Source organism: Xyrauchen texanus, chromosome 42 (genome assembly GCF_025860055.1).
Source record: "Xyrauchen texanus isolate HMW12.3.18 chromosome 42, RBS_HiC_50CHRs, whole genome shotgun sequence".
NCBI lineage: Eukaryota > Metazoa > Chordata > Actinopteri > Cypriniformes > Catostomidae > Xyrauchen > Xyrauchen texanus.
The window spans coordinates 6,649,318-6,721,406 of NC_068317.1; the positions used below are offsets into that span (position 1 = coordinate 6,649,318).

Sequence of the window (72,089 nt, forward strand, 5' to 3'; positions counted from 1 at the left end):
CCCAACAATGCAGAAGAACTGAAGGCCACTATCAGAGCAACCTGGGCTCTCATAACACACGAGCAGTGCCACAGAATGATCGACTCCATGCCACGCCGCATTGCTGCAGTAATTCAGGCAAAAGGAGCCCCAACTAAGTATTGAGTGCTGTACATGCTCATACTTTTCATGTTCATACTTTTCAGTTGGCCAACATTTCTAAAAATCCTTTTTTTGTATTGGTCTTAAGTAATATTCTAATTTTCAGAGATACTGAATTTAGGATTTTCATTAGTTGTCAGATTTTCATTAGTTGTCAGTTTTAGGTTTTAACCATCAACATTTTTATCTGCATTGACCCCGCCCCGTAACCCCAACATTACATTTATGCTTCCGGCTGGCAATAGGTGACTCATGTATTACATATCATGACACTGAATATGAAGGCTAAAAGAAAGAGATTCATCAATTAAAATACCAAGATATCTGTACTTAGAAACACATTCAATTTTCATACCCTGGGAAGTAAGGATTGACGGGAGATTTGATTTAGATTTTGAATTTGAAAAAAGCATGACTTTAGTTTTATCTGCGTTTAAAACAAGTTTTAAATCTTAAAGATTCTGTTGAAGCGTTTTAAAAGCTAGTTGTAACTGGGAGAGGGCCCGGTCTGCGGTGGGTGCAGAGCAATACAATACAGTGTCATCAGCATAAAAATGAAATATTACATCAGACACATTATGATCAATGTTATTTTTTATAAATAATGAATAGTAGTGGCCCCAAGACTGACCCCTGGGGCACGCCTTTTGTTATTTGGAGGTAGCTAGAAGTACAACCCTCTGCCTGCACACACTGAGTTCTGTCTGTAAGGTAATTGACAAACCAGCCAACAGTTTTCTCACAAAGCCCAGTCCTATACAGTCTCTGTTTAAGCACTATGTGGTCCACTGTATCAAACGCCTTTGAAAGGTCAATAAAAATGGCTGCACAATGCTGTTTATTATCCATGGATTCAACAAAGTCATTTAAAACCTTAAGAGCTGCCGATGTTGTACTATGCCCTTTTCTAAAACCAGATTGGAAGTCAGACAACACACTATAACTGTAAAAAAAGTTCTTTAACTGATCACTGACAAGAGATTCTAGAATCTTGACCAGGACAGACAGTTTAGAGATTGGTCTGTAGTTATTTAAGATGGTAGGGTCACCACCTTTTAGCAGGGGAACCACTAAGGCAGATTTCCAAATAAGAGGAATGACATTTGTATTCAAACACAGATTAAAAATAGTAGTTAGGGACACGGCAATAACATTTACTGCTAGCTTTAAAAAGTAGGGATCCAGTTTGTCAGGGCCTCCAGATTTGGTTGTGTCCAAATGCTTGAGGGCTTTATTTACGTCTGAGACTTTGATAGGACTGAAACTAAAAGACAGACTAGAAGGGTCAAGACTAACAGTCTCAACTGTAGAGGAACACTCATGTTGAGGACTGAATGACTCAAATAAAAATCCTGAGGCTATGAAGTGTTCATTGAAACAATCAAGCATTTTGGCCTTGTTGGTAACTTTTAGAGAGTCCATGACAATGCTTGAGGGAAGCTCCTGGCCTTTACTGTTTTCTGATAACGATTTTATAAGGATTGAAGGATTATTTAGATTATTAGTGGTTTGAGAAAGAAAATGATCAGATTTACCTTTTCTAATTTTGAGAGTAAATGTATTGCGCATTTGTCTGAAGACCAGCCAGTCAGAGTCCAGATTAGATTTTCTGGCTTTTGCCCATGCCACATTGCGCTCATGAAGGATATTTGCTAAATCAGGTGAAAACCAAGCGTTGTTTCGGCCTTTGACTCTGTACTTCTTTAGTGGGGCATACTTATTAATTATATTGGTAAACCCTTCATAAAAGAGATTCCAGGCACTTTCAACATCTAGATAAATCATGAAGGAAGTCTTGTTCTGAGAAGTGCTTCATATTTCGCTTAACGATAATGCGTGATTTAGTTTTAGGCATTTTAGTATTTCTAACTGCAAATATGGAAGCAGTTGAATATTTATGAGGAACGTTAGTTAGAATTACATCTATTAGCGATGATTTTTTCGGGTTTTTGTGGTTTGGCCGTGTGGGACTGTCAACAATCTGAAAAAGATATAATAAATCACAGTAAGCACTGAAATCATCAGATACTGGTTGTAACCAGTTCCAATTTAGGTCTCCGAAGACTACTAATTCCTTAGAGTTAAAATCAGAAAGAAGTTTCATTAAGGAGGACAGAGCGCCACTAATAGCCGAGGGTGTCCTATAACAACCAATAACCATTATACTAAGTGATTTAGATACTTCGAGCTCCAAAGCTAAAAAATCAAATTGTTTAACTAATGATTTTAACAGTAGTACATTAACTTGATATTGATTTTTTTATGTAAATTGCTACACCCCCACCTTTATTAAGGCGGTCAGTCCTAAAAACATTGTAGCCACTAATATTGATTTCCCTATCCGAAACAGATTTTCTTAACCAAGTTTCAGATAAGACAAATACATCAGCATCTGTGGAGTACAGCCCATTTTAGGAACAAGACTGCGAACATTCAAATGAAGGAAACCAAGACCAGATCTTTCTTTAAAATCAGCCGGGGTGTTAAAACTTATAGGGGTGTCTGGGCCTGGGTTGGGCTGTACATTCCCTGACATTAACAGCAACAAAACAATTAAATATTTCTGCTTAGTTGATTTTTTATATGGTTCATTGCTTTTGTGTCCAAAATTGGAATCTTGGAGCACACAGGAGAAGGTGGAAAAATTGTCACATAACGTCATGATACTGGACAGGCAGACCAAGTCAACAGTGTCAGAGGGGAAGAAAAGGGGCAGAAGGAATGATGCGACATTAAGTGAACAACCAAATGCACACGTGCCCTTGTATGAATCGCACGGTATTGGGAGCACTGGACCGGAGTAGCCATTCCAGTGGTAGGTGCCCCCAGTAATAAATAAGGACAAAGAAAAATAAAAACATAAAGAGGCAAGGAGCAAACACTTATTTTTCTCCATGCCCTTCGCACCATCCAGACGTGGAAAGACAAAATATAACATGGGGCCCGACAGCCAGGAAACAGGCCCAAGAATATAACAGCGTCCAGGTCAGTGACAGAAAAAATCCAGTAGGGGATTTCCATTTCACCACGACGACCGATGATGTAATGTGTCGTCACTCAAAAAACAGGAAGCCTGGCGAGTATAGCAATGCTGCAGGTAAAAGAGTTAAAATCAAGACCAACCACCTCTAAAACATCAGATTATATCTTAAAATCAGCAGTAAGAACGAGGAAAAAAGCACTTTCCTTCATCATGAAGAGATCAGGCACATCAAAAATCAGCGACACGTCTGCACTCAAACTCCAGCAGGTAAATACACGTAAAATCTCTCTCTCGACTTTCCAAAATACGTGGTGATAATGAAGAATGTGTCAAAGGTTGGTGTACCAAGTGTTCATGTTCGCTCCGACGGAATAAACAGGCACGCTTTCACGTGCTTTCACGGGTGCTCTTGCAGAGGTGTGTGAAGCAGTGACAATCAAATGCTAAAAGCGACTGGCTAACATTTGCTGGATTGACACTACCTGACCAACATTTTTCACACAGAGCTAGAGTCTGTGGAGCTAACTAATTTCTCACAGGGCCTCATTTAAAACGACACCATGTTTATATAGACATTTTTTTGTCAATGAATAAATACTACCTACTGTAGCTTAACAATTTCATGCTCTAACCATTCTGAAAAGCCAGGTAAAATCTAGGGATGTCAGTTTCAGCTTTTTATCTTTTAACGTTACCTGAGACTGCTAACGATAGTCGTAAGCAGTGTAACGTTATGCCAATTAACCTATTTCACATTCTATCAATTTTTATGATGTCATGAAATTACATTTTTACTAATGATACAAGCTGTTGTCACTGTTTGAAATTTCATACATATTATTAACAAAACAATTCATAAGGTGGGAAAGGTCATGAATATGATGACTGATTACCATACAAACTTACTATGACCCAGCCAACCAGTATAGCTATTATATTATATTATATTGTGCAATAGTAAAATATTTCTGCCTTAAATTCTTCACTTTCACACATTATTTTAAGGCTCTCTGATTTACTCACAAGCCCTTATTTCTTATGAAGGAAGACTTTGAGATTGTGCTTCTTGCATTTGATGATCTCCACAGAAATAGAGCAGGACATCTCCTCTGTCTCACTGCTGCACTGCGTGAATAAACCCGATTTGCATTACATGGCCGTTAATTGAAGCGGGAGTCCTTTGCGTTTACAAAATTAATACGTTTATTTTTCACGGGAGTTTGGCGAAAGTCTCAACGCTTGAGAAGTTATTCATCTTCACAACTGAATGACACAAGTGCTTTTTCCCTGCGCTCATCAGTTAGCATGCTGGGAAAGACGAGGCTGAATCCAGCTTCAGCTGTTTGTATTCAGTAAAAGGGACTCGGTGTTCGAAACTACACAACTCTATCACTGGTGAGTGAAATGTAAATTTCATTATTTTATTATGCCTCACTTGTTGCCAGTGGCTAATAACAGAAGTTTTTTGGTCGCACAGTGAGTAATTTACTTACATATGTGAGTGATTTATCGCAATGTAGAGGGCTGAGTTAACGTTACTTACCTGTCGTCGTCCTCAACCAAATAACGGACGGAATACTCCAGTGCATATATCTGCGAGTGTGTGAGTGTGTGAGTTTACAGCAATGGTTAAGGAACTGACTGGCGCGCAAGAGAGATCGCAAATCACAGTCTTTTATTTTATGTTATTGTGAGACTGAGAAGTGCAAAAATATTTTAGATGAGAAGTGTAAAAAAAAATGTGGTTCATTATGAGACCGTGGCGGGGCAAAGTAGACTAGTCAATTAATGGGAAACACTGAGATTAGATTAGCTACTCATGTTTTTGGATAATGCAGGACACTACTGAATGATGCGCATCACAGGGGATTTAGAAGTGGGTATATGCCGTATACCTGCACTACATCCCTGCTTGTGTCTTAAAGTCCCCAGTGAACAACTCTACAAAAAATCATGCCCTAATATTGAAAAACGCTTTCACTAATAAAGTTGACGTGTTGTCTTAAAGGTGAAATTATGGTGATTGTGTTCATAAAAACTTTGTAAATTGCAATTTACCAAACAAGAACCCATATTATAATTGGATGTGATTGACATTTGGTTTTCTTTCAGGCTCTATTGGGACTGATGAAATCTAGAATCCAAGTGAAAAGATTTTATCCCCCCAGCCCTAAACATGCTCTTCAAAATAATAATTCAAGTATAATCTCAAAGCCTGACATGGAAATCAGTCATGAGGATATGGGAATCAGTTATGATGAGTGGGAAGGTCTACAGAAGGCTCTGGACTGGCCAGGTCCAGATCAAGAAATCACTCAGCTGAATCTGAGCACAAGTCCAGTTCACTCAACATTCTCTATTGTGGGACTCAATGAGACTTACAAAGTGGGAGAAAAGATTCATGTTACTATCACAGCCAGAGACCACAACAACAACCTGAAAGCTTATGGAGGAGACTTTTTCCAAGCAAAGCTTTTTAATTTGAAGTTAAAGGTATGTTTAAGCATTTTGGTGAACATACATTTGAAAATTATTGAAAAAGAATGTAGACATGGTATAAAATCTGCTATTTTTATACATTTATAAATGTATAAAACATCTACCTACATCAGCCTCATACCCATGGATCTTTTTTTATTAAATTAATAAATGCAATAATGTGGACTGGACTGGATTAGTAGATCAGTTTTTAAATAACCTGCAGTTGGTTATCATTACTCAGCGAATACGTAGCAGTGGGAGTCAGACATCAGCCATGGCCGGAAATGGATTTGGCAGGCTCTGGTAACTTTGGGATATATATCCGATGTTTAGACAGAGAAATAAAAAAGAATATATCAAATAACTGTTGGTTATCATTACTCAGCGAATACGTAGCAGTGGGAGTCAGACATCAGCCATGGCCGGAAATGGATTTGGCAGGCTCTGGTAACTTTGGGATATATATCCGATGTTTAGACAGAGAAAGAAATAGAATAAAATTAGCGTAGAGGCCATTCAATTTAAAGCAGGGTTAAAGAATAAGAGAAGTTTTTCTGGTTCCGACTAACCTAACTAAAGCAGCATAACTATGAATTGATGGATAAAATAGATGTATGCATGGTTGAAGAGATAAGTCTTTAGTTAGACTTAAACTGAGAGAGTGTGTTTGAGTTCCGAACACTTCTAGGAAGACTATTCCATAGTTTAGGAGCCAAATATGAAAATGATCGCCCTCCTATTTTTGTTCCAATCATTAGTACCTCTGTTTTATTGGAATTTAGTAGAAGGAAATTTCTAGTCATCCACTCTTTGAAATCATTTATACACAAATTTCGTCTGGTTTTGAAGAAATATAAAGTTGGATATTGTTGGCATAATAGTGAAAACTAATTCCATGGCTCTTGATAACGTCTCCCAGGTGAAGCATATATAAGGAGAAAAGCAGATGCCCTAAAACTGATCCCTGTGGCATTCCATACTTAAATTTAATTTGATCTAAGAGTTCCTCATTTTCACAGACAAAGGGTATTAGTCACAGAAATAGGACCTAAACTAAGCTAATGCCTGTCCACAAATGCCAACATATTTCTCAAGCCTATCCAAGAGAATGTCATGATCTATGGTGTTGAAGGATGCACTAAGATCTAAGAGCACTAGAAGAGAAATGCAGCCACTATCAGTTGATCAGAGCAAGTCATTTGTAACTCTGATGAGTGCATTCTCTGTATTCTGACTAAAATTCTTCACATATACAATTTCTCTGTAAAAATGAACATAGTTGGGAGGACTATACCTGTTCAAATATTTTCGACATAAATGGGAGATTTGAAATTGGACTATATTTAGCCAAATTTCCAAGATCAATCTGGGGTTTCTTAATAAAGAGGTTTGATAACGTCTTGTTTACGGATGTAACCTCCATTCCATGATGGAGGGAACGAGATGTTGTGTCGGAGAAGCGACACTAAAGGGGTCGCACACCGCCGCACCGCGCAGCGCCATGTCTTTAAAATTCTAACACATTATTCTCTATGAGTGTACACACACCGGCGGCACCATTCGCCGTCTGTCCGCGGCGCCCAGCTACGGCTCAGGACCTTGTTCAAAACCCTGCCGCACCACAGAGCGCCATTTACATAGTTGTATATTAAATGTACATTTATTCGTCTCAAATCGTCGTTAATATACATACTGACTTCACCCTACATTTAGTTTAACATTCCTAATTTAACAGCTTGAATAAAGTCATATTGGAAAAAATATATAACAAACATAGCCCTTTTAAATCTTTCATTTTCCCCTGTTGTGCCATTTTTCAATACTCTACCATACTAACCATACACTCTTACATAACATATTGTCAGTTACGTATATAATAAAAAGAATATATCAAATAACTTGTTTGGTTAACGTTGTCACTCGGGTTAGCTAAACGCTAGCTAAATAAATACTATTGTATGTAACATAGTTGCCAAGACAACGGATAACGTTACAACAAAATAACAGACTTAACAACGTGATAGACACTTTTACTCGATTAACGATCAAACATCAGCTATTAAATTAACATAAAAAATAAATAATACATCAAGTTAAAACTCACCCATCATGCAGCTCTTCTAGACTTCTACCAGGAGTTCGTTCAAAATTGAGCTCAGCGAATAGAATGTGCGCGTCCGGTGTGCGATACCTGTGAGTTGTTCTAGACGTGGCGCTGCGCTTCGCTCGTGCGACCCTTAGGGTCTCTTGGCCAATATGCCTCTGATCTATGAAAAGGCCAATGAGGTTGGCAGACAGTATTGCTACCCCTCGTATCCGAGCGGTGATCTCAATCAGTAAAAGTGTCTATCACGCTGTTAAGTCTGTTATTTGTTGTACGTATCCTGTCTTGGCATCTATGTTACATACAATAGTGCCAATGTTAGCTAACGTTGGCAACGTAACCAAACAAGTTATTTGATATATTCTTATTATATCGAACTGACATATGTCATGTAGAGTGTATGGTTAGTATGGTGAGTATTGAAAATGGCAACAGGGAAAATGAAAGATTTAAAGGGCTATGTTTGTTATATATTTTCCATATGACTTTATCAGTTAGATTAGTTTTCTGACCCGGTATGCCGAAAATCGTTGTCCTCAGATTTCTGAGGTGCGAATGGTCGGACTTACTACAGTGGCTTGGCTCAGCAATGTGGCCGGGAGGACACAACGTCTTGTTCCCTCCAACTTGTGTGTATTGCTCTTTTAGTGAAAGTATACTTTTTTTAGAGAAAATCACTCTTCGAGTTTGGCTTCTGCACTGTCGAAGTGCCCAGAGGCAAACTCTACTGCCATGCAAGGAAGGAGAAAGCCACTGTAATGCGCCGTCAATCCAACAGCATGCAGAGCATCAGAGGAATACAGGAACGGGTGCGACTCGTAGCAAACAGCATGCACAACCATCGGCTCCGAAGAAAATTTCTGAATGAACTCTATGTATTTCCTCGCCTTTATACCCGTATATCTGGGGGTGGGGTATGCAAATACTGTCTACCAACTTCTCATTGGCCTTTTTTCATAGATCAGAGGCATATTTGGCGCTCAAGAGAGACCCCTAGTGTCGCTTCTCCGACACAACGTCGAGAGAGTGACAGACGGGGAACTGTCAGTTTCTTGGGACATGCCCTAAGGATAATTAGTTACTAATATTAAGAAGAGGTTCTGAGATTACAGCAAACACCTCTTTTAGGAGGTTTGTCGGTATTGGATCTAACATGCATGCTGTTGAATTAGATGTTTTAATCATTTTTATTAGCTCTTCCTGACCTTTAACAGGGTTGCTCATAGGGGATAATTTGAGTCTTCTGAGGTGCTGTGGCAGACGGATGCATAATTCCAATTTTGTTTCTGATGATTTCGATTTAATCAGTAAAGAAATTCAAAAATTCTACTAAGTAAACTACTATGTTGCGATGGAATATCTGGTTTAATTTAAGTTTTATTCCTAACCAAATTAACCACTGTACTGATTAAAACTTTACTTTATAATACTTTAGTGAAGTTAGTTTTATTACATTTCTTTAAAAACTAAATACATGATTGTAAAGCAGTCAATGGAAAGGAGGAGGCGAGAACCGGCTTGACGATATAAATAATATTTTAATGATTAACTTAAACAAAAACACTCACATGACAGACATGTCCGTAAACTCTCTCTCTCTCCCGCACAATCCTCCGCAGTCGGCCTTTATCCCTCTCGGAGGAGATCCTGTAGCGGCGTAGGGACCAGGTGTGTAGAATTATGACCCGGCTCCGCCCTGCCACATTCCTCCCTCGTTCTCTCAGGCAGGGGAGCCCCCTTCATGACGTACACCCCCCCTCTTTCCCTGGGGAAGGGCATGCCCGAAGCCCCGTCTGCCGGCAGGTCATCCCCATGGCGGACGGAACGCCCTGCCACGTTCTCGGAGAATGGAAGGGGTCCCCCCCGCTCCTGGCAGCAGTTCTCCGACTCCAGGCGGTCGGCAGCAAACCCCTCCCTGCTCGTGGTCGTCGGCCGTCCTCCGCTTCCAGGTGGCCGGCTCCTCGTCCCCCGGCAGATGGCCACGGCTGCTCCTTTGGGGTGGATGTTAGTGGTGAGAACTCTACTACGGCGTATCCCTCTGTAACACAGTTAAAGGATGGGCAAGGAGGCGAGAACTGGCTTGTCAACATAAATGATATTTAATGAAAACTTAAACCAAAAGCATACACAAACACACACATGACGGACATGCCCGTAATTCTCTCTCTCTCGAACCATCGTCACCGGCCGCCTTTATCCCTCTCGCGCCTCATCAGGCCAATTGGGGACCGGGCGCGCGATATTCCGACCGGCCCCACCCCCCCTCCGCTCAAAACTCCTCCCGGCGTTATCTCAGGCTGGGGTGCCACCGGCATGACGTACACCCCCCCATCCCGGGGTGTATGTTGCGTCCCGCGTGGTCATCCCCGCCTTCCTCGCCCTGGGAGGAGACAGGAGAGGAAGACAACAACAACAAAATAGGCGAGGGAAAAGGCCAACACAGAAAAGGTGCGACAGAGAGAGAGAGGAGAGAGAGAAAAAGCTCACTCACCGGTTCTCTGATGTACCGTCGCGTGGTCCTCGAACACTCCTCCACACTCAGGTGGACGACAGCCGCTCCAACCCCGGGCGAACCGAAGTGAAACCATCGACCCCAGCGGGCAGAACGCGCCTCCGCTTTTCTGGCAGCAAATGGGGACACTCCTCCGCCCCTGGCAGCGGCTCTACCGCTCCGGGCAGACGGAGAGTTTCTTCCCTCCTCCCCTCACGGACGGCGGTCTCCCTCGACCCCTCCGCATTTCTGGGGACGGCAGGGCACTCCTCCGCCCCCGGCAGCGGCTCCTTCGCTCCAGGCAGTCGGGTTATCCAGTCCCCATTTGCCCCGTGGACGACGGCCGTTCCCCGCATCCGGGCGGTCGGGCTACTCAGTCACCCGGAAGATGGCAACGGCGCTCCCCAGGGTGGACGGCAGTGTCGAGGACTCTGCGATGGGCATCCCTCCTCCCCGGGCTTCGGCACCAATGTAACACAGTTAAAGGATGGGCAAGGAGGAGGCGAGAACCGGCTTGTCAACATAAATGATATTTAATGAGAACTTAAACCAAAAGCATACACAAACACACACATGACGGACATGCCCATAATTCTCTCTCTCTCGAACCACTGTCACCGGCCGCCTTTATCCCTCGCGCGCCTCATCAGGCCGATTGGGGACCGGGCGTGCGATATTCCGACCGGCCCTGCCCCCCTCCGCTCCACACCCTCCTCCTTCCCGGATTTCGGCACCAGTGTAAAGCAGTCAATGGAAACAATATAAATAATATTTTAATGGTTAACTTAAAAAAAAACAAACACACACACATGACGGACATGTCCATAAACGATCTCTCCCGCACAATCCTCCGCAGTTTGCCTTTATCCCTCTCGGAGGCTTGATTAGCCTGATAAGGGACCGGGTGTGTAGAATCACGACCCGGCCCCGCCCTCCGCCCTGCCACAATGATTACTGTATCTAGTGAAATTTAAACGGAATGCTGATTGTTGGCCTGAAATGAAGACTGTAAAGGGGCTGAATAATAACACATTCAGTTTAATGGCACAGACATTTGAGGGTCACTCACATCACCCCCTTGAGTACTTTCTTTTGTTACCGTCACATTAACACAACAAACATGGTCAGCGAGTTAAACACTGCATGTTGACCAAGCACTCTCATATGCATTTGTATGCTTGTTTTCATAGTTCATAACAAACACTTGTTCTTGTTCTTAAAGGCAGGTGTGTTTGGGGAGGTTGTGGATAATCGTAATGGAACTTATTCTGTTGCTTTTCTTCTGCCATGGGAAGGCCAGGCACAAGTGTCTGTACGTTTGATGCACTCCAGTGAGGTTATACAGATACTTAAAAAATACGGTGAGTCATCATTCCCACGAAGCCACTATAAAGGTCACTTTGAGGGGACAGGACCCAATGGAGCATGGATCAGAGAAGTAGTAGAATGTAATCTTAAATGGGGCCCAGATGGAAGTTGGATTAAACGGAACTGCTGCTGTGAGTATAAGGATGTCAAAACAGGGACAGTGTGGCAGTGTGAGAGACCAAAGACACTTTCCTGTGACTACTGGGTGTTTCATGAAGCAGGAATTTTTCAAAGCCCATTAAACCCTTTTGAGAAGAAACTATATGCAAGGTAATTGGAAATAAGAGTCACTCACTTGAAAACAATCATACACGTTCCTAAAAAAAATATATGTATTCATAGCATGATGTATTATACAGGACGGTTACAAACAAACATATTACTGGAGACACACGTGTAATAAATGTCCTCCCCAACAATGCAGACCTAGGTATGTTCATGTCTTATAAAGCTGGTGCCTGAAACTAGTAATAAATAACTAACACACTTTTTCAGTGCATGTACAATACTTTTTTTTTATTTAGGCTCGAAAGACAGATGTAGATCTGGCCTGACAACACCAGTTCCCGCAGGGTTCTATTTTCAAGATATCTGGAAGTCTTTTGTGTGTAAAACTAAACACTTCAATCATACAGAAATGGGAAATTGTCTTAAAAACAAGATTGTCTACATGATGGGAGACTCCACCACAAGGCAGTGGTTTGAGTATTTCCTACGAACTGTGCCAGGCAAGTCATTTAACAGCAAATACAGGTTAACTTTTGGGGTGTTGATGTGTAGTGGTTAGAGATATGGGCTGGTAACCACATGGTTCAAACCAGTACTTATTTGTAAATTATGAGATCCAAGACCAAGAACAGATTTGGCAGTTTCAACATAATCGCATGACACGTGTGTCTGTACTAATTTGCACAAGATGGCAAGATCATATCATATCATATGACTTGGCTCATAAGAAAAGGTACAGCTTTTATTTCCATAGAGACCAAACAATCAACAAATAGAATTTCAAATCGATACAATACAGGGATCATATTTTAGCTAACATAATTTAGGTTTAGCACCTTATTTAAATGTAGGGTTTGGCTAAGGGTTTAGACGTTATGGGTGGGTATAGGTTTGAGGTTTTTGTAAGGGGAATCACTAGACTAGCTGCCGGGTCAAATTCGGATGTGCCAAATCTGGATCCAGCTTGTTCCGGAACAAATTAATCCCTGGTTCAAATCCAAGTAAGAGTGAACTACTTTAATTGTACTGCAAGTTTCTTTGAACAGATTCAAGGGTGCAGCCACCCATTTACAGGGGTGCATACATTTTCAACATAGCCCCCCCACCCCTCTTGAATGATTCACCCTGGCTAAGAGCCCCCCTTTTATGTTGATTTGGCATGCCCCTTTGTGTGGCTCCTTTTTGCATTGCATATGCAGCATGCACCATTATTTCACCACTAGTTTAATCAATAAAATTACAAACAATACAAATAACATAACATTAAATTGTCAAGTTATGCCAGGCTTTATGGCAAGAGTGAAAACACATATTACTATTATACTGTATAATGTGACTGTACCTTACCTTTTTTTTAGGCCTGAAAAGAATGGATCTCCATACAAATCCTAAGAATGGACCCCTGATGGCCGTAGAGTTGAAAAATAATATTATTGTTCACTGGAGGCCACACGGTTATCCTCTGCGATTTCGTAAAATGCCAGCTGCTGATCTGCATTATATCAGCAATGAAATTGACTATATAACAGGTGGCCATCATACAGCTTTTGTCTTCACAATCTTTGCCCACCTGGTTTGTCATCCGATAACATTCTATGTGCATAAAATTGCCAAAATTCGTCAGGCTGTCCTTGCACTACTGAAACGTGCACCAATGTCTACTGTCATCATCAAGTCGGGTAACACTGGCTTCACAAAGGTACACTGCACTTTTAAACAATTGTTGTTCTTATAATTAGAAGTGCCATGGGACCATAAATTCTTAGAATGAGCACATACCTTCTATGTACCCATCCACACTAATACGTCTTTGGTTGAAAACCATTTTCTGTCAACATGATCGAACAGGAATTTGACATCCACACCATTCTACTGAGTTACTGAGAAGCAATATCTCTCATCAGACATATTTGCACCAACTGAAATGTGTTCCCCTTTTCCTGTTGTGCAAATGATAGCATGTTGAGTGAGCTGTTGAGCATGTTGTGCTAGCTGTTGAGCATGCTGTGCAACAGACATGTTGGTTCTGGACCCATGGAAACTAGGAAGTAATTGGGTTCACAATGACTCAATCATAAGCGCAATGAGGGTGTTTCATTTTCCCTCTACTGTAAGATTACATTTGTACTCCACTGATAGTTAGGTTTAGGGCTGGGGTTTGGGTTTGGTGGTAAAGTAAATAAAATGTGCTTTCCTTTTCACTATATGAAATCATTGATAACCAAATACAGCTCACTTTCATTACATCCCTCTTTGGACCTTTCACCCGAAAAATAGAGCTCACTCTAGCCCATGCGTTCAACAAAATTCGAGTGTAAGTCACAGGGGCGTGGTTTAAAGTTTGTAATTAGTGTGGATGTGCCCTATAACTGAGAGGAGTACTTTTTGTATGTTTCTTGACAGTATTGTGTTTTGTTGCAGGATGAATATGGAAATGACTGGTACAGGATGCAGCTGAACACTGTGATGAGGGAAATGTTCAGAGACATTGCAGTGGTCTACTTGGATGTCTGGCAAATGACTTCCTGTCACTACACAGTTGAAGACATTCATCCAGCTGGTGTCATTGTCAGCAATGAGATTGATATGTTACTATCATATATCTGCCCTAACTGACACCATATGTAAATATTTGCATTGTTAGTGCCTTGCTCTTGTTATAAGTAGATCTCCCTATTGAAAAGACTAGCATTCTAGCAGACTAGTTGTTCTGGAGGTCTGGTCACCAGCATAGGCTCTTGTGGCAGCGGGGTCTTGGTCGAGCGTCTGTCTAGAGGAAGAAAGAGCGGTAAGGGCGCTTACACCTGAGTTAAATTATGCCCAACACCTGTTTCTGATTACAGTGAACACGGGGAGAGTGGCATAAGAGAGTGAGAGCAAGCCAGAATGGAGGTGACAAAGCTGACTGAAAAGATTAATTGTGATACTAATTTACTCTGTGGCCATGGAGTCTGTGTTTGTGAGAAATTAAAAGACTAAATTTTAACCTTCTCCAATTGTCTCCTGACCCTTCCTTTGCTGGAAAGGAGAGTATTACACTGGTGCCAAAACCCAGGAAAACTATCCAGAGTGATGGAAGGCAGTCGGTACAACAGTCAGCTCCATTCTGGCTTGCTCTCACTCTCTTATGCCACTCTCCCTGTGTTCACTGTAATCAGAAACAGAAATCATAATTTAGCTCAGGTGTAAGCCCCTTACTGCTCTTTCTCCCTCTAGACAGACACTCGACCACGCCCCCGCTGCCACAGCTATTAAACTAGCTTCACCAAAAAGACCTCCTTGGTCAACCAGCTCCACTAGAAAGACAAACCATCACTAACCAGCCTGAACCTTGTTTCCCAAAAGCATTGCAAGCCTAAGTAGAATATAGAATCCAACTTGTGATTCTTCTTAGTTTTGTGGCCATTTCCCTAAAGCATCTTAAATTAAGTAGTTTGAAAGTGTTCTGGAGTAATCGTACACAGCCAAGAGCATTGTGAGGACACAGACTTATGCAGACACCTGCAGGACAAAATTAAACTCTACGATTTAAATACCAATATCTACACTTGTATGCTGAGACTTTAATATCAGGATATATGTGTTTTATTGATTTGTATTATTATTATTATTATTATTAAATACATACAATAGATAGTCTAAATGGATGAATAGATTTACTAGTATGTCAATAAAGTTATTTCTGTGGGACAATTTGTGGAATGATTCATGCAGACAACTGTATAAATTAAAATTAGAAAGAGAAGAAAAAAGTAATTTACTTGCTGCCGTGCATGAAAATCCGTATATATTTTCTCATCATACCTTTTGTTATGTATACCCTGTCTTGTTCCACTGTTGCCCTTTTGTTTACCATTTTTGTCACTTTTGTACTCCTTAGTTTTCACTTTTGTCCCTTTTGTAGCTCCACAGTCTTGTTTTCCCTCGTGTTCACTGTTCATTTTTTTCACCTGCCCTTGTTAATTTGCCTTTGGTTTCTGTTAATCTCCTTGTTATCTTGTTTGAGTCCTGTTTGTTCATTGGCCCCTTTGTCCCACATTTATGTATTTAAACCCTGTCTGGTTGTTCAGTCTCTGTCAGTCGTTGTTTGTTAATGGAGGTATGTTGTTAGCCTGGTATGTGTTCCCTGCCTGAGTTCTCTGTTTGTGTTCATCGTGTTTAGTTTTCAGTTTTATGTTTTATTTCCCCATTGAGGGTTGTTCCTTTGTGTTTACTTGTTTGTTTATTTAATAAATTCTTAACTGCATTTGGATCCGCATCTCCTCGTCTGCCTCTCTGCTCAAGCGTTACAGAACGACTGACCCAACAATGGATCCAGCGGTTCTCCGGGCAAGCTGCCGCCTCCTGGACCTGAAGCAAGGAAGCTGCCCGGTGGAGGATCACATTAGGGACTTCCTGTACCTGGCGGGCGCCACCGACTTTCCTGACTCCTCCCTGGTGGTGTTTTTCCAGGCTAGCCTGACCGGTTCGCTCCAAGAGCGGTTGCCCATGACGACGCGTGGCTGGACGCTCTGCGAGTTCATGGAGGAGACACTTCTGGTATGCGGCTCGCTGCTTACTGTGGGTGTGGTTGAGGATCCTGCCTCTACTCCCACGGCGGTGACCCTCCAGTCGTCCTTGGCTCGTCCTCTTCCACCTGCCCCACCGGTCTGCGAGCCAGAGCCTACGCCTGCCCCGGTCTGCGAGCCAGAGCCTACGCCGGTCACCGTCAGCGAGCCTGAGGCCACGCTGACCAGGAACAGTGTCCCAGCTTCGCCAGTCGCATCAGCCCGGAGGAAGAGGAGAAGGGGAAAGGTCTCTGCTCTCCAGCCTCCGCCTGCCGCAGCCCTGTGCCCTAAACCCCTCTTGGCTCTGCTCTCAGCGCCCAGCGAACCCAAACTGGCGCATACCACGGTAACCCAGCCAGTGCCTGTCGCCTCAGAGGTCAGTGAGCCAGTGCCTGTAGCCTCGACCGTCCCTGAGCCAGCGCCTGTAGCCTCGACCGTCCCTGAGCCAGCGCCTGTAGCCTCGACCGTCCCTGAGCCAGCGCCAGTAGCCTCGACCGTCCCTGAGCCAGCGCCAGTAGCCTCGACCGTCCCTGAGCCAGCGCCAGTAGCCTCGACCGTCCCTGAGCCAGCGCCAGTAGCCTCGACCGTCCCTGAGCCAGCGCCAGTAGCCTCGACCGTCCCTGAGCCAGCGCCAGTAGCCTCGACCGTCCCTGAGCCAGCCAGTAGCCTCGACCGTCCCTGAGCCAGCGCCAGTAGCCTCGACCGTCCCTGAGCCAGCGCCAGTAGCCTCGACCGTCCCTGAGCCAGCGCCAGTAGCCTCGACCGTCCCTGAGCCAGCGCCAGTAGCCTCGACCGTCCCTGAGCCAGCGCCAGTAGCCTCGACCGTCCCAGAGCCAGCGCCAGTGGCCGTGACCGTCCAAGAGCCAGCGCCAGTGGCCGTGACCGTCCAAGAGCCAGCGCCAGTGGCGTGACCGTCAAGAGCCAGCGCCAGTGGCGTGACCGTCCAGAGCCAGCGCCAGTGGCGTGACCGTCAAGAGCCAGCGCCAGTAGCCGGGACTGTCCTAGAGCCAGTGCCTCTCGAGCCTTCCAGGGCTCCTCCTCCCGAGTCTTCCAGAGCTCCGCCTTCCGAGTTACCCGAGCTTTCCAGAGCTCCGCCTTCCGAGCTCCGCCTTCCGAGCTTTCCAGAGCTCCGCCTTCCGAGCTTTCCAGAGCTCCGCCTTCCGAGCTTTCCAGAGCTCCGCCTTCCGAGCTTTCCAGAGCTCCGCCTTCCGAGCTTTCCAGAGCTCCGCCTTCCGAGTTTCCCGAGCTTTCCAGAGCTCCGCCTTCCGAGTTACCCAAGCTTTCCAGAGCTCCGCCTTCCGGGCTTTCCAGAGCCCCACCTTCCGAGCTTCCTGAGCCTTCCAGGGCTCCGCCCCTCAAGCCTTCCAGGGCTCCGCCCCTCAAGCCTCTCGAGCCTTCCAGGGCTCCGCCCCTCAAGCCTCTCGAACCTGCCAGGGCTCCACCTCCCAGGCCTCTCGAGCCACCCAGGGCTCTGCCTCTCGAGCCTTCCAGGGCTTCGCCTCTCGAGCCTTCCAGGGCTCCGCCCCTCAAGCCTCTCGAGCCTTCCAGGGCTCCGCCCCCCGAGCCTCCTATGGCTCTGTTCCCAGAGACCCCAGGGCCTTCTAGGGCTCCGCTTCTGAAACCTCCTCGGCGCCACCCCCTTGGCCCCGCCTCCAGAAACTTCCAGGTCTCCGCCTCTTCAGCCTCTTACGGCGCCACCTTCCTCGGCCCCGCCTCCTGGGCCTCCTGAGCCAACCCCGGCTGCGCCTTCCTCAGCCCGTCTCCTAGCTCTTCCAGGGCTCCGCCTCCAGAAGCTTCCGAGCCTCCCACGGCTCTGCCTCCCGAGCCTCCCATGGCTCTGCCTCCCGAGCCTCCTCACGGCTCTGCCTCCAGAGACTCCAGAGCCTCCTACGGCTCCACCTCCAGAGCCTCTTAGAGCCTCCTACGACTCCACCTCCAGAACCTCCCACAGCTCTGCCTCCTGAGTCTTCTACGGCTCTGCCTCCCGAGCCTCCTATGGCTCTGCCTCTCGAGCCACCCGAGCCTCCGACGGCTCCGCCTCCAGAGCCTCCTGAGCCTCCTACGGCTCCGCCCTCAGAGCCTCCCGAGCCTCCTACGGCTCTGCCTCCCGAGCCTCCTACGGCTCTGCCTCCCGAGCCTCCTACGGCTCTGCCTCCCGAGCCTCCTACGGCTCTGCCTCCCGAGCCTCCTACGGCTCCTCCTCCAGAGACCCCAGAACCTTCCAGGTCTCCGCTCCTAAAGCCTCCTACGGCGCCGCCTACCTCGGATCCACCTTCTGAGCCTCCCTCAGCTCCGCCTTCTGAGCCTTCTAAGCCATCGCCTCCCGAGCCTCCCTCGCCTCCGCCTCAGAGGTCCTCCTTGGCTCCGCCGGCCTCCCCAGTGGCCACTCCTCCTCCCAGGCCCCCTGAACCGGCCCTTGCCCCACGGCCATCTCCTAGGCCACCAAAACCGGCCTCTGTCCTGTGGCCCCCTCCCAGGTCCCCTGAACCGGCCCTTGGCCCACGGCCCCCTCCCAGGCCCCCTGAACCGGCCCTTGCCTTATGGCCAGCCCCCGGGCCATCTAAACCTGTCCCTTTGTGCCCCCGTGGACTGCCTAATTGCCCCTTGTGCCCCCATGGACTGTCTCATCTCCCTTTGTGCCCCCGTGGACTGTCTCATTTTCCCTCGTGGCCCCCCTTGGACTTCCTGCCTGCCCTTTGTGCCCCCTTGGACTTCCTGCCTGCCCTCTGTGCCCCTTGGACTGCCTCCTTGTTCTTGTGCCCCCCCGGTCGGTCTGTCTGTCTGCCCCTGGTGCCATCATTTTGTTCTCTGTGGGTTTTCTGTCTTTTGTCTTGGGTTTTTAGGATCGTCTGGAAGCCGATCCTTTGAGGGGGGGCTCTGTTATGTATACCCTGTCTTGTTCCACTGTTGCCCTTTTGTTTACCATTTTTGTCACTTTTGTACTCCTTAGTTTTCACTTTTGTCCCTTTTGTAGCTCCACAGTCTTGTTTTCCCTCGTGTTCATTGTTTTCACATGCCCTTGTTAATTTGCCTTTGGTTTCTGTTAATCTCCTTGTTATCTTGTTTGAGTCCTGTTTGTTCATTGGCCCCTTTGTCCCACATTTATGTATTTAAACCCTGTCTGGTTGTTCAGTCTCTGTCAGTCGTTGTTTGTTAATGGAGGTATGTTGTTAGCCTGGTATGTGTTCCCTGCCTGAGTTCTCTGTTTGTGTTCATCGTGTTTAGTTTTCAGTTTTATGTTTTATTTCCCCATTGAGGGTTGTTCCTTTGTGTTTACTTGTTTGTTTATTTAATAAATTCTTAACTGCATTTGGATCCGCATCTCCTCGTCTGCCTCTCTGCTCAAGCGTTATACCTTTACATTTATTAATTTGGCAGATGTTTTTATCCTTGTCTCCTCTTCCTCTCTGATACCCAAAGTCTCTCTCACCAGCACTACAAGCTTTGTAGCACTGCACATGCAGCATCACAGTCACCATTATCACTTTTGTGAGTAAAAAGCAGACCTCCGCAGTATTGGTGAATGTCCCTAAATCACGTCTTCCAAGCGTCTCCTTATTTTGCAATCCACGATAATACAGAATAAAATTAAATGAAAGCTTGTAACTAGCAGGACCATACACAGCTTTTATACTGAGAGGAATTTGTGAAAACTAAATATTGTCTGATGAAGGTCCTGAGGATGTCTGAGGAAGGCCCTGAGGATGGCTGAAACATCACTGTTTTTAAACCAATTAAGCTAAGGCCTATTTCTGTAGTGAATGTTGCACCTTCTTTCTAAAAAGCATGAACATTTGAATTTTGGTTACACCTCCTCTTCAGTTGGTTGAGCACCTTTTTCAAATCTTTGTGGACTTTGAAGATTTTGAGGTCTGCTCCCAACAATGGCAACAGGTACAAACAGAGAGGTAGATCCCTCTAAAGAAATTTTAGATGCTGTTTTGAGTGACAATACTTTTGAAAGTGCTGTCCTACAAGAATCTCTTCTTGATGATGGACAAGAGTCACAATCACCTTTGAGTGATGATTGGAAAGATTTTAAGTCACAATTAGACAGGACCCTTCTGCATAGGAAATACCTTAAATGGAAAATGATCCCTAGAGGTTTGCATATCCAAAAGGCACCACTATTTGGGAGAGATAATGATGAGTTCTCAAAGATCTGGGCTGAAATTACTTTTTACAAAATAAAGAAACAATCTGAAAACTGACATTAACAAGATTGAAATGGCACTGACAGATGTAGGGCCTTGCCCCACTAAAAATGGCAGCAGAGACAGCTAACCGAACATGACTCTACCCACCCTAGCAACCGGGCCAATTTGTTGCTTAGGAAGCCTGACTGGAGTCACTCAAATGTTCAATTGCTGAGCTGACTTATGAACTTGCCAGCTTAATCCTGAATCTACTTCTATTCTAAAAATGGTCTGCTTGCTATTATAACTCATATTTCCTACCTGATCAACAGTAGTTCTGCTTCCCTTATCATAGAGTTCTGCATTCCTGCAGGACCCGATTAGATATCTTGTGGTGTGGCATTACATTTCCAAGTTGAATGCAGGAGCAGATGGTACTTCCATGAGATTTGGACAGGAGAGTGCGGCCAGAGAATAGCTTGAAAAATATGTTGTGGGAATATTTATTATTATTATTATTATTATTATTAATGAATGAATGCAAAAAAGACAAAAAAACACCATATAATAAATGTGCTCACTGTAAGTGCATCAAAATTATCCAATATTTAGAGCAGGTAGGTAGTCAACGTGGCTTTAGAAAAACACTTTAGGACACCATGTCTTCAAAAGATGTGTTACTCTGACTAGAAAATGGTTAATTTTGTGTTAAGAAACCAACCTCAAGCAAGCCAGATGGGCATCATGTCATGCATCATCTGATAATAGCAATAACAGAAACATACATTTCTTTTGTGTAGACTTGTTGTCTATTTGTATGGCTTTTGCCATATATGGAAAACAATTGCAGGGTTGCGTGAATAGTCAGGAAGACAATCGCTGCGGGCAGAGCATGGGTGAACATGGATTAAAATTCAGCAGGAGCATTTGAGTGTGGGATAGAAATTTGCGGGAGAGGGCGGGTGCGTAATGGAAAAAACAATCCTGTGCAGACCTTTACCTCAGCACTTAAAATTGCTTAAAACTGATTGTACCATTCTCAAGACACCTTGTTTATTTCCTTCAGTATCACAATTAGTAGGCTAGTAGGGGACGCTAAATTTTATGTGTCTTATACTTTGAAGTCCTGTCCTTGTTTCTTGTTTCCCATGTGTGTCTTGTTAATAAGTCTTGATAACCTTGTAAGTCAGTTTACATATAGCTCTCTTGTTTTATGTGTCTTTGTTAGATTAATGTGGCAGCAAGTCACACATGTGCAAGTTTCAAACAAGTCTCAAGTCAGCAGCGTATACAGTTACAAAAGCCCATTTGTTTTGAGCACCACACCTTAGGTAAGTAAAAATATTTAAATTTTGACAGACGGAACGATAAAGTGGCCGTAGTAGATTGTGGCAAGGCGGAGGGCGGGCGGGTCGCTACACACCTGGCCCCTATTCAGGCTAGTTAGCCCTCGAGAGAGATAAAGCCCGACCGGAGATGGCAGTCGCGACAGAGAGAGAGATTCTACGGGCAGCTGCCCGACACCTGTGTGTGTTTGTCTTTTGGTTCAGTTCCTAATTAAATATTATTTATGTTATCAAGCCAGTTCTCACCTCCTCCTTTCCATTAATGCCTTTACACTGGTGCTGAAACCCGTGAAGGAGGAGGGATTCAGCCGTAGTGGAGTTCTCGCCACTACCATCCACCCAAAGGAGCAGCCGCGGCCTCTGATCTGCCGGGGAGGCGGCTGTCGTCCATTAGAGGGTGGAGGAGGCCAAGGACAAAGCTGCAGCGTGTCGGAGAACCGGCGAGTAAGTGTTTTTTCTCTCTATCTCCTCTCTCTCTCCCACTGCCGCTCGCGTTGGCCTTTTCCTTATCTTTTGAATTTGACTGATTTTTGTGCGGTACTTCACAGTTACAGTGAGTACACGTTATTTTTAATTATTATTATTGTTTGCCTCCCCTGTTCCCTCCCAGATTCGGAAGACGGGGATGACCTGCCGGCAGATGGGGCGGAAGGGCACGCCCCCACCGGGAAAGGGGAGGTGGTGTACATCATGCCAGGGGCTCTCCGACTTGATAGAAAGACGGATGAATGTGGCATGGTGGAGGGCGATCCATTAATCCCTTTACATAGCTCTGCAGTGCATCAGCAATAGAATGGGGCATCTGGTTTATCCGACGCACCACATCAGCTTTATTCATTGTAAATGGATCACGTCCAGTGTAGACAGTGATTATAAACAATCACTGAAATGTTATGTTTTGTTGAAAATATTTTTTACAAACATACGAACCATTTACCATGGTTACTAACCAGTGCTTCTCCCAAAAGGGGAGGGAGGAGGGGGGGTTACAGATTTTCAATTAAAACTGACATTTATCATTTCTGCGGTGTGCTGCGAAAACAAAGCAATACAAAAATAAATAAATAAGTAAAAGTGAGATGCTGGTGCAATGGCCAAACACGTTCATCTAGGGCATCATTACTAGGAAGGCACCGATACCACTTTTTCTCTTCAAAATCCGATACCAGTGTTGTTGTTTTTTTTTTTGCATAATCAGTTTATAATATCTTTACATTATTGTGTGGAACTAATTGGGTGTACTCTTTAATATGTAAAGAAACACAAACCTCTTACTACACATTAGTTCAATATAAATGTATAGCTTATTAAGAAACACTTTAACTAGTATACTGGATAATGTAGCAGCAAAATTAACAGTAATTCCAGTATAAGTCATCAGCAGTTTTATTTTTGCCTTTTTCTTAATTAAATCTTTTTTTTTTTTTCAACTTGCATCTGGATTTCAGATCTCTTTTTTGTTCAATTTAGTTGTAAGACATCAGTCCACTTTTCTTTCACACAGTTATTTTTTGAACCCATTCAGCTTATATATTATTATAATTTGTAAACAAATACTAATGATTACAATAATAATAATAATAATAAATTGGTATTAATCTTATTATTATTGACTTTTAAATGTTAAAAAACAGTAATATATTTCAATTGTGCACTTTTTAAACCCTCACGTTTTTATTTTGACATTCTGAACTCTCCAGGAAGTGCAATTCTAAATGCATTTTATAAGTGAACTGAACTTTTGAGCATCTACATCTGAGATGTTGTTACGTGAGTAGTGCTCAAATATTGCGCACTGCTGTGAAGGCTGAAAATACACACGAGTGTGTGTGTAAACAGAGCAGTTCCATTCACTGATGCTCTGGAGCTGGGCATGCATTTTATATATTTACTTATAAAACACAGCCTTCTGTTATTCACAGAGCTATCACATGTCTTTTAGTGGCTTTGAAAATGCATGAGTCATATGAACCTCTTTAATGGTATTTGAATGGTTCCTTTGTCATTTTTGGAGCTTGACAGTAACGAACATGACTAACACACAGTATCAGTATTAATACACACACACACACACACTCACACACACACATATACACACACACACACACACACACACACACAAATTGCGTCTTTTCCCACCTTTTCTATTCTGTCTACATCTACCAAACTGTGATCCTAAAATGTGTTGCTTTAACAGAATATTTTGGTTTAAAAAATATTTTTTATTCACCAATTTGACGGACTGAGTGACTTATACATTATACGTCAGGGGTGTCAAACTTGGTTCCTGGAGGGCCACAGTCCAGCAGTGTTTAGCTCCAACCCTAATTAAACATCTGAAGCAGCTAATCAAGGTCTTCAGGAGTGCTTGAAGATTTCAAGGAGGCATTTTGGAGTTTGACACCCCTGTTATACAAGATTGTTGCCGACCAGATAAATTGATGACCCAGTAGAAGCCTCAGTCCACCGGTCACTTCGGCAGTGAACTGAAGAAATGTGCATGTGCACGCTATGATCTACCAAAGACAGCGCCAACTGCTTTTCAACAAGGACTAGCCAAAATAATTCCGGTTTACTGTCATTTAAACACAATGAAAAGCAATGAACAAACCGACATGAGATTCCTTTTAGTAAAATGCAGTGCAACATTTAACATACATTCAAAAAGACATATGACACAAGCTGTTCTATATCTGCATGACAGGCAATTGCAAACAATATATTGGACATTTAGTAAGACTGCATTTACATGCCAGTGGCTAAAGCTTTTGTTTTACTCCACTATGGAGTTACAGGCAAGTTTTTACATGCTGTTATTTTTAAGGAAATCCATCCGATGGATTGATTTATCCATCATCCACACTAAAATAACTGAGAATTCTGCTTGAGAGGTTGCCTTTGCTCTTAGATTAAATTCAAATTTGGTAGAACTGGTGTGCCTATTTTTATTTAAACAAAAATGTACTTACCTTTTTGTGCAATATTATTATGCCAGGAGTGAGCAAGAGAAGCAGAAAAACATGATTTTTAAAAAGAAGCACATTTATCTGTCAAAATTTTGGATGGCATTTGATCATAGAGCGCGATACATGGACATGGAGCAATACGTTGTTTTCGAAACAATAAAAGAGTCTCTCTCAGGGAAGAAGACATGACTGTAGAAACTATGTCGCATTTTCCAGGATATTTTTCAGTGACTATTGAGAGGATAACTTCTTAAAATGCTAAATCTCTAAATGATTATAGATAACGTTACATGTAGAGTATTTAACGTCCCTGCTGAAAAATCCAGCTAAAACCAGCCTAAGCTGGTTGGCTGGTCTTAGCTGGTTTAAGCTGGAAGTAGCTGGTTTTAGTTGGTCTCCCAGCCTGCCTTAGCTGGTTTTAGCTGGTCTCCAGCCTGGCTTAGCTGGTCAAGCTGGTCTCCCAGCCTGGACAAGTTGGTGGTCAGCTGGTCTCCCAGCCTGGTTTAGCTGGTTTTAGCTGGTCTCCCAGCCTGGCTTAGCTGGTCAAGCTGGTCTCCCAGCCTGGCTTAGCTGGTTTTAGCTGGTCTCCCAGCCTGGCTTAGCTGGTCAAGCTGGTCTCCCAGCTAAAACCAACACTGACCAGCTAAGACCAGCCTGACCAGCTAAAACCAGCTAAGACCAGCCTGACCAACTAAGACCAGCTAAGACCAGCTAACACAGTACCAGTTACGTAATTTTTCTGTACTTTTTGGTAATTTCATGACTTACTAACTGGTAGCGTAACTACAGCGTCGCAGGCCCGTAATTTCATTACCATTAAATTACCAATTCACAACGTTGTCATTACGGGCTCCTAATGTTGCAAGATAACCAAGAACGTTTCAGTTACGTAATATATTCAGTAATTTTGTGTGCAATTGTATGACTTACTGGCAATGAGACTGCAATGTCCCAGGCCCGTAATTTTACCACCTTTCACGTAATAGCATAAGACAAATTGCATTTGTTTGTTTGTTTTTGTTGCTGTTGCATAACACCAAGTGTTGTACATCTGGAAGACAGTTACATTTTGCAAAAAGGGGTCATATGAAATAAAATGTTAATAGTAATGTATTTCATGCATTCTTTGTTTTGTATCCGTTTGCTTTACAGTCTCAGACGATTAATTATTTGGACATTACATTTTTGAATCCTCTGCAACAGAATACAAACCTCAATTTGGGAGCCTGACATGTCAAATTCCTATGCTTTGTGGAGGTCCTCTGGATAAAGACAACACACACATATATTCAACTTTATGAAGGCACTTTATTTAGACCAGGATACACAATTTCTGTATCAAACAGGCTTCTGTATCAAACAGGCACAAAGTTAATCACACATTAACTTTGTGTGGAGGAACTAATGTTGACTTTGACATTAACTGTCAAAACAAGTGGTTTTTATTGTCGTTTCAACCATATACAGTTAGTGCAGTACACAGCAAAACGAGACAATGTTCCTCCAGGACCATGGTGCTACATAAAAACAACAAAGGACCAACACAGGACCACATGAGACAACACAACGAAATAAAATACCTATATAAACTACCTATATATACCTATATAAAGTGCACGTGCAAACATGTGCAAAGTACGGGACAGTACAACAAATTACTGACAATGAACAGGACAATAGACACAGTGCAGCGCCGATCAGTACTCAGTAGTGCAAAAAGATGACAGTTTCTAAAAATGTAAACATAACATACTATGAGATAATGTTCTATGCACATAGCGGTTATTGAGGTAGCAGACAGTTATAAAGTGACAGTTATTAAAGTGCAACTCAGGACACGTGTGTGTCAAACCAGTCTCTGAGTATTGAGGAGTCTGATGGCTTGGGGAAGAAGCTGTTACACAGTCTGGCCATGAGGGCCCGAATAGCTCGGTACCTCTTGCCAGGCGGCAGGAGGAGTAAAGAGTTTGTGTGAGGGGTGTGTGGGGTCGTCCACAATGCTGGTTGCTTTGCAGATACAGTGTTTTTTGTAAATGTCTTTGATGGAGGAAGAGAGACCCCAATGATCTTCTCAGCTGTCCTCACTATCCTCTGCAGGGCTTTGCAGTCTGAAACGGTGCAAGTCCCAAACCAGGCAGTGATGCAGTTGCTCAGGATGCTCTCAATAGTCCCTCTATAGAATGTAGTGAGGATGGGGGTTGGGAGATGTGCTTTCCTCAGCCTTCGAAGAAAGTAGAGACGCTGCTGGGCTTTCTTGGTGATAGAGCTGGTGTTGAGGGACCAGGTGAGGTTCTCCGCCAGGTGAACACCAAGGAATTTGGTGCTCTTGACGATCTCCACAGAGGAGCCGTCGATGTTCAGCGGAGTGTGTTCACCTTGTGCTCTCCTAAAGTCAACAACCATCTCTTTTGTTTTGTCGACATTCAGGGACAGGTTGTTGGCTCTACACCTGTTCGTCAGCCGCTGCACCTCCTCTCTGTATGCTGACTCATCGTTCTTGCTGATGAGACCCACCACGGTCGAGTCATCTGCGAACTTGACGATGTGGTTCGAGCTGTGCATTGCTGCACAGTCGTGAGTCAGCAGAGTGAACAGCAGTGGACTGAGCACACAGCCCTGGGGGGCCCCAGTGCTCAGTGTGGTGGTGGAGATGCTGTTCCCGATCCGGACTGACTGAGGTCTCCCAGTCAGGAAGTCCAGAATCCAGTTGCAGAGGATCAACTGGATCCTCAGGGATACAGTAGGACATTTAATGATAACAAGGCAGTAAGTATACTGTATGATATGACATTTTGAAAAGGAACCACGATGCACAAAATTGCTATGTACACAAATTTTACTTAAAGGGATACACTTTAATGATTGCAGGATCTGTACCTTAATGCGCCATACGCTAGCACAGTCTGCGCATGCGCACTGTCTTGTGATGTTAGAGACATAATTAGATTTAAAAAATAAAATGCTTATAGAATCCAAAAAATTTTTTTAAAAAATAATGTAATGCAAAGGAAAACAAAATATCAAAATTTCCGTTCATTAAAAAAGCAGCTTCATTACGTCGTTTAACATCTTTTTTTTTTTTTTTTAAATAACCATTGCCTAAGGCGCAAATTCCGACAGTGACCACACGCTGGAAGACACAAGGCGATTATGTTCGCGGTCATTAAATGGTTGGACGATGAAAAATTCCCAATTCTGCCCACTGAACATATTAGAAAATTTTATGAGGATGAATACACAGCGGGAATGGACGAAAATTACGTTTACTTGGTGGAGTTGCGCCAAAGGTCAAAGAGCCGAAAGGGGGTGGGTGGCCGGCCTATGAGGCCTCCATCATCAAGATAGCAGGTGCCTATTTTTATTATGCTATTTCCAATATAATACTCTTATATTATCATCTATTATTCTGTATACCGTTTGTAGATTTATAACAAAGCGTCAGTAAACTATTCATTTTGTTATTTTTTATTTTAGATAACATCAATTAATAGGTAGTAGGCCTATGTAGCGTTATTCTACCTCCTCAGAAAGGGAAAGAACTTTACAAATGAAACTTAAGGAAATTGAAGAACAGCTACCCAAGTCAGACACTGAAGAGAAAGAGTAAACCAATGAATCTCATAGAGGCCGCAGAGATGAGAGCGGAACCAGCAGCTAAGAAAAAGGTTAGTGTTGGTCAGAACGTGTGTGTGTGTGTGTGTGTGTGTGTACATATATATATTTACATAATTATAATTACATATAATTGTACTTGTTTACAGTCAATGATGTATGTTTAAGGTACACCTCACAGACCTACCAAATGATCTAAAGGTATGGAATGAAAGAAAAATTCTACAGCGTGTGATAAATCAGCCGAGAGAAGAGAACACGAATCTAAATAAAGAGAATGAGAGGCTGAAAAATGAAATGCTTGAATATATATATAAAATTGTATTAGTACAGTATATACAGTGTATATGTATATATATATATGTTTGTGTGTGTGTGCGCTTACACTAACCACAGTTTGGTCTTTCAACTGTTTTTTGTTTTGTTTTGTTTGTTTTTAAAAAAAGTTCAAAATATATTCACATTTAATTTTACTTTCACAGAAATCCCAACTCTCCTTCTGGCTACAGACCACTTAGGGAGGTTAGAATTGTTTACATAATATAAAGCACAGACTAATGACAATGTTCCACATTTCCTTGCCTTTTTAAACTTAAGACCTTTAGAGTTTTTTGGTTGCTCAGTAGTAATATTTCTGCCTATTTATTTCAGCCCATGAAATCAAATGCAGATGTCCCTGAAATAAGATTTAAATCTAATTCATTAATTTGTTTGTCGTTGTTGTTGTTGTTGTTGTTGTTGTTGTTGTTGTTGTTGTTGTTGTTGTTGTTGTTGTTGGTGGTGCAGTTTACAATAGCTTGTGGAGTCTGTTGCAGATGTTCATGATGTACATTTGACATGTTGTTCATATCTAATGACATATGATATAGATAAAAAACAAAACAAACTTGTGCATTGTACTCAGGACCACGATCATGAACGGATGGATGGGGCGGGGCCCTTGCACTGGGCCCCGCACCATGCTTGTGACGTCCCTGATTGTTCTTGCATCTGAACAAGGAATAGTCTGCTTTCTAAAGGTTTTTCTGATGTACAGTATTAAGTGACTTGTTTCTAATATATGAATTTCTCTCTTACAGATGTCAAAGATTCCATCTCATGTTCCCATCTCACATGCTCATAAAGTAAGTATTTGCTGCTTTTTATGTAATGTCTGTGCCACATGATATTATGTCACATACGAAGCATAACTATTAAAATAATGACTGTTTTCTTGAGATCATTAGGTAAACTTATATTGTAACAACAATTGTCCAGTACTATTGCTAACATATATCCATTTACTGTATTAATTTTAGCCTTTGGAATCAAATGAAGATTTCCTTGATGTAAGTTATGCATTTTTAACTATTGTTTTTATTATAAATATACTTGTACAAGTTAGGAACATTATTCATAGCATCCTAGTGATTTGAACATGACTGTGGTAGATAAAGATTAGTTCACCTAAAATAGATACTCTCATCATTTACTCACCCTTGTGTTGTTTCAAGTTTGTATGACTTTTTTCTTCAGCATAACAGCAAGATATTTTCTGATGGAGATATGGTGAGTATATGCATATACAGTGCATCTGGAAAGTATTCACAGAGCTTCACTTATTCCACATTTTGTTATGTTACAGCCTTATTCCAAAATTGATTAAATTAATTATTTTCCTCAAAATTCTACAAACAATACCCCATAGTGACAACGTGAAAGAAGTCTGTATGAAATCTTTGCAAATTTACTAAAAATTTAAAATAACAAAATCACATGTACATAAGTATTCACAGCCTTTGTTCAATACTTTGTTGAAGCACCTTTGGCACCAATTACAGCCTCAAGTCTTTTTGAGTATGATACTACAAGATTGGCACACCTATTTTTAGGCAGTTTCTCCCATTCTTCTTTGCAGGACCTCTGAAGCTCCATCAGGTTGGATGGGGAGCGTCGGTGCACAACCATTTTCAGATCTCTTCAGAGATGTTCAATCGGTTTCAAGTCTGGGCTCTGGCTGGGCCACTCAAGGACATTCACAGAGTTGTCCTGTAGCCACTCCTTTGTTATCTTGGCTGTGTGCTTAGCGTTGTTGTCCTGTTGGAAGATGAACCTTAGCCCCAGTCTGAGGTCCAGAGCACTCTGCATCAAGGATGTATCTGTACATTGCGGCATTCATCTTTCCCTTGATCCTGACTAGTCTCCCAGTTCCTGTCGCTGAATAACATCCCCACAGCATGATGCTGCCACCACCATGCTTCACTGTAGGGATGGTATTGGCCAGGTGATGAGCGGTGCCTGGTTTCCTCCAGACATGACCCTTGACATTCAGGCCAAAGTGTTCAATCTTTGTTTCATCAGACCAGAGAATTTTGTTTGTCATGATCTGAGAGTCTTTCAGGTGCCTTTTGGCAAACTCCAGGTGGGTTGTCATGTGCCTTTTTCAGAGGATTGGCTTCTGTCTGGCCACTCTACCATACAGGCTTGATTGGTGGAGTGCTGCAGAGATGGTTGTTCTTCTGGAAGGTTCTCCTCTCTCAACAGAGAAACGCTGGAGCTCTGTCAGAGTGACCATCGGGTACTTGGTCACCTCCTGACTAAGGCCCTTCTCCCTGAACGCTCAGTTTGGCGGGCGGCCATCTCTAGGAAGAGTCCTGGTGGTTCCAAACTTCCATTTACAGATGATGGAGGCCACTGTGCTCATTGGGACCTTCAATGCTGCAGAGATTATCTGTGCCTCGATACAATCCTGTCTCGGATGTCTACAGGCCATTCCTTGGACTTCATGGCTTGGTTTGTGCTCTCACATGCACTGTTAACTGTGGGAACTTATATAGACAGGTGTGTGCCTTTCCAAATCATGTTCAATCAACTGAATTCACCACAGGTGGACTCCAATCAAGTTGTAGAAACATCTCAAGGATGATCAGTGGAAACAGGATGCACCTGAGCTCAATTTTGAGAGTCATGGCAAAGGCTGTGAATACTTATGTACATGTGATTTTTTTGTTTTTCTTCTTTTTTTCTTTTTAGTAAATTTGCAAAGATTTCAAACAACCTTCTTTCATGTTGTCATTATGGGGTATTGTTTGCAGATTTTTAGGAAAATAATGAATTTAATCCATTTTGTAATAAGGTTGTAACATAACATAAAATGTGGAAAAGTGAAGCGCTGTGAATACTTTCCGGATGCACTGTAGACAAACAGTCCTAGTGCTTAACACATGCAGAGAGCACTAGGTAGAACCAGGAAGTTATTTAATTAATCATGATCATGAAGTTGATTGCTGATGTCAAGATTTATAGTAGAGGTATATTTTGGAGGAATGTTTTGGTCTGTTCTCACCCAAAATCATGAAGACATTTATTAAACTACTGGAGTCTTATGGTTACAATTAAGCTTTTTGTCTTTTTCAGAACATGAAACTCCTATTCACTTGCATTTTATGGGTGTATTCACATCATACATCCATCAAAATATAAGTCACATGACTTAAAAGCAGTAATGTTTAGATAGTTGGGCAAAGTTCTGATATTCTGATACTTCTACAAAGATTTTATGATGCTCAGTGTTATGTGTATTGTTTTTAATCTATCAATATTCTGCTTCACAGGTGCCAAAGGCTCCATCCAAGGCTTCTCTGTCTGGTTCTGCCAAAGTAAGTATTTTGTTTTCACCTTGCAAAAATACATTGTGCAGTTACATTAGTGTCATTGCTTTGTTAATTCTTAATAAAGTGTGTAAATGTTTGTAGGTAAGCTCTTCCTGTCTGTAAACTGTCCGTCTGTAATAACATTTAATTTTATTATTTTTTTGTCATTTTTACTTTTATTAGTGTTGCAGTGATGCTAATTATGTAAGTACTTTTTGCTGAGGATTTAGGTCTGTACATACAGATTTGTTATGCATTTCTGTGATGGATGAAATGGCTGAATAAAAACTTAAGTTGAGTTTTAAATAATTTATTTGAAAATAATGTATATTGTAAATCCCTTTTATGTGATCACAACCACAGGTGGAGTTAGCACATGGCACAGGTATAACCATTCTAAAGCATCAATGGACTTCTGCCGTGCAGACACAAACAGCCACTTCAATGGTACATGTTCTTTTAATGGCCTCCTTCCCACTGGAGATTCTGATCCACAGCAATTTGAAAGGTAAACAGTTTCGAAGGCCAGGTCATAGTTTAAAAGTTGCTAAATCTAGCAACAAAATTGTGAAGTTTGCATCAATGCTTAAGCCTGCTCTCACGCAGCTGCTTGTTGCCGAAGGTTCGCACACAAATTATGTCATTGCAGCATTGCTGGGTAAAAACTACAGAGTAGTTTAAAAAAGGCTAATTCTACCTCTCCTTCATTATTTTCTTTACTGTCCAAAACATCCATCAAATCCAGCATACCTATAGTTATTTTTCTTCAGTTCCACTGTTAAGGTGAACAAAAATATTTGGAAATTTAAAACTAGTTTGAAGACAATGGTGCATGCCAGGGTTTCCGTTGTCCGGTAATTACCGGACATTGGCCGGTAAAAAAATTAAATGTCCGACAAAATTAAATCTCTCCGGTCAAATTGTCCGATTAAAATTGCCTAATAATCCCGTCCCCCTAACACAATCTGAATTTGAGAATAAGCCTAAAATGTATAAAGCAAAAATACACGATCTCTTGCTATGTTATAAAGGAACAGGCTCTATCGTTTGAAAGTTATGAAACAACATCGCATCCCAGTCAGCAAACAAATTTGGCCCAGATTTGGCATGTGTCTGGCACAGCTGGCATTCATCCGGCACTGGCATACAGCATGTGGGCCAAACATGGCCCGGGTTTGGCAGAGATGGCACTGGATTTAAGACGGCACCCAAGACATGGGCCAGATGTCAAATGGAGTATTTGGCCCAGATGTCAAATATAGATATGTGGGCCATATATGTATGGCCGATCTTGAGCCACATTTAAAATCCTTTTCAAATATTTTTGAGTAAAATACCAATGTTTTCCCAAACAGAAAGGTAATATATTCACATATATGTGAAACACTGTAAAATATCTTGAAATACATTTTGAAAATGTATTTTTAAAGTGCATAACATAATAAGCTCATTTTGCTTATTTAATTATTGTGTTTATATGTAAAATTATATTCATGCCTCATATGACAGGCGATTGATGTATGATATAGTATATCCTGTTATATATATATATATATAACTGACTTCAAACAATGGTTTGCATTCACTGCTTTCATATTCTCATTCAGTTTAGGGTTTGATGTAGCCCTATCCACTTAAGTGGCCAGTAGCCAGTAGCCTCGACCGTCCCTGAGCCAGCGCCAGTAGCCTCGACCGTCCCTGAGCCAGCGCCAGTAGCCTCGACCGTCCCTGAGCCAGCGCCAGTAGCCTCGACCGTCCCTGAGCCAGCGCCAGTAGCCTCGACCGTCCCAGAGCCAGCGCCTGAAGCCTCGACCGTCCCAGAGCCAGTGCCTGAAGCCTCGACCGTCCCAGAGCCAGCGCCAGTGGCCGTGACCGTCCCAGAGCCAGCGCCAGTGGCCGTGACCGTCCAAGAGCCAGCGCCAGTGGCCGTGACCGTCCAAGAGCCAGCGCCAGTGGCCGTGACCGTCCAAGAGCCAGCGCCAGTAGCCGGGACCGTCCTAGAGCCAGTGCCTCTCGAGCCTTCCAGGGCTCCTCCTCCCGAGTCTTCCAGAGCTCCGCCTTCCGAGTTACCCGAGCTTTCCAGAGCTCCGCCTTCCGAGCTCCGCCTTCCGAGCTTTCCAGAGCTCCGCCTTCCGAGCTTTCCAGAGCTCCGCCTTCCGAGTTTCCCGAGCTTTCCAGAGCTCCGCCTTCCGAGTTACCCAAGCTTTCCAGAGCTCCGCCTTCCGGGCTTTCCAGAGCCCCACCTTCCGAGCTTCCTGAGCTTTCCAGGGCTCCGCCCCTCAAGCCTTCCAGGGCTCCGCCCCTCAAGCCTCTCGAGCCTTCCAGGGCTCCGCCCCTCAAGCCTCTCGAACCTGCCAGGGCTCCTCCTCCCAGGCCTCTCGAGCCACCCAGGGCTCTGCCTCTTGAGCCTTCCAGGGCTTCGCCTCTCGAGCCTTCCAGGGCTCCGCCCCTCAAGCCTCTCGAGCCTTCCAGGGCTCCGCCCCCCGAGCCTCCTATGGCTCTGTTCCCAGAGACCCCAGGGCCTTCTAGGGCTCCGCCTCTGAAACCTCCTACGGCGCCACCCCCTTCGGCCCCGCCTCCAGAAACTTCCAGGTCTCCGCCTCTTCAGCCTCTTACGGCGCCACCTTCCTCGGCCCCGCCTCCTGGGCCTCCTGAGCCAACCCCGGCTGTGCCTTCCTCAGCCCCGTCTCCTAGCTCTTCCAGGGCTCCGCCTCCAGAAGCTTCCGAGCCTCCCACGGCTCTGCCTCCCATGCCTCCCACGGCTCTGCCTCCTGAGCCTCCCACGGCTCTGCCTCCAGAGCCCCCTACGGCTCTGCCCCCAGAGACTCCAGAGCCTCCTACGGCTCCACCTCCAGAGCCTCTTAAGCCTCCTATGGCTCCGCCTCCAGAACCTCCCACGGCTCTGCCTCCTGAGTCTTCTACGGCTCTGCCTCCCGAGCCTCCTATGGCTCTGCCTCTCGAGCCACCCGAGCCTCCGACGGCTCCGCCTCCAGAGCCTCCTGAGCCTCCTACGGCTCCGCCCTCAGAGCCTCCCGAGCCTCCTACGGCTCTGCCTCCCGAGCCTCCTACGGCTCTGCCTCCCGAGCCTCCTACGGCTCTGCCTCCCGAGCCTCCTACGGCTCCTCCTCCAGAGACCCCAGAACCTTCCAGGTCTCCGCTCCTAAAGCCTCCTACGGCGCCGCCTACCTCGGATCCACCTTCTGAGCCTCCCTCAGCTCCGCCTTCTGAGCCTTCTAAGCCATCGCCTCCCGAGCCTCCCTCGCCTCCGCCTCAGAGGTCCTCCTTGGCTCCGCCGGCCTCCCCAGTGGCCACTCCTCCTCCCAGGCCCCCTGAACCGGCCCTTGCCCCACGGCCATCTCCTAGGCCACCAAAACCGGCCTCTGTCCTGTGGCCCCCTCCCAGGTCCCCTGAACCGGCCCTTGGCCCACGGCCCCCTCCCAGGCCCCCTGAACCGGCCCTTGCCTTATGGCCAGCCCCCGGGCCATCTAAACCTGTCCCTGCCCGGTCAATACCACCCCGGCCTCCTAAACCTGTCCCTTTGTGCCCCCGTGGACTGCCTAATTGCCCCTTGTGCCCCCATGGACTGTCTCATCTCCCTTTGTGCCCCCGTGGACTGTCTCATTTTCCCTCGTGGCCCCCTTGGACTTCCTGCCTGCCCTTTGTGCCCCCTTGGACTTCCTGCCTGCCCTCTGTGCCCCTTGGACTGCCTCCTTGTTCTTGTGCCCCCCCGGTCGGTCTGTCTGTCTGCCCCTGGTGCCATCATTTTGTTCTCTGTGGGTTTTCTGTCTTTTGTCTTGGGTTTTTAGGATCGTCTGGAAGCCGATCCTTTGAGGGGGGGCTCTGTTATGTATACCCTGTCTTGTTCCACTGTTGCCCTTTTGTTTACCATTTTTGTCACTTTTGTACTCCTTAGTTTTCACTTTTGTCCCTTTTGTAGCTCCACAGTCTTGTTTTCCCTCGTGTTCATTGTTTTCACATGCCCTTGTTAATTTGCCTTTGGTTTCTGTTAATCTCCTTGTTATCTTGTTTGAGTCCTGTTTGTTCATTGGCCCCTTTGTCCCACATTTATGTATTTAAACCCTGTCTGGTTGTTCAGTCTCTGTCAGTCGTTGTTTGTTAATGGAGGTATGTTGTTAGCCTGGTATGTGTTCCCTGCCTGAGTTCTCTGTTTGTGTTCATCGTGTTTAGTTTTCAGTTTTATGTTTTATTTCCCCATTGAGGGTTGTTCCTTTGTGTTTACTTGTTTGTTTATTTAATAAATTCTTAACTGCATTTGGATCCGCATCTCCTCGTCTGCCTCTCTGCTCAAGCGTTATACCTTTACATTTATTAATTTGGCAGATGTTTTTATCCTTGTCTCCTCTTCCTCTCTGATACCCAAAGTCTCTCTCACCAGCACTACAAGCTTTGTAGCACTGCACATGCAGCATCACAGTCACCATTATCACTTTTGTGAGTAAAAAGCAGACCTCCGCAGTATTGGTGAATGTCCCTAAATCACGTCTTCCAAACGTCTCCTTATTTTGCAATCCACGATAATACAGAATAAAATTAAATGAAAGCTTGTAACTAGCAGGATCATACACAGCTTTTATACTGAGAGGAATTTGTGAAAACTAAATATTGTCTGATGAAGGTCCTGAGGATGTCTGAGGAAGGCCCTGAGGATGGCTGAAACATCACTGTTTTTAAACCAATTAAGCTAAGGCCTATTTCTGTAGTGAATGTTGCACCTTCTTCCTAAAAAGCATGAACATTTGAATTTTGGTTACACCTCCTCTTCAGTTGGTTGAGCACCTTTTTTCAAATCTTTGTGGACTTTGAAGATTTTGAGGTCTGCTCCCAACAATGGCAACAGGTACAAACAGAGAGGTAGATCCCTCTAAATAAATTTTAGATGCTTTTTTGAGTGACAATACTTTTGAAAGTGCTGTCCTACAAGAATCTCTTCTTGATGATGGACAAGAGTCACAATCACCTTTGAGTGATGATTGGAAAGATTTTAAGTCACAATTAGACAGGACCCTTCTGCATAGGAAATACCTTAAATGGAAAATGATCCCTAGAGGTTTGCATATCCAAAAGGCACCACTATTTGGGAGAGATAATGATGAGTTCTCAAAGATCTGGGCTGAAATTACTTTTTACAAAATAAAGAAACAATCTGAAAACTGACATTAACAAGATTGAAATGGCACTGACAGATGTAGGGCCTTGCCCCACTAAAAATGGCAGCAGAGACAGCTAACCGAACATGACTCTACCCACCCTAGCAACCGGGCCAATTTGTTGCTTAGGAAGCCTGACTGGAGTCACTCAAATGTTCAATTGCTGAGCTGACTTATGAACTTGCCAGCTTAATCCTGAATCTACTTCTATTCTAAAAATGGTCTGCTTGCTATTATAACTCATATTTCCTACCTGATCAACAGTAGTTCTGCTTCCCTTATCATAGAGTTCTGCATTCCTGCAGGACCCGATTAGATATCTTGTGGTGTGGCATTACATTTCCAAGTTGAATGCAGGAGCAGATGGTACTTCCATGAGATTTGGACAGGAGAGTGCGGCCAGAGAATAGCTTGAAAAATATGTTGTGGGAATATTTATTATTATTATTATTATTATTATTATTATTAATGAATGAATGCAAAAAAGACAAAAAAACACCATATAATAAATGTGCTCACTGTAAGTGCATCAAAATTATCCAATATTTAGAGCAGGTAGGTAGTCAACGTGGCTTTAGAAAAACACTTTAGGACACCATGTCTTCAAAAGATGTGTTACTCTGACTAGAAAATGGTTAATTTTGTGTTAAGAAACCAACCTCAAGCAAGCCAGATGGGCATCATGTCATGCATCATCTGATAATAGCAATAACAGAAACATACATTTCTTTTGTGTAGACTTGTTGTCTATTTGTATGGCTTTTGCCATATATGGAAAACAATTGCAGGGTTGCGTGAATAGTCAGGAAGACAATCGCTGCGGGCAGAGCATGGGTGAACATGGATTAAAATTCAGCAGGAGCATTTGAGTGTGGGATAGAAATTTGCGGGAGAGGGCGGGTGCGTAATGGAAAAAACAATCCTGTGCAGACCTTTACCTCAGCACTTAAAATTGCTTAAAACTGATTGTACCATTCTCAAGACACCTTGTTTATTTCCTTCAGTATCACAATTAGTAGGCTAGTAGGGGACGCTAAATTTTATGTGTCTTATACTTTGAAGTCCTGTCCTTGTTTCTTGTTTCCCATGTCTTGTTAATAAGTCTTGATAACCTTGTAAGTCAGTTTACATATAGCTCTCTTGTTTTATGTGTCTTTGTTAGATTAATGTGGCAGCAAGTCACACATGTGCAAGTTTCAAACAAGTCTCAAGTCAGCAGCGTATACAGTTACAAAAGCCCATTTGTTTTGAGCACCACACCTTAGGTAAGTAAAAATATTTTAATTTTGACAGACGGAATGATAAAGTGGCCGTAGTAGATTGTGGCAAGGCGGAGGGCGGGCCGGGTCGCTACACACCTGGCCCCTATTCAGGCTAGTTAGCCCTCGAGAGATAAAGCCCGACCGGAGATGGCAGTGCGACAGAGAGAGAGATTTACGGGCAGCTGCCCGACACCTGTGTGTGTTTGTCTTTTGGTTCAGTTCCTAATTAAATATTATTTATGTTATCAAGCCAGTTCTCACCTCCTCCTTTCCATTAATGCCTTTACACTGGTGCTGAAACCCGTGAAGGAGGAGGGATTCGCCGTAGTGGAGTTCTCGCCACTACCATCCACCCCAAAGGAGCAGCCGCGGCCTCTGATCTGCCCGGGGAGGCGCGGCTGTCGTCCATTAGAGGGTGGAGGAGAGGCCAAGGACAAAGCTGCAGCGTATCGGAGAACCGGCGAGTAAGTGTTTTTTTCTCTCTATCTCCTCTCTCTCTCCCACTGCCGCTCCGCGTTGGCCTTTTCCTTATCTTTTGAATTTGACTGATTTTTGTGCGGTACTTCACAGTTACAGTGAGTACACGTTATTTTTAATTATTATTATTGTTTGCCTCCCCCTGTTCCCTCCCAGATTCCGGAAGACGGGGATGACCTGCCGGCAGATGGGGCCGGAAGGGCACGCCCCCCCACCGGGGAAAGGGGGAGGTGGTGTACATCATGCCAGGGGCTCTCCGACTTGATAGAAAGACGGATGAATGTGGCATGGTGGAGGGCGGTCCATTAATCCCTTTACATAGCTCTGCAGTGCATCAGCAATAGAATGGGGCATCTGGTTTATCCGACGCACCACATCAGCTTTATTCATTGTAAATGGATCACGTCCAGTGTAGACAGTGATTATAAACAATCACTGAAATGTTATGTTTTGTTGAAAATATTTTTTACAAACATACTGAACCATTTACCATGGTTACTAACCAGTGCTTCTCCCAAAAGGGGAGGGAGGAGGGGGTTACAGATTTTCAATTAAAACTGACATTTATCATTTCTGCGGTGTGCTGCGAAAACAAAGCAATACAAAAATAAATAAATAAGTAAAAGTGAGATGCGGTGCAATGGCCAAACACGTTCATCTAGGGCATCATTACTAGGAAGGCACCGATACCACTTTTTCTCTTCAAAATCCGATACCAGTGTTGTTGTTTTTTTTTTTGCATAATCAGTTTATAATATCTTTACATTATTGTGTGGAACTAATTGGGTGTACTCTTTAATATGTAAAGAAACACAAACCTCTTACTACACATTAGTTCAATATAAATGTATAGCTTATTAAGAAACACTTTAACTAGTATACTGGATAATGTAGCAGCAAAATTAACAGTAATTCCAGTATAAGTCATCAGCAGTTTTATTTTTGCCTTTTTCTTAATTAAATCTTTTTTTTTTTTTCAACTTGCATCTGGACTTCAGATCTCTTTTTTGTTCAATTTAGTTGTAAGACATCAGTCCACTTTTCTTTCACACAGTTATTTTTTGAACCCATTCAGCTTATATATTATTATAATTTGTAAACAAATACTAATGATTACAATAATAATAATAATAATAAATTGGTATTAATCTTATTATTATTGACTTTTAAATGTTAAAAAAACAGTAATATATTTCAATTGTGCACTTTTTAAACCCTCACGTTTTTATTTTGACATTCTGAACTCTCCAGGAAGTGCAATTCTAAATGCATTTTATAAGTGAACTGAACTTTTGAGCATCTACATCTGAGATGTTGTTCGTGAGTAGTGCTCAAATATTGCGCACTGCTGTGAAGGCTGAAAATACACACGAGTGTGTGTGTAAACAGAGCAGTTCCATTCACTGATGCTCTGGAGCTGGGCATGCATTTTATATATTTACTTATAAAACACAGCCTTCTGTTATTCACAGAGCTATCACATGTCTTTTAGTGGCTTTGAAAATGCATGAGTCATATGAACCTCTTTAATGGTATTTGAATGGTTCCTTTGTCATTTTGGAGCTTGACAGTAACGAACATGACTAACACACAGTATCAGTATTAATACACACACACACACACACACACACACACATATACACACACACACACACACACACACACAAATTGCGTCTTTTCCCACCTTTTCTGTTCTGTCTACATCTACCAAACTGTGATCCTAAAATGTGTTGCTTTAACAGAATATTTTGGTTTAAAAATATTTTTTATTCACCAATTTGACGGACTGAGTGACTTATACATTATACGTCAGGGGTGTCAAACTTGGTTCCTGGAGGGCCACAGTCCAGCAGTGTTTAGCTCCAACCCTAATTAAACATCTGAAGCAGCTAATCAAGGTCTTCAGGAGTGCTTGAAAGATTTCAAGGAGGCATTTTGGAGTTTGACACCCCTGTTATACAAGATTGTTGCCGACCAGATAAATTGATGACCCAGTAGAAGCCTCAGTCCACCGGTCACTTCGACAGTGAACTGAAGAAATGTGCATGTGCAGCTATGATCTACCAAAGACAGCGCAACTGCTTTTCAACAAGGACTAGCCAAAATAATTCCGGTTTACTGTCATTTAAACACAATGAAAAGCAATGAACAAACCGACATGAGATTCCTTTTAGTAAAATGCAGTGCAACATTTAACATACATTCAAAAAGACATATGACACAAGCTGTTCTATATCTGCATGACAGGCAATTGCAAACAATATATTGGACATTTAGTAAGACTGCATTTACATGCCAGTGGCTAAAGCTTTTTTTTTACTCCACTATGGAGTTACAGGCAAGTTTTTACATGCTGTTATTTTTAAGGAAATCCATCCGATGGATTGATTTATCCATCATCCACACTAAAATAACTGAGAATTCTGCTTGAGAGGTTGCCTTTGCTCTTAGATTAAATTCAAATTTGGTAGAACTGGTGTGCCTATTTTTTATTTAAACAAAAATGTACTTACCTTTTTGTGCAATATTATTATGCCAGGAGTGAGCAAGAGAAGCAGAAAAACATGATTTTTAAAAAAGAAGCACATTTATCTGTCAAAATTTTGGATGGCATTTGATCATAGAGCGCGATACATGGACATGGAGCAATACGTTGTTTTCCGAAACAATAAAAGAGTCTCTCTCAGGGAAGAAGACATGACTGTAGAAACTATGTCGCATTTTCCAGGATATTTTTCAGTGACTATTGAGAGGATAACTTCTTAAAATGCTAAATCTCTAAATGATTATAGATAACGTTACATGTAGAGTATTTAACGTCCCTGCTGAAAAATCCAGCTAAAACCAGCCTAAGCTGGTTGGCTGGTCTTAGCTGGTTTAAGCTGGAAGTAGCTGGTTTTAGTTGGTCTCCCAGCCTGCCTTAGCTGGTTTTAGCTGGTCTCCAGCCTGGCTTAGCTGGTCAAGCTGGTCTCCCAGCCTGGACAAGTTGGTGGTCAGCTGGTCTCCCAGCCTGGTTTAGCTGGTTTTAGCTGGTCTCCCAGCCTGGCTTAGCTGGTCAAGCTGGTCTCCCAGCCTGGCTTAGCTGGTTTTAGCTGGTCTCCCAGCCTGGCTTAGCTGGTCAAGCTGGTCTCCCAGCTAAAACCAACACTGACCAGCTAAGACCAGCCTGACCAGCTAAAACCAGCTAAGACCAGCCTGACCAACTAAGACCAGCTAAGACCAGCTAACACAGTACCAGTTACGTAATTTTTCTGTACTTTTTGGTAATTTCATGACTTACTAACTGGTAACGTAACTACAACGTCGCAGGCCCGTAATTTCATTACCATTAAATTACCAATTCACAACGTTGTCATTACGGGCTCCTAATGTTGCAAGATAACCAAGAACGTTTCAGTTACGTAATATATTCGTAATTTTGTGTGCAATTGTATGACTTACTGGCAATGAGACTGCAATGTCCCAGGCCCGTAATTTTACCACCTTTCACGTAATAGCATAAGACAAATTGCATTTGTTTGTTTGTTTTTGTTGCTGTTGCATAACACCAAGTGTTGTACATCTGGAAGACAGTTACATTTTGCAAAAAGGGGTCATATGAAATAAAATGTTAATAGTAATGTATTTCATGCATTCTTTGTTTTGTATCCGTTTGCTTTACAGTCTCAGACGATTAATTATTTGGACATTACATTTTTGAATCCTCTGCAACAGAATACAAACCTCAATTTGGGAGCCTGACATGTCAAATTCCTATGCTTTGTGGAGGTCCTCTGGATAAAGACAACACACACATATATTCAACTTTATGAAGGCACTTTATTTAGACCAGGATACACAATTTCTGTATCAAACAGGCTTCTGTATCAAACAGGCACAAAGTTAATCACACATTAACTTTGTGTGGGAGAACTAATGTTGACTTTGACATTAACTGTCAAAACAAGTGGTTTTTATTGTCGTTTCAACCATATACAGTTAGTGCAGTACACAGCAAAACGAGACAAAGTTCCTCCAGGACCATGGTGCTACATAAAAACAACAAAGGACCAACACAGGACCACATGAGACAACACAACGAAATAAAATACCTATATAAACTACCTATATATACCTATATAAAGTGCACGTGCAAACATGTGCAAAGTACGGGACAGTACATCAAATTACTGACAATGAACAGGACAATAGACACAGTGCAGCGCCGATCAGTACTCAGTAGTGCAAAAAGATGACAGTTTCTAAAAATGTAAACATAACATACTATGAGATAATGTTCTATGCACATAGCAGTTATTGAGGTAGCAGACAGTTATAAAGTGACAGTTATTAAAGTGCAACTCAGGACACGTGTGTGTCAAACCAGTCTCTGAGTATTGAGGAGTCTGATGGCTTGGGGAAGAAGCTGTTACACAGTCTGGCCATGAGGGCCCGAATAGCTGGTACCTCTTGCCAGGCGGCAGGAGGAGTAAAGAGTTTGTGTGAGGGGTGTGTGGGGTCGTCCACAATGCTGGTTGCTTTGCGGATACAGTGTTTTTTGTAAATGTCTTTGATGGAGGGAGAGAGACCCCAATGATCTTCTCAGCTGTCCTCACTATCCTCTGCAGGGCTTTGCAGTCTGAAGCGGTGCAAGTCCCAAACCAGGCAGTGATGCAGTTGCTCAGGATGCTCTCAATAGTCCCTCTATAGAATGTAGTGAGGATGGGGGTTGGGAGATGTGCTTTCCTCAGCCTTCGAAGAAAGTAGAGACGCTGCTGGGCTTTCTTGGTGATAGATCTGGTGTTGAGGGACCAGGTGAGGTTCTCCGCCAAGTGAACACCAAGGAATTTGGTGCTCTTGACGATCTCCACAGAGGAGCCGTCGATGTTCAGTGGAGTGTGTTCACCTTGTGCTCTCCTAAAGTCAACAACCATCTCTTTTGTTTTGTCGACATTCAGGGACAGGTTGTTGGCTCTACACCTGTTCGTCAGCCGCTGCACCTCCTCTCTGTATGCTGACTCATCGTTCTTGCTGATGAGACCCACCACGGTCGAGTCATCTGCGAACTTGACGATGTGGTTCGAGCTGTGCATTGCTGCACAGTCGTGAGTCAGCAGAGTGAACAGCAGTGGACTGAGCACACAGCCCTGGGGGGCCCCAGTGCTCAGTGTGGTGGTGGAGATGCTGTTCCCGATCCGGACTGACTGAGGTCTCCCAGTCAGGAAGTCCAGAATCCAGTTGCAGAGGATCAACTGGATCCTCAGGGATACAGTAGGACATTTAATGATAACAAGGCGGTAAGTATACTGTATGATATGACATTTTGAAAAGGAACCACGATGCACAAAATTGCTATGTACACAAATTTTACTTAAAGGGATACACTTTAATGATTGCAGGATCTGTACCTTAATGCGCGCACGCAGCACAGTCTGCGCATGCGCACTGTCTTGTGATGTTAGAGACATAATTAGATTTAAAAAATAAAATGCTTATAGAATCCAAAAATTTTTTTTAAAAATAATGTAATGCAAAGGAAAACAAAATATCAAAATTTCCGTTCATTAAAAAAGCAGCTTCATTACGTCGTTTAACATCTTTTTTTTTTTTAAATAACCATTGCCTAAAGCGCAATTCCGACAGTGACCACACGCTGGAAGACACAAGGCGATTATGTTCGCGGTCATTAAATGGGTGGACGATGAAAAATTCCCAATTCTGCCCACTGAACATATTAGAAAATTTTATGAGGATGAATACACAGCGGGAATGGACGAAAATTACGTTTACTTGGTGGAGTTAGCCAAAGCGTCAAAGAGCCGAAAGGGGGTGGGTGGCCGGCCTATGAGGCCTCCATCATCAAGATAGCAGGTGCCTATTTTTATTATGCTATTTCCAATATAATACTCTTATATTATCATCTATTATTCTGTATACCGTTTGTAGATTTATAACAAAACGTCAGTAAACTATTCATTTTGTTATTTTTTATTTTAGATAACATCAATTAATAGGTAGTAGGCCTATGTAGCGTTATTCTACCTCCTCAGAAAGGGAAAGAACTTTACAAATGAAACTTAAGGAAATTGAAGAACAGCTACCCAAGTCAGACACTGAAGAGAAAGAGTAAACCAATGAATCTCATAGAGGCCGCAGAGATGAGAGCGGAACCAGCAGCTAAGAAAAAGGTTAGTGTTGGTCAGAACGTGTGTGTGTGTGTGTGTGTGTGTACATATATATATTTACATAATTATAATTACATATAATTGTACTTGTTTACAGTCAATGATGTATGTTTAAGGTACACCTCACAGACCTACCAAATGATCTAAAGGTATGGAATGAAAGAAAAATTCTACAGCGTGTGATAAATCAGCCGAGAGAAGAGAACACGAATCTAAATAAAGAGAATGAGAGGCTGAAAAATGAAATGCTTGAACGTAAGTACTGTACTAATACAATTTTATATATATATAAAATTGTATTAGTACAGTATATACAGTGTATATGTATATATATATATATATATATATGTTTGTGTGTGTGTGCGCTTACACTAACCACAGTTTGGTCTTTCAACTGTTTTTTGTTTTGTTTTGTTTGTTTTTAAAAAAGTTCAAAATATATTCACATTTAATTTTACTTTCACAGAAATCCCAACTCTCCTTCTGGCTACAGACCACTTAGGGAGGTTAGAATTGTTTACATAATATAAAGCACAGACTAATGACAATGTTCCACATTTCCTTGCCTTTTTAAACTTAAGACCTTTAGAGTTTTTTGGTTGCTCAGTAGTAATATTTCTGCCTATTTATTTCAGCCCATGAAATCAAATGCAGATGTCCCTGAAATAAGATTTAAATCTAATTCATTAATTTGTTTGTCGTTGTTGTTGTTGTTGTTGTTGTTGTTGTTGTTGTTGTTGGTGGTGGTGGTGGTGGTGGTGGTGGTGCAGTTTACAATAGCTTGTGGAGTCTGTTGCAGATGTTCATGATGTACATTTGACATGTTGTTCATATCTATGAACATATGATATAGATAAAAAACAAAACAAACTTGTGCATTGTACTCAGGACCACGATCATGAACGGATGGATGGGGCGGGGCCCTTGCACTGGGCCCCGCACCATGCTTGTGACGTCCCTGATTGTTCTTGCATCTGAACAAGGAATAGTCTGCTTTCTAAAGGTTTTTCTGATGTACAGTATTAAGTGACTTGTTTCTAATATATGAATTTCTCTCTTACAGATGTCAAAGATTCCATCTCATGTTCCCATCTCACATGCTCATAAAGTAAGTATTTGCTGCTTTTTATGTAATGTCTGTGCCACATGATATTATGTCACATACTGAAGCATAACTATTAAAATAATGACTGTTTTCTTGAGATCATTAGATAAACTTATATTGTAACAACAATTGTCCAGTACTATTGCTAACATATATCCATTTACTGTATTAATTTTAGCCTTTGGAATCAAATGAAGATTTCCTTGATGTAAGTTATGCATTTTTAACTATTGTTTTTATTATAAATATACTTGTACAAGTTAGGAACATTATTCATAGCATCCTAGTGATTTGAACATGACTGTGGTAGATAAAGATTAGTTCACCTAAAATAGATACTCTCATCATTTACTCACCCTTGTGTTGTTTCAAGTTTGTATGACTTTTTTCTTCAGCATAACAGCAAGATATTTTCTGATGGAGATATGGTGAGTATATGCATATACAGTGCATCTGGAAAGTATTCACAGAGCTTCACTTATTCCACATTTTGTTATGTTACAGCCTTATTCCAAAATTGATTAAATTAATTATTTTCCTCAAAATTCTACAAACAATACCCCATAGTGACAACGTGAAAGAAGTCTGTATGAAATCTTTGCAAATTTACTAAAAATTTAAAATAACAAAATCACATGTACATAAGTATTCACAGCCTTTGTTCAATACTTTGTTGAAGCACCTTTGGCACCAATTACAGCCTCAAGTCTTTTTGAGTATGATACTACAAGCTTGGCACACCTATTTTTAGGCAGTTTCTCCCATTCTTCTTTGCAGGACCTCTGAAGCTCCATCAGGTTGGATGGGGAGCGTCGGTGCACAACCATTTTCAGATCTCTTCAGAGATGTTCAATCGGTTTCAAGTCTGGGCTCTGGCTGGGCCACTCAAGGACATTCACAGAGTTGTCCTGTAGCCACTCCTTTGTTATCTTGGCTGTGTGCTTAGCGTTGTTGTCCTGTTGGAAGATGAACCTTCGCCCCAGTCTGAGGTCCAGAGCACTCTGCATCAAGGATGTATCTGTACATTGCGGCATTCATCTTTCCCTTGATCCTGACTAGTCTCCCAGTTCCTGTCGCTGAATAACATCCCCACAGCATGATGCTGCCACCACCATGCTTCACTGTAGGGATGGTACTGGCCAGGTGATGAGCGGTGCCTGGTTTCCTCCAGACATGACCCTTGACATTCAGGCCAAAGTGTTCAATCTTTGTTTCATCAGACCAGAGAATTTTGTTTGTCATGATCTGAGAGTCTTTCAGGTGCCTTTTGGCAAACTCCAGGTGGGCTGTCATGTGCCTTTTTCAGAGGATTGGCTTCTGTCTGGCCACTCTACCATACAGGCTTGATTGGTGGAGTGCTGCAGAGATGGTTGTTCTTCTGGAAGGTTCTCCTCTCTCAACAGAGAAACGCTGGAGCTCTGTCAGAGTGACCATCGGGTACTTGGTCACCTCCCTGACTAAGGCCCTTCTCCCCTGAACGCTCAGTTTGGCGGGGCGGCCATCTCTAGGAAGAGTCCTGGTGGTTCCAAACTTCCATTTACAGATGATGGAGGCCACTGTGCTCATTGGGACCTTCAATGCTGCAGAGATTATCTGTGCCTCGATACAATCCTGTCTCGGATGTCTACAGGCCATTCCTTGGACTTCATGGCTTGGTTTGTGCTCTCACATGCACTGTTAACTGTGGGAACTTATATAGACAGGTGTGTGCCTTTCCAAATCATGTTCAATCAACTGAATTCACCACAGGTGGACTCCAATCAAGTTGTAGAAACATCTCAAGGATGATCAGTGGAAACAGGATGCACCTGAGCTCAATTTTGAGAGTCATGGCAAAGGCTGTGAATACTTGTGTACATGTGATTTTTTTGTTTTTCTTCTTTTTTTCTTTTTAGTAAATTTGCAAAGATTTCAAACAACCTTCTTTCATGTTGTCATTATGGGGTATTGTTTGCAGATTTTTTAGGAAAATAATGAATTTAATCCATTTTGTAATAAGGTTGTAACATAACATAAAATGTGGAAAAGTGAAGCGCTGTGAATACTTTCCGGATGCACTGTAGACAAACAGTCCTAGTGCTTAACACATGCAGAGAGCACTAGGTAGAACCAGGAAGTTATTTAATTAATCATGATCATGAAGTTGATTGCTGATGTCAAGATTTATAGTAGAGGTATATTTTGGAGGAATGTTTTGGTCTGTTCTCACCCAAAATCATGAAGACATTTATTAAACTACTGGAGTCTTATGGTTACAATTAAGCTTTTTGTCTTTTTCAGAACATGAAACTCCTATTCACTTGCATTTTATGGGTGTATTCACATCATACATCCATCAAAATATAAGTCACATGACTTAAAAGCAGTAATGTTTAGATAGTTGGGCAAAGTTCTGATATTCTGATACTTCTACAAAGATTTTATGATGCTCAGTGTTATGTGTATTGTTTTTAATCTATCAATATTCTGCTTCACAGGTGCCAAAGGCTCCATCCAAGGCTTCTCTGTCTGGTTCTGCCAAAGTAAGTATTTTGTTTTCACCTTGCAAAAATACATTGTGCAGTTACATTAGTGTCATTGCTTTGTTAATTCTTAATAAAGTGTGTAAATGTTTGTAGGTAAGCTCTTCCTGTCTGTAAACTGTCCGTCTGTAATAACATTTAATTTTATTATTTTTTTTGTCATTTTTACTTTTATTAGTGTTGCAGTGATGCTAATTATGTAAGTACTTTTTGCTGAGGATTTAGGTCTGTACATACAGATTTGTTATGCATTTCTGTGATGGATGAAATGGCTGAATAAAAACTTAAGTTGAGTTTTAAATAATTTATTTGAAAATAATGTATATTGTAAATCCCTTTTTATGTGATCACAACCACAGGTGGAGTTAGCACATGGCACAGGTATAACCATTCTAAAGCATCAATGGACTTCTGCCGTGCAGACACAAACAGCCACTTCAATGGTACATGTTCTTTTAATGGCCTCCTTCCCACTGGAGATTCTGATCCACAGCAATTTGAAAGGTAAACAGTTTCGAAGGCCAGGTCATAGTTTAAAAGTTGCTAAATCTAGCAACAAAATTGTGAAGTTTGCATCAATGCTTAAGCCTGCTCTCACGCAGCTGCTTGTTGCCGAAGGTTCGCACACAAATTATGTCATTGCAGCATTGCTGGGTAAAAACTACAGAGTAGTTTAAAAAAGGCTAATTCTACCTCTCCTTCATTATTTTCTTTACTGTCCAAAACATCCATCAAATCCAGCATACCTATAGTTATTTTTCTTCAGTTCCACTGTTAAGGTGAACAAAAATATTTGGAAATTTAAAACTAGTTTGAAGACAATGGTGCATGCCAGGGTTTCCGTTGTCCGGTAATTACCGGACATTGGCCGGTAAAAAAATTAAATGTCCGACAAAATTAAATCTCTCCGGTCAAATTGTCCGATTAAAATTGCCTAATAATCCCGTCCCCCTAACACAATCTGAATTTGAGAATAAGCCTAAAATGTATAAAGCAAAAATACACCGATCTCTTGCTATGTTATAAAGGAACAGGCTCTATCGTTTGAAAGTTATGAAACAACATCGCATCCCAGTCAGCAAACAAATTTGGCCCAGATTTGGCATGTGTCTGGCACAGCTGGCATTCATCCGGCACTGGCATACAGCATGTGGGCCAAACATGGCCCGGGTTTGGCAGAGATGGCACTGGATTTAAGACGGCACCCAAGACATGGGCCAGATGTCAAATGGAGTATTTGGCCCAGATGTCAAATATAGATATGTGGGCCATATATGAATGGCCGATCTTGAGCCACATTTAAAATCCTTTTCAAATATTTTTGAGTAAAATACCAATGTTTTCCCATACAGAAAGGTAATATATTCACATGTATGTGAAACACTGTGAAATATATTGAAATACATTTTGAAAATATATTTTTAAAATGCATAACATAAATTTCTGTTGCTTATTTAATTATTGTGTTTACATGTAAAATGATATTCATGCCTAATATATGACAGGCGATGATATATCTTATATTGTAGAATAGTATATCCATACACTGTAGGCTAAGTCCTGTACACCAGGACTTTTCTTATCATAAATTTTCCACTATATATATGATGTAATCCTGCATTCAATATTATACCTAACAGATTAAAATGAAACTAAAACATAATTTAATTTCAACACCACACACAGTCTTATCAGAGTAACTAGGAAATGTGTTGTTACTCTATGATGATTACTCTTTTACCAGTTAGTTAATTAAGATGATCACAAATTGAACATATATGTGATTGAAAGAGATTAAATGTATTTGAGAAATGATAGAAACGTGTTGCCATTTATGACAGATATTTCTAGAAACACATAGCTTCCGTATAATAGACAGTAAAAGAAATGGACACAGCAACCTAATTGCCACGCGCACTGCGCATGCTCAAACTGAGCTTGATGACGTAGTTTTAACGTGAGCAACCTGTCTCACAGTAGTACGTCTTCTAGTAGCTGTGCCAAGAGGAATCTGAATCATTCCCTTCCGAATCTCGCAGAGCCGGAGATCGTGAGCTGTTCATGAGCTCGCAGCAGGAGCAACTTTACAACTCTCTATGGGCTTCTCCTTCGACTTTATGCCTCCACGTCCCCCGATTGTGCGCGAGCTTCTACTTCTGTCTATACGGTAATTTCTCTTGCGTGCAACAGAGAGTCGCGTGTATGACGCAATCGTTAGCCTATTTTTACAAAACCTCTTCTACGGGCCAAAACGTAAGATACAAGGTAATAGAGCCTTTTATACATTGTCGTGTTTCTTTAGAAATAATCAATGGACAAATGGAGTCTTTAAACGCCTCAGATGGCAGTTGAAGGCTTGTTAGCCAATGGCGGCCCCCGGTGTTCCGCAATCCGCATGATCGCGCCGAGTTTTTTTGATGATTTCAAAAACCCGGAAATGCGAAGCTGACCTATCAGAGAAAAATTGACAAAGAGGCGCAATTATCATTTGCAGTGCTTCATGGGATTGTAGTTTTATTTACCCAGTTGGATTTAACACACATAGTCTCGTACTTTTGTATTTTTGACAAATTTTCAAATCTTTTTTATTTCAGATCGAATATTGTACACGTTGTGATTCAAGTTTTAGCTGGTTGTTATAATTCATGGCTTATAACGCTTTAAAGCAGTAATCTACAAAGAGAAAAGGTGAATGAAAATACTCCAGGTGTTGTGCCTAATTCCGACTGCCCGGCTAAAGTCTACCCCCCTCAGCGTGCACGCGCACAGTACCGCTGTGCTTCCACTAGATGGCAGTAAAATGTGAGAATTTCGTCTTCCCCCAAGCCATCCGAAAGATCAGTTTGGATGATAAGTTATACATTTTCCAGTAGATGGCAGCACAGACTCTGAAATTTAATTCAAAGGATTTCAAACGTCATTGCCCTACGTCCTTTTGATCCTTATGGAAATAGTGTTTCTACACAACAAGTCGATTCTAGGTCTCTTTTGTCTGCTATTTGGACGTTAAATCACTAGCCTACTGGTAGAAAGTTCTGTAATTGGCTCTTGGTGGAAATAAATAATATAGACTATTTTTATTTCTACTGCACCTTTCAGATTTTAAGCACATTTTTTTTAACAAATGAATAAGAGAAATCTACATAAATTAATAACATAAACAACATAAACATACAAGAATATCATATATAGATATAGATATACACACTGTGTACTGACACAAGCAACACTGTTTGTCTCATAACATATTCTATTTACTTAAAAGTTTTTCTTCTTGGTTGTTTTTAAAATGTTTTAGCATACAGTAAGTGCACACACAAATCCCATGTCAGCCCAAATAATAATGCAATTTCTTTATATTATTTGAGCAGGCAAGACATAGAAACACAACAAAAGGAAAAAAGAGCATTTAACATGCACAATTAGAAAACAAACATGACAAAAAAATAAATATCTTTTTTAAAAATCATAAAGAAATTAAACCCACCTAGATTCTACCTCCCTCATTATTCTGCATGGATGACCAAATAGTCAAATAGGTACAGTGCATTGACACAAGAGAAACTCTATGTCTCAGAACACTTTTGATTCCATTGACCTAAACACCTATATTATTCAGGGGGTATTATCTAGGCAGCACTATTGTTTACATCTCTGCCTAGATTCTACCTCCCTCATTATTCTGCATGGATGCTCAAAAAGTCATACAAATAGGTACAGTGCATTGACACAAGAGGCACTTTATGTCTCATAACACTTTTGATTCTATTGACTTAAACACCTATATAATTCAGGGGGGTATTATCTAGGCAGCACTATTGTATACACCTCTGCCTAGATTCTACCTCCCTCATTATTCTGCATAGATGCTCAAAAAGTCATACAAATAGGTAAAATGCATTGACACAAGAGGCACTTTTTGTCTCATAACACATTTGATTCTATTGACTTAAAAACCTATATTATTCAGGGGGGTATTATCTAGGCAGCACTATTGTTTACATCTCTGCCTACAGGTGAAACTCGAAAAATTAGAATATCGTGCAAAAGTTCATTAATTTCAGTAATTCAACTTAAAAGGTGAAACTAATATATTATATAGACTCATTACAAGCAAAGTAAGATATTTCAAGCCTTTATTTGATATAATTTTGATGATTATGGCTTACAGCTTATGAAAACCCCAAATTCAGAATCTCAGAAAATTAGAATATTGTGAAAAGGTTCAGTATTGTATGCTCAAAGTGTCACACTCTAATCAGCTAAACACCTGCAAAGGGTTCCTGAGCCTTTAAATGGTCTCTCGGTCTGGTTCAGTTGAATTCACAATCATGGGGAAGACTGCTGACCTGACAGCTGTGCAGAAAACCATCATTGACACCCTCCACAAGGAGGGAAAGCCTCAGAAGGTAATTGCAAAAGAAGTTGGATGTTCTCAAAGTGCTGTATCAAAGCACATTAATAGAAAGTTAAGTGGAAGGGAAAAGTGTGGAAGAAAAAGGTGCACAAGCAGCAGGGATGACCGTAGCCTGGAGAGGATTGTCAGGAAAAGGTCATTCAGATGTGTGGGGGAGCTTCACTATGAGTGGACTGAAGCTGGAGTTACTGCATCAAGAGCCACCACACACAGACGGGTCCTGGACATGGGCTTCAAATGTCAAACGTCTTACCTGGGCTAAAGAAAAAAAGAACTGGTCTGTTGCTCAGTGGTCCAAAGTCCTCTTTTCTGATGAGAGCAAATTTTGCATCTCATTTGGAAACCAAGGTCCCACAGTCTGGAGGAAGAATGGAGAGGCACACAATCCAAGATGCTTGAAGTCCAGTGTGAAGTTTCCACAGTCTGTGTTGGTTTGGGGAGCCATGTCATCGGCTGGTGTTGGTCCACTGTGCTTTATTAAGTCCAGAGTCAACGCAGCCGTCTACCGGGACATTTTAGAGCACTTCAGGCTTCCTTCAGCAGACAAGCTTTATGGAGATGCTGACTTCATTTTCCAGCAGGACTTGGCACCTGCCCACACTGCCAAAAGTACCAAAACCTGGTTCAATGACCGTGGTATTACTGTGCTTGATTGGCCAGCAAACTCGCCTGACCTGAACCCCATAGAGAATCTATGGGGCATTGCCAAGAGAAAGATGAGAGACATGAGACCAAACAATGCAGAAGAGCTGAAGGCCGCTATTGAAGCATCTTGGTCTTCCATAACACCTCAGCAGTGCCACAGGCTGATAGCATCCATGCCACGCGCATTGAGGCAGTAATTAATGCAAAAGGGGCCCAAACCAAGTACTGAGTACATATGCATGATTATACTTTTCAGAGGGCCGACATTTCTGTATTTAAAATCCTTTTTTTGATTGATTTCATGTAATATTCTAATTTTCTGAGATTCTGAATTTGGGGTTTTCATAAGCTGTAAGCCATAATCATCAAAATTATATCAAATAAAGGCTTGAAATATCTTACTTTGCTTGTAATGAGTCTATATAATATATTAGTTTCACCTTTTAAGTTGAATTACTGAAATTAATGAACTTTTGCACGATATTCTAATTTTTCGAGTTTCACCTGTAGATTCTACCTCCCTCATTATTCTGCATGGATGCTCAAAAAGTCATACAAATAGGTAAAATGCATTGACACAAGAGGCACTTTTTGTCTCATAACACTTTTGATTCTATTGACTTAAAAACCTATATTATTCAGGGGGGTATTATCTAGGCAGCACTATTGTTTACATCTCTGCCTAGATTCTACCTCCCTCATTATTCTGCATGGATGCTCAAAAAGTCATACAAATAGGTAAAATGCATTGACACAAGAGGCACTTTATGTCTCATAACACTATTGATTCCATTGACTTAAACACCCATATTATTCAGGGGGGTATTATCTAGGCAGCACTATTGTATACACCTCTGCCTAGATTCTACCTCCCTCATTATTCTGCATGGATGCTCAAAAAGTTATACAAATAGGTAAAATGCATTGACACAAGAGGCACTTTATGTCTCATAACACTTTTGATTCCATTGACTTAAACACCTATATTATTCAGGGGGGTATTATCTAGGCAGCACTATTGTTTACATCTCTGCCTAGATTCTACCTCCCTCATTATTCTGCATGGATGCTCAAAAGTCATACAAATAGGTAAAATGCATTGACACAAGAGGCACTTTTTGTCTCATAACACTTTTGATTCTATTGACTTAAAAACCTATATTATTCAGGGGGTATTATCTAGGCAGCACTATTGTTTACATCTCTGCCTAGATTCTACCTCCCTCATTATTCTGCATGGATGCTCAAAAGTCATACAAATAGGTAAAATGCATTGACACAAGAGGCACTTTATGTCTCATAACACTTTTGATTCTATTGACTTAAACACCTATATAATTCAGGGGGGTATTATCTAGGCAGCACTATTGTATACACCTCTGCCTAGATTCTACCTCCCTCATTATTCTGCATAGATGCTCAAAAAGTCATACAAATTGGTACAGTGCATTGACACAAGAGGCACTTTATGTCTCATAACACTATTGATTCCATTGACTTAAACTCCTATATTATTCAGGGGGTATTATCTAGGCAGCAATACTGTTTACACCTCTGCCTAGATTCTACCTCCCTCATTATTCTGCATAGATGCTCAAAAGTCATACAAATAGGTACAGTGCATTGACACAAGAGGCACTTTATGTCTCATAACACTATTGATTCCATTGACTTAAACTCCTATATTATTCAGGGGGTATTATCTAGGCAGCAATACTGTTTACACCTCTGCCTAGATTCTACCTCCCTCATTATTCTGCATGGATGCTCAAAAAGTCATACAAATAGGTAAAATGCATTGACACAAGAGGCACTTTATGTCTCATAACACTTTTGATTCTATTGACTTAAACACCTATATAATTCAGGGGGTATTATTTAGGCAGGGCAATTTTACACCTCTGCCTAGATTCTACCTCCCTCATTATTCTGCATGGATGCTCAAAAGTCATACAAATAGGTAAATGCATTGACACAAGAGGCACTTTATGTCTCATAACACTTTTGATTCTATTGACTTAAACACCTATATAATACAGGGGTATTATTTAGGCAGGGCAATTTTACACCTCTGCCTAGATTCTACCTCCCTCATGATTCTGCATGGATGCTCAAAAGTCATACAAATAGGTAAAATGCATTGACACAAGAGGCACTTTATGTCTCATAACACTTTTGATTCTATTGACTTAAACACCTATATAATTCAAGGGGGTATTATTTAGGCAGGGCAATTTTTACACCTCTGCCTAGATTCTACCTCCCTCATTATTCTGCATGGATGCTCAAAAAGTCAAACAAATAGGTAAATGCATTGACACAAGAGGCACTTTATGTCTCATAACACTTTTGATTCTATTGACTTAAACACCTATATAATACAGGGGGGTATTATTTAGGCAGGGCAATTTTTACACCTCTGTCTAGATTCTACCTCCCTCATTATTCTGCATGGATGCTCAAAAAGTCAAACAAATAGGTAAAATGCATTGACACAAGAGGCACTTTATGTCTCATAACACTTTTGATTCTATTGACTTAAACACCTATATAATTCAGGGGGGTATTATTTAGGCAGGGCAATTTTTACACCTCTGCCTAGATTCTACCTCCCTCATTATTCTGCATGGATGCTCAAAAAGTCATACAAATAGGTAAAATGCATTGACACAAGAGGCACTCTGTGTCTCATAACACTATTGATTCCATTGACTTAAACACCTATATTATTCAGGGGGGTATTATCTAGGCAGCACTATTGTATACACCTCTGCCTAGATTCTACCTCCCTCATTATTCTGCATGGATGCTCAAAAAGTCATACAAATAAGAGGCACTCTATGTCTCATAACACTATTGATTCCATTGACTTAAACACCTATATTATTCAGGGGGGTATTATCTAGGCAGCACTATTGTATACACCTCTGCCTAGATTCTACCTCCCTCATTATTCTGCATGGATGCTCAAAAAGTCAAACAAATAGGTAAAATGCATTGACACAAGAGGCACTTTATGTCTCATAACACTTTTGATTCTATTGACTTAAACACCTATATAATTCAGGGGGTATTATTTAGGCAGGGCAATTTTTACACCTCTGCCTAGATTCTACCTCCCTCATTATTCTGCATGGATGCTCAAAAAGTCATACAAATAGGTAAAATGCATTGACACAAGAGGCACTTTATGTCTCATAACACTTTTGATTCTATTGACTTAAACACCTATATAATTCAGGGGGTATTATTTAGGCAGGGCAATTTTTACACCTCTGCCTAGATTCTACCTCCCTCATTATTCTGCATGGATGCTCAAAAAGTCATACAAATAGGTTAAATGCATTGACACAAGAGGCACTTTATGTCTCATAACACTTTTGATTCTATTGACTTAAACACCTATATAATACAGGGGTATTATTTAGGCAGGGCAATTTTACACCTCTGCCTAGATTCTACCTCCCTCATTATTCTGCATGGATGCTCAAAAGTCATACAAATAGGTAAAATGCATTGACACAAGAGGCACTTTATGTCTCATAACACTTTTGATTCTATTGACTTAAACACCTATACTATTCAGGGGGGTATTATCTAGGCAGCACTATTGTTTACACCTCTGCCTGGATTCTACCTCCCTCATTATTCTGCATAGATGCTCAAAAAGTCAAACAAATAGGTAAAATGCATTGACACAAGAGGCACTCTATGTCTCATAACACTATTGATTCCATTGACTTAAACACCTATATTATTCAGGGGGGTATTATCTAGGCAGCACTATTGTATACACCTCTGCCTAGATTCTACCTCCCTCATTATTCTGCATGGATGCTCAAAAAGTCATACAAATAGGTAAAATGCATTGACACAAGAGGCACTTTTTGTCTCATAACACTTTTGATTCTATTGACTTAAACACCTATATTATTCAGGGGGTATTATCTAGGCAGCACTATTGTTTACATCTCTGCCTACAGGTGAAACCTCCAAAAATTAGAATATCGTGCAAAAGTTCATTAATTTCAGTAATTCAACTTAAAAGGTGAAACTAATATATTATATAGACTCATTACAAGCAAAGTAAGATATTTCAAGCCTTTATTTGATATAATTTTGATGATTATGGCTTACAGCTTATGAAAACCCCAAATTCAGAATCTCAGAAAATTAGAATATTGTGAAAAGGTTCAGTATTGTATGCTCAAAGTGTCACACTCTAATCAGCTAAACACCTGCAAAGGGTTCCTGAGCCTTTAAATGGTCTCTCGGTCTGGTTCAGTTGAATTCACAATCATGGGGAAGACTGCTGACCTGACAGCTGTGCAGAAAACCATCATTGACACCCTCCACAAGGAGGAAAGCCTCAAAGGTAATTGCAAAAGAAGTTGGATGTTCTCAAAGTGCTGTATCAAAGCACATTAATAGAAAGTTAAGTGGAAGGGAAAAGTGTGGAAGAAAAAGGTGCACAAGCAGCAGGGATGACCGTAGCCTGGAGAGGATTGTCAGGAAAAGGTCATTCAGATGTGTGGGGAGCTTCACTATGAGTGGACTGAAGCTGGAGTTACTGCATCAAGAGCCACCACACACAGGCGGGTCCTGGACATGGGCTTCAAATGTCAAGCGTCTTACCTGGGCTAAAGAAAAAAGAACTGGTCTGTTGCTCAGTGGTCCAAAGTCCTCTTTTCTGATGAGAGCAAATTTTGCATCTCATTTGGAAACCAAGGTCCCACAGTCTGGAGGAAGAATGGAGAGGCACACAATCCAAGATGCTTGAAGTCCAGTGTGAAGTTTCCACAGTCTGTGTTGGTTTGGGGAGCCATGTCATCGGCTGGTGTTGGTCCACTGTGCTTTATTAAGTCCAGAGTCAACGCAGCCGTCTACGGGACATTTTAGAGCACTTCAGGCTTCCTTCAGCAGACAAGCTTTATGGAGATGCTGACTTCATTTTCCAGCAGGACTTGGCACCTGCCCACACTGCCAAAAGTACCAAAACCTGGTTCAATGACCGTGGTATTACTGTGCTTGATTGGCCACAAACTCGCCTGACCTGAACCCCATAGAGAATCTCATGGGGCATTATAGAGCAAGATAGAGACATGAGACCAAACAATGCAGAAGAGCTGAAGGCAGCTATTGAAGCATCTTGGTCTTCCATAACACCTCAGCAGTGCCACAGGCTGATAGCATCCATGCCACGCGCATTGAGGCAGTAATTAATGCAAAGGGCCCAAACCAAGTACTGAGTACATATGCATGATTATACTATTCAGAGGGCGACATTTCTGTATTTAAAATCCTTTTTTGATTGATTTCATGTAATATTCTAATTTTCTGAGATTCTGAATTTGGAGTCTTCATAAGCTGTAAGCCATAATCATCAAAATTATATCAAATAAGAGGCTTGAAATATCTTACTTTGCTTGTAATGAGTCTATATAATATATTAGTTTCACCTTTTAAGTTGAATTACTGAAATTAATGAACTTTTGCGATATTCTAATTTTGAGTTTCACCTGTAGATTCTACCTCCCTCATTATTCTGCATGGATGCTCAAAAGTCATACAAATAGGTAAAATGCATTGACACAAGAGGCACTTTTTGTCTCATAACACTTTTGATTCTATTGACTTAAACACCTATATTATTCAGGGGGTATTATCTAGGCAGCACTATTGTTTACATCTCTGCCTAGATTCTACCTCCCTCATTATTCTGCATGGATGCTCAAAAGTCATACAAATAGGTAAAATGCATTGACACAAGAGGCACTTTATGTCTCATAACACTATTGATTCCATTGACTTAAACACCCATATTATTCAGGGGGGTATTATCTAGGCAGCACTATTGTATACACCTCTGCCTAGATTCTACCTCCCTCATTATTCTGCATGGATGCTCAAAAAGTCATACAAATAGGTAAAATGCATTGACACAAGAGGCACTTTATGTCTCATAACACTTTTGATTCCATTGACTTAAACACCTATATTATTCAGGGGGGTATTATCTAGGCAGCACTATTGTTTACATCTCTGCCTAGATTCTACCTCCCTCATTATTCTGCATGGATGCTCAAAAAGTCATACAAATAGGTAAAATGCATTGACACAAGAGGCACTTTATGTCTCATAACACTATTGATTCCATTGACTTAAACACCTACATTATTCAGGGGGTATTATCTAGGCAGCACTATTGTATACACCTCTGCCTAGATTCTACCTCCCTCATTATTCTGCATAGATGCTCAAAAGTCATACAAATAGGTACAGTGCATTGACACAAGAAGCACTGTATGTCCCATAACAAATGTGATTCTATTGACTTAAACACCTACATTATTCAGGGGGAATTATCTAGGCAGGAACATTTAATAATTAGAAGGGTATTTTGATATAAAGGGATTTATGATGACATTTCTATTGTCCCCATAATTTAAATTGCTTAAACATACTAAATTATGTTTGATTGAAAATGTCAAAAATGCAGAAAGTTTCTTGTGAGGGTTATGGTATAGAATCTAGAGTTTGTACAGTATAAAAATCATTAAGTCAATGGAAATTCCACATAATGATAGGTAGACTAACGTTTGTTTGTTTGTTTGTTTGTTTGTTTGTTTGTGTGTGTGTGTGTGTGTGTGTGTGTGTGTGTGTGTGTGTGTGTGTGTTTATATGCATTTTATGTGCGTACACTGTTCATGAAAACCTACATGTTAATTGAATTTTATAATTTAATCTCTATATTTATTTTTTATCATCCCTCTAATAATTTAAACTCATGTATGAGCTTTTATTATACACCGTTTAGTTACGTTTAAAATTACTAGCCTTTTTAGCTGAGATTTTTAAATTTGATGTTTATTTTGTATTTTAATTAAGATATTAAATTATTACTCTTCATTGTGAAATTATATCACTACATAAATGTATTATGTAGAGATAAACAATAAATAAGAAAATACATTGGTAGTGATATAATATTTGATACTATTAACGTGTGTTCAATCTTTTTATTTTGTCCAATAATAGCAACATTAAAGTAATTCTCATAATTATGTATTGGATGATGATTCTGCATACTACACTTTTATTTCAATAACACTTGAAAGGCAAATTATGTCATTTTATTTTTCAACAACTAGCCTACAGCAAAACAATTGCTTAATCTGCAGAATTGGAAGCCTCATGTTTTGTCCATGTGCCGATGAAGTAGAAAATCGGCCAATCAGGACTCGTTTTAGGGTGCGAATAGCCGTGTGCAGAAGAGGGGTGCTGAGTGGCAAAAAAAAAAAAAAAAAGATAATCTTGTAGCAGAGCACAAGTATTGTCCATGCCCCGATCATGCAGGAGATCGGCCAATCAGTACTCGGCATCAGGTGCGATGACGTGTGCAAAAGAGGAGGTGCTATTCGGTACACTGAAGAATCCCATGAAGGTAATCATACAGTTGAATAATTAGGCTAATATCTTTAAGAATGACAAATTGTGAACGAAATTCCAGAAATGTACTTCAGATGTAACATATTTCGTTTTAGAAACAAGTGTTTTTTCTCTCTCTTTTAATCGCAGGTTAATGTTCATGTGTAGAACGAGAAGAAATCGAATACCCCTCGAAATTGTCACTTTTTGAGGTAAAAAAAGTTTGAGGTAAATATTTTTCAATTGTCACTTATTTATATTCAAATATGTTCCTAATCAAACTGATGAGGGTTTCTTCAAACACATAATTGAATAAAGCTAAAGTTATTTGGTAAAAATACATTTAATGAAACATTTGTGCATGTACAGGTAGGCATTTTGTAAACGGTGTGTTTGAAGGTTATTAAATGTTAAGTAATCTGTCTTATCAAAAACTTTGTCAACCAACCCTAATCATACGTTTTCTGCACATGATATTAGTCCACTATTATTTGTAAATCTTATATCTAAATAATAATTATACCAATAACTTTTAACTAAAATTTAAATTGTTATAATCTTTCTCTGGTTTGTTATATTCACCTTAATAGATTTTAACATTTAAATACCCTGACAGAATCACTGTAGAGCAAGAAACTGAGCATTTATTTAGATGTTACATTTCTGTAAAATTAAATAGAAAATAACAAAGAATTAAATCTGTTCCAACCAACCTCAATCTCTCTTACTCAGTCAATTTTAATTTTTTTGTCTATAGAATATGGATCCCGCATCATACCGTGGTATTGTGACCTACAAAACAGGTGGTGGTTACCCTCAGGGATTGTCCAAGGATCAAAAGTCAAATTTTCGAAAAAAGTTGCTCTTTATGGCATTGAAGGTGAGTAAACTTAATCAAACAACTCTGTTAAAACTGTATTATTATTTTCTAAACTATTTACAGAATAACAATATAGCAACATATTGGGATAACATTTTTATTAAAGGCTACATTAGTCTTTCATGAAGGCCTATTATTTTAATATAATCAATCAATTTACCAGGTTTATTCAAAGGACCTGATGGAGATGTTAAGTTTACCATTGCACTAATGCAAAATTTAGCATGATTATTTATAAAATTGATTGTGGTACTAATTCTACATTGTACAGTACAATCAAACATATTTAACAATTTAGGGAATCTAGTTTCATGACTCTTGGGGGAAAAAAAACATTATTTTTTACTTACAAAAACAGGATAAAAAGAAAAGAGTATTACATAAACTTTTAACATTATATAGCATAAAGTTACACTTTAAGATTATTTTTATTCATAAAAAATTAGTTTATAGGTAAATATTGAATTGCACAGATTCAATATTTTGTCATTAGAAATTAAGTTATAATTGCATTTGGTCATAAAATTAGCCACTTTTTCTTAAACATAGCTAAATATTATATGTAGATGTCTGGAATCAGCACTGCCCTCTCCCACTTTGTTCATAAATATGACCTGCCAAACAGAGTATTCTGAGTAGTGTTGTATTGGAGTAAAGTGGTAACACAGCGAACAGTGCCCAACTCATGCAAGTTTAAACCGTTATTATCAGTTTAATATGTGAAAAAAGAATTTCAAAAACAAAAATGTATGTAAAATAAGTGACCATAATAAAGGCTTCTTCTTCACATACTACTACTAATAATAATATTTAATTTATTACACTTATCTTGCAGATGGAGAGCTCTACTATACTAGATATAAAGGCACTTCACGTAAACTCAAAGTGAAGGTTGTTTGTGGTGCAGAGGATGCAAACAATCTTTTTTGGAGTTCCATGCAAGCAACATTGGTGCACATTGTGGACAGAAAAAACCAAAGATGCCATATCAAAAAGATTTTACTGGCCAGGGATGTCAATAGATCTTGACAAATGGGTAAATACACTATTAATTCGTTTTATAAAAATTAATAACATTTTTATTCTATCTTGTAAATGTAAACTGTTCTCCTTTTTATTCAGGTGGCTGAATGTGTGTCATGTCAGACTGCCAAAGCATCAATTAAAGAAGAAGTACAATTTACACCTATACATGTAAACTGTCTCTCTCTGTTTCTTTCTTTCTGTCTGCACCACCAGCAATTGCCATTCATAATGCTCTAATAAATGATATATACATTTCATATTCCTTTCAAGGTTACACAGCCCTTTGAACTTTTGGGTATGGATCTGATTGGGAAACTCTCACTCACAGACAGTGGCCATCAGTACATATGTGTAATGATTGATTACTTGACCAAATGGCCACAGGCATATCCACTTCAATCTAAGTCGGCAGAGGAGGTCACAAACTGCATTATTAAGTTTTTTATCAGTTTGAGGCACCAAAACGTGTACTCACAGATCAAGGGAGGGAGTTTGTTAATCAGGTAAGTTGAACTTGTACACTGCTCTACAATAACAGCATATAAAAGTGGTAAATGCAACTACAAATTGTTTTTTATTTTTAAATAATTGTACCAGAATTAATCATACTATTTTGTTTGTAATGACAGATCAACAAAAATGTGTCCAGAATTCTCGGAATCAAAAGGAGTTTGTGTTCACCTTATCATCCGCGAGACAAATGGTCTTGTTGAAAGAATGAATGGGACAATACAGAGGTACTGTACTGTAATAATACATCCGATTTTATACATCGGTACTTTGCTGTATTTGTCATTTGAACCAAAATGAAACTAATGTTATATTTACACTATGGATGTAAAATAATTGTAATGTATTAAAAATGTTATAGGGCTCTCTGTAAATTAGTTTCAAAAAACCAAAGCAATGGGATAAACATCTTGATGCTGTAATGTTCGGATTGAGGACCAAAAACAGATGACCACAAAGTTTTCCCCTTTTATATGATGTTTGGTCGTGAGGCACGATACCCATCTGAGGTCCCTGAATATTATAAGGTGGGCATGTGTTGTTTTTTGTTGTTTTGTTTCTTTGTCTTGCATTCAGTGTGAAATTATCTACATGAACTTGAAATGCAGATATTTAAAATTAGAAATCAAGTAAATAAATGTACTATTTTCAGATCGACAACACTGTTGAAGCTGTCATGGGGATTGAAGAAATGACTGAGAGTGTCCTAAAACTTGATGAAGTTATTCAAACTGCCCTGACCCACACTGCTCAGGTCCAGAAACAAATGAACAAAAAAGACAAAAAATCACAAAAAATTAAATTCTCTGTGGGTGACAGGGTGTGGAGGTTGAATGTTCGAAGCCAGCAGAGAAAAGGAGGAAAACTGGATCCAGATTTTCTAGGCCCTTACACCGTTAAAACTATAGAAGGGAAGAGTGCTGATCTGGCAGATGAGAGAGGGGTCATTTTAAAAAAATAAATATTGACCACATGAGGCTGTATATTGAGGAGACTCCACGCATTCCTCACAAGATTGTCTCTGGGATGTCCACAGCAACACCTGCATCACAAAACATCTCTGCTGCATCACCTGCAAATGTGTTATCACCCACCACCTCAGCATCATCAGTGCCATCACCCACCACAGCAGCATTATCAGTGCCATCACCCACCACCACAGCATCATCAGTGCCGTCACCCACCACAGCAGCATCATCAATGCCATCACCCAGCACCACAGCATTATCAGTGCCATCACCCACCACCACAGCATCATCAGTGCCATCACCCACCACCTCAGCATCATCAGTGCCATCACCCACCACCACAGCATTATCAGTGCCATCACCCACCACCACAGCATTATCAGTGCCATCACCCACCATCACAGCATCATCAGTGCCAACACCCACCACCACAGCATTATCAGTGCCATCACCCACCACCACAGCATCATCAGTGCCATCACCCACCACCACAGCATCATCAGTGCCATCACCCACCACCACAGCATTATCAGTGCCATCACCCACCACCACAGCATTATCAGTGCCATCACACACCACCACAGCATCATCAGTGCCATCACCCACCATCACAGCATCATCAGTGCCAACACCCACCACCACAGCATTATCAGTGCCATCACCCACCACCACAGCATCATCAGTGCCATCACCCTCCACCACAGCATTATCAGTGCCATCACCCACCACCTCTGACATGGCTGCAATATCTTTCACCACTGCTGCATCTGTGTCATCCCCTACCAACTCTGTAGCATCTGCAACACCTGTACATTCAGTTGCAACCTTGCCATCACCCACCATCTCTGCCACAGCACAATCACTTATAACCTTAGCAAAATCTGTGCCTTCTCACTTCAGCTTAAAAGCAGTTGTGGTATCAACCACCACCACCACAGCAACAGCAGTACAGGACAACCTCAACAACAGTACCTCAGCAACAGGATTAACAGTTGTTAACCAATGTAAGTTAGAAATCTTATTTGGTCACATATGCTGACTGATAGTGCTTTAAAATGTTTATTTTTGACATCCATCATTACAGGTATCCAAGAGGCTTGGTCAGGAAAAAATGTCTATGTGTTGCTGTCCAGAATTGGACCATACAAAATCTTCTTTGCAGACATTAATAAAACTGCTCCAAATAATGAGCTTGAAAGTGAGGTAAAAGTTTTTTAAATGTCAGTGATTTAAATCATAGACAAGGATCATCATAGTATCAAATGTTGGCTTTAACTGTAAATCTCTCATTGTCTTTCTTAAGGTCATAAATGCATACATGTCTCTTCTTGTAAAGAGATTCAATACACATTCAGAAGTACAAGCATTCCAAATTGACACATTTGAAATGACAAAAATCTGGAATGGAAAAAGATCAAAACTAAAGGTTAGTTTATTCAGGTTAATGTATGTTGCAATTTTGAAATGTAGTACAGAAATGTTATAATACTCTTTCTGAATTTCAGGTTGATCCCACAATGTACAAATATCTCATTGGCATTGTGAATGACCATCACCACTGGACAGTTGTGGTAAAAACAAAACATTTGTCTTTACATGTAAATAAGACACTTGCAAGATTTCATATTATAATACAGATATTGAATTATTAATAAGATTATATAACCTTTTATAGTTTTTCTAAAACCATGTGATGTACATTGAATTTACTTTTAATGAATATAATTTTTTTCTTTAACATAATATAAGTGTAACAAAGTATCCTTATCTCCTACATTTTTTTTCTACATTTAAAAGATTATGCTACCATCCCAAAGGAGGGCTTTGTTCCTTGATCCCATGGGAGAAATTTCTTCCAATCTAAAAGGTGTCAGGATGTAACAAGGTATCAGAAGTTGTTAGACTACAAAATGTGCTTTTAATGTGCTCAATTGATTTAAAATAAATAAATAAGTTGTGTTTCAATGACAGAATAATGATGATTATTATTTGTTAAGGGCTTTTTGCAACACAAAGGATGCCATGTGTCAAGGTGGTCTTGCCGAACGCTGCCTCACCCAAAGCAAAAAGATGGCACATCATGTGGTGTCTTTGCTTTGAAAGTAAGTGATGTAAAATATATTTTTTATGCTATCCTACTAAACTGACAATGTCCTCAAGCATGATCTTGGAAAACACAATGAAGACGATTTATGGAAAATATGGTTGATGTGTAACATATGTTTGATTTCTCTATATTATAAAATATATTTATTGCTTATTTTATTGCTTTGCTCTTTTTCAGTTTGCAGAATGTGTACTCAGAGAGGAGCCAATTGTTTTTCTTAATACAGCAGAGGGAGTGGAAGAATTGAGGAAAGCAATAGCTGTCACTCTTCTACAAAACAGTGGTATGTTTAAAGTAATGCATTTACATAATATTTGTTATAACACTTTGATTTTCAAGTCTGCATAGGATTCTTTAGAAAACATAACTTGCAAATTGTAATTTTAAAAGGATGCAAAATTTAAATTCAACATTTTTTTAGATGACCTGAGCCAGCTGTGCCATGCCTGTGGAGAAGAAAGTGGAGATTATAACTGGGTAAGTAGTTACAAACTCTTCAGTGTTTATCTTTAGGTCTCAATCACTGAAGGTCTGGTGGTCCCTTATTTTTGATGGGATTATATTTTATTATTAACAGTATTATTGTTATTATTAGGGTTTATTAATTAATTTTTATTTTCATAGTTTTGGGTGCTTAGCATGCTTAAAGAATTAAGAAAGTTGGAACACATATCTAGTTAACACATTGGGGGTGGGGGCTTTTCAGTGCCACTTTTTAACTAAAGTAGTGGGGTCAGTTTCACTTACTTTGTACATAGATTGTTCTCATCAAGCTGGACAACATTCAACAGGATTCATGTGACTGGCAACACATTTCGGCAACATTATGCCAATACATTGTAGATGCTAAATTGTGAACAGATATTTGATATATTGAAAAGTGTTACGATGGCAAGGCAAAATACCTTAATAGCTTAGAATATATATATATATATATATATATATATATATATATATATATATATAAGCATCCCAGGGTGATACCACAATAAGTTGTTTGAGAAAATGTCAAGAGTACATTTCTGCAAATTCTAGGCAAAGGGTGGCCACTTTGAAGATGCTAAAATATAACACCACTTTTATTTTGTTTGGATTTTGTTTAGTCACAACATAATTCCCATAGTTCTATTTATGTTATTCCATAGTTTTGATGACTTACTATTATTCTAAAATGTGAAAAATTATAGTAAGTGTTTCAAAACTTAAAAAGAACCCATGGTGCTTGGGACCATCACAGCTGTATTTCAGTATTGTTCACTCATTTCATCTAGAGCAATTTTACCAACTCTGTCCTTTTTATTGCTGAAAGATAATAAGTTCTTGCTTAATTTTAGATTGCCTGTGACTCATGCAACCGTTGGTACCACCAATCATGCGTCGAGGGAAATCAAATGTGAATTTTCTGTGTCCTGCCTGTTAAAATTCTGATGACATGAGGAACACATACAAAGAGGCTTGTGTAAATTACATTAAAAAAATACTTTTTTTTGGTTGTTTCTTGTTAATTTAATTCCCTTGTTTTTTATGTAAAATAAACATATCTATTTATTTAATAAGTTACATTGTACATTGTTCAAACACTGGCTGCTAATTGTAAATTAGGATATTTATACATATTTTGTTTCTTCTGATGTTTATTTAATTGGAATGCTTGGGTAGAAAATACCCTCTACAGGGCCATTGGCTAAATTTGTTTGTTTGTATTTCTCTCTCTCTCTCTGTCACTTTTCCTCTAACTCTCGTGCCATGCTCACTCTACTTCCTTTACAACCCTATTCTCTCTCTCTCTCTCTCTCTCTCTTCAATATATTTATCTGTGAAATTTGCTTATTATTTATTTGTATATTGTTAATATTTATTATGTTATTTCCTTCAAACACTGAATGCTATTGTTAATAAAATAATTCTACGTGTTGATAAGTATTCTGTTTCTCCTGAAAGTGGGATAATGTTAAATATTTGGGCATAAAATAAGTGTTTAAGTTAATAGAATCCAGTGTGTTATGAGACATAAAGTGCTTCTTGTGTCAATGCACTGTACCTATTTGTATGACTTTTGAGCATCCATGCAGAATAATGAGGGAGGTAGAATCTAGGCAGAGGTGTAAACAATAGTGCTGCCTAGATAATACCCCCTGAATAATATAGGTGTTTAAGTCAATAGAATCAATAGTGTTATGAGACATAAAGTGCCTCTTGTGTCAATGCATTTTACCTATTTGTATGACTTTTGAGCATCCATGCAGAATAATGAGGGAGGTAGAATCTAGGCAGAGATGTAAACAATAGTGCTGCCTAGATAATACCCCCTGAATAATATAGGTGTTTAAGTCAATGGAATCAATAGTGTTATGAGACATAGAGTGCCTCTTGTGTCAATGCATTTTACCTATTTGTATGACTTTTTGAGCATCTATGCAGAATAATGAGGGAGGTAGAATCCAGGCAGAGGTGTAAACAATAGTGCTGCCTAGATAATACCCCCTGAATAATATAGGTGTTTAAGTCAATGGAATCAATAGTGTTATGAGACATAAAGTGCCTCTTGTGTCAATGCATTTTACCTATTTGTATGACTTTTTGAGCATCCATGCAGAATAATGAGGGAGGTAGAATCTAGGCAGAGGTGTAAACAATAGTGCTGCCTAGATAATACCCCCTGAATAATATAGGTGTTTAAGTCAATGGAATCAATAGTGTTATGAGACATAAAGTGCCTCTTGTGTCAATGCACTGTACCTATTTGTATGACTTTTGAGCATCCATGCAGAATAATGAGGGAGGTAGAATCTAGGCAGAGGTGTATACAATAGTGCTGCCTAGATAATACCCCTGAATATATAGGTGTTTAAGTCAATAGAATCAAAAGTGTTATGAGACATAAAGTGCCTCTTGTGTCAATGCATTGTACCTATTTGTTTGACTTTTGAGCATCCATGCAGAATAATGAGGAGGTAGAATCTAGGCAGAGGTGTAAACAATAGTGCTGCCTAGATAATACCCCTGAATAATATAGGTGTTTAAGTCAATGGAATCAATAGTGTTATGAGACATAAAGTGCCTCTTGTGTCAATGCATTTTACCTATTTGTATGACTTTTGAGCATCCATGCAGAATAATGAGGGAGGTAGAATCTAGGCAGAGGTGTAAACAATAGTGCTGCCTAGATAATACCCCCTGAATAATATAGGTGTTTAAGTCAATAGAATCAAAAGTGTTATGAGACATAAAGTGCCTCTTGTGTCAATGCATTTTACCTATTTGTATGACTTTTTGAGCATCCATGCAGAATAATGAGGGAGGTAGAATCTAGGCAGAGGTGTATACAATAGTGCTGCCTAGATAATACCCCCTGAATAATATAGGTGTTTAAGTCAATGGAATCAATAGTGTTATGAGACATAGAGTGCCTCTTGTGTCAATGCATTTTACCTATTTGTTTGACTTTTGAGCATCTATGCAGAATAATGAGGAGGTAGAATCCAGGCAGAGGTGTAAACAATAGTCCTGCCTAGATAATACCCCCTGAATTAGTATAGGTGTTTAAGTCAATAGAATCAAAAGTTTTATGGGACATAAAGTGCCTCTTGTGTCAATGCATTTTACCTATTTGTATGACTTTTTGAGCATCCATGCAGAATAATGAGGGAGGTAGAATCTAGGCAGAGGTGTAAAATTGCCCTGCCTAAATAATACCCCCCTGAATTATATAGGTGTTTAAGTCAATAGAATCAAAAGTGTTATGAGACATAAAGTGCCTCTTGTGTCAATGCATTTTACCTATTTGTTTGACTTTTTGAGCATCCATGCAGAATAATGAGGGAGGTAGAATCTAGGCAGAGGTGTATACAATAGTGCTGCCTAGATAATACCCCCCTGAATAATATAGGTGTTTAAGTTAATGGAATCAATAGTGTTATGAGACATAGAGTGCCTCTTATTTGTATGACTTTTTGAGCATCCATGCAGAATAATGAGGGAGGTAGAATCTAGGCAGAGGTGTATACAATAGTGCTGCCTAGATAATACCCCCTGAATAATATAGGTGTTTAAGTCAATGGAATCAATAGTGTTATGAGACATAGAGTGCCTCTTGTGTCAATGCATTTTACCTATTTGTATGACTTTTTGAGCATCCATGCAGAATAATGAGGGAGGTAGAATCTAGGCAGAGGTGTAAAAATTGCCCTGCCTAAATAATACCCCTGAATTATATAGGTGTTTAAGTCAATAGAATCAAAAGTGTTATGAGACATAAAGTGCCTCTTGTGTCAATGCATTTTACCTATTTGTTTGACTTTTTGAGCATCCATGCAGAATAATGAGGGAGTTAGAATCCAGGCAGAGGTGTAAACAATAGTGCTGCCTAGATAATACCCCCTGAATAGTATAGGTGTTTAAGTCAATAGAATCAAAAGTGTTATGAGACATAAAGTGCCTCTTGTGTCAATGCATTTTACCTATTTGTATGACTTTTTGAGCATCCATGCAGAATAATGAGGGAGGTAGAATCTAGGCAGAGGTGTAAAATTGCCCTGCCTAAATAATACCCCCTGTATTATATAGGTGTTTAAGTCAATAGAATCAAAAGTGTTATGAGACATAAAGTGCCTCTTGTGTCAATGCATTTTACCTATTTGTATGACTTTTTGAGCATCCATGCAGAATAATGAGGGAGGTAGAATCTAGGCAGAGGTGTAAAAATTGCCCTGCCTAAATAATACCCCCTGAATTATATAGGTGTTTAAGTCAATAGAATCAAAAGTGTTATGGGACATAAAGTGCCTCTTGTGTCAATGCATTTTACCTATTTGTATGACTTTTTGAGCATCCATGCAGAATAATGAGGGAGGTAGAATCTAGGCAGAGGTGTAAAATTGCCCTGCCTAAATAATACCCCTGAATTATATAGGTGTTTAAGTCAATAGAATCAAAAGTGTTATGAGACATAAAGTGCCTCTTGTGTCAATGCATTTTACCTATTTGTTTGACTTTTTGAGCATCCATGCAGAATAATGAGGGAGGTAGAATCTAGGCAGAGGTGTATACAATAGTGCTGCCTAGATAATACCCCTGAATAATATAGGTGTTTAAGTCAATGGAATCAATAGTGTTATGAGACATAGAGTGCCTCTTATTTGTATGACTTTTTGAGCATCCATGCAGAATAATGAGGGAGGTAGAATCTAGGCAGAGGTGTATACAATAGTGCTGCCTAGATAATACCCCCTGAATAATATAGGTGTTTAAGTCAATGGAATCAATAGTGTTATGAGACATAGAGTGCCTCTTGTGTCAATGCATTTTACCTATTTGTATGACTTTTTGAGCATCCATGCAGAATAATGAGGGAGGTAGAATCTAGGCAGAGGTGT

General features: G+C 40.7%; 2 protein-coding genes across 2 annotated transcripts; both read left to right on the plus strand.

Moving 5' to 3' along the window:
- Positions 1-5,333: 5,333 nt before the first annotated feature.
- LOC127635338 (NXPE family member 3-like) lies at positions 5,334-14,568 on the plus strand. Its single transcript, XM_052115293.1, has 6 exons — positions 5,334-5,617; positions 11,423-11,838; positions 11,928-11,998; positions 12,093-12,296; positions 13,155-13,495; positions 14,218-14,568. Exons 1-6 carry the CDS (start codon positions 5,345-5,347, stop codon positions 14,410-14,412), a joined length of 1,500 nt encoding a protein of 499 aa, XP_051971253.1. The 5' UTR covers positions 5,334-5,344; the 3' UTR covers positions 14,413-14,568.
- A 50,704-nt stretch (positions 14,569-65,272) lies between these two features.
- On the plus strand, positions 65,273-66,488 carry LOC127634803 (uncharacterized). The gene is made up of 5 exons (XM_052114480.1): positions 65,273-65,611; positions 65,692-65,810; positions 65,911-66,033; positions 66,113-66,178; positions 66,405-66,488. The coding sequence occupies exons 1-5, from the start codon at positions 65,344-65,346 to the stop codon at positions 66,486-66,488; spliced, it is 660 nt and encodes a 219-aa protein (XP_051970440.1). The 5' UTR covers positions 65,273-65,343.
- The last annotated feature ends 5,601 nt before the right edge of the window (positions 66,489-72,089 follow it).

Coding starts and splice junctions, on each gene's coding strand:
- LOC127634803 (XM_052114480.1), top strand. CDS start 65,344: ATGGCTGCAATATCTTTCACCACTGCTGCATCTGTGTCATCCCCTACC. Junction 65,811..65,910: donor ATAATGAGCTTGAAAGTGAG/GTAAAAGTTTTT, acceptor GTCTTTCTTAAG/GTCATAAATGCATACATGTC. Junction 66,034..66,112: donor GAAAAAGATCAAAACTAAAG/GTTAGTTTATTC, acceptor TCTGAATTTCAG/GTTGATCCCACAATGTACAA.
- LOC127635338 (XM_052115293.1), top strand. CDS start 5,345: ATGGAAATCAGTCATGAGGATATGGGAATCAGTTATGATGAGTGGGAA. Junction 5,618..11,422: donor TTTTTAATTTGAAGTTAAAG/GTATGTTTAAGC, acceptor TTGTTCTTAAAG/GCAGGTGTGTTTGGGGAGGT. Junction 12,297..13,154: donor TTTCCTACGAACTGTGCCAG/GCAAGTCATTTA, acceptor CCTTTTTTTTAG/GCCTGAAAAGAATGGATCTC.